Raw genomic sequence first — 62,125 nt, 5'->3', positions numbered from 1 at the left:
CACCACACCTCCCACCCCACACCCCGGGAATGGGGGAAATGTGCCAGATTCCCAACACTAACACCAGTCACAGTAAGTTTTTCAGAAGACCCTGCTGCCCTGTTAAGGCAGACATTTCACTAGGGAAATGCCAGCTGAGCACGGGCAATGCCTAGATCATGACTCTCTACTGCTGGGCAATAAAACCTAAAGTTCATATTAATTTACCAGGGTGATAAGACCGAGATAAACAAGTGATTTTTATAGCTTAACAATGATGAGCTGAGTTCTGACATTTCACACTCCATTTGCTTTGGCAGAACTGCAAGATGGATAATTGAGGGCAGAATTTGGCTGTGAAAATACAACTGCTACTGTGACAGGCAGCCACTTTATCCCATCCCTACACTTCACTACATTGTACATGGAATAGGGCACAAAAGATTCCTGTCTTAGAAAAGTATTGTCAAGGCTGAAGTCATGCTGCTGCATCTTATTTATCTGCCATGGGACACAGAAGATGAAAAAGAACAAACCAGTAAATACTATCTTGGGGTCTGACTTAATGACCAAAATCCTGGATAATTAGATTGTTTCACAGGGACAGGTCACTCAAAGCAAAATATTTCACATCTGAGATTAATATTGTGTCCCTCAATTTCTTGCTGCTCGGTTTGTGCCCCAGGGGCTGCTGTACAAAAAAGAAAACAAAACAAACAAAAAAAAAAGCCACAAAGGAAATCTCAGAGCAAACTACAAAATATTTTTGTACAGAGAGAACTAGATAATACTTAGTGTGTGGGGGCTGTGAAAGGAAAGAAACAAGAAATAGAACAATAACAGATTCTAATTATCTTAAATTGGGCACTCAAAATGAATGAATAATTCTGGTTTATTTTCTCCCACTTTTGCAGTTTACAAAACAAAGTAACACCTTGGCACAAACAAACACACACAAACCAAGAGCAGCAGGAAAAGAATACTTGTAATTAATTAAAGAACTATACAGACACTGCAGTGTATAATGTTAATTGTAAGAAAATAAGCTATCAGGATCTTAATTCTTTTTTAAAAGCACAAAATAATAAAGTGTTGGAGTACACAATAATACAAAAAAAAATTATTGCCTTTATGTTCTGAAAAAAATAAAGCATTGAGGAAAAACAGAGCTCTTACAATAAAGGGCTTCATCAGAACATACACAGAGTTGGGCTGACTTCAGGCTATATTAGGAAGAAGTAGCATTTGAGCATGACTTCACAACCTTGAGAATGTCCTTTCTAGTATAATTTTGGTAGCTGATCATGTGAACAGTATGTGCACATGTTTGTACATAAACACCATGTTAAGACATTTAAGACATGGGAAATACTTTATCATTCTATTATTATTTTGAAAATGTACTCAGGAGATTCTTTCAAGATTTATGTTCATATGAACAAATTATTACAACAAATTATTACAACAAATTATGACTAGACTGACTTTCAACTTACTTCTACATTTGTTGTTTCAATTTAAAATAACACGAAACATTTAGAAAATGCAAAAAAAAAAGCCATTGTTTCATGATTTAGAACTCTCTTGCATTTCTGTAAAAAGATTCAATTTTAGTTATACTATATGTACAAAGACAAAAATGGAAGAGAAATTTGAAGCATTTCTGTGCTTTTTAAATTTCTCATCTAAGAATAGGCAGTTTCTAGCTAATTTTAAGACATTCAGCACTCAAACAAATAAATACTTTTAGTTTTTAACATATTATATTTAAGATTTTGTTTTAACTCCCCACAAAACTCACATATACACAAATTCATCCATTCTTTCTTTGGGATAGATTCTGAATAACACCAGCTATCTATTTAAGCTCTCATTGAACAAGTTTCTTTCTTGTACGACGGTAAAATAAGCATATTGCTGAAACTGGCTGCCTGTTCCTTAAATTTTATTGATGCAGGGTCAAGCCTTACCATCAATGCTTAAAGAAATCCCATTATTTAAGCATTTGGCTGTTAATAACCTTAGTGTTTTTCAGTGGTGCCGAAGCCGGTGTCGCGGAGGGCTGGAGGTGCTCGCTCTCCCCACAGTCAGTCTGCACTGAGGTGCAGATCGAGGTGCTGCTCTTGTTGGTAACACACAAATACAAAGTTTCAGTGGTGATATCACCTCAGTAGCAAAGGGAAAAGTGGCCCAAATCTGGGATTTTCAGCACACTTGCTGGGAGGCGGTGGCCGCGCTTATTCCATATGAGAAGGAAAGTGTGCACGGTACTTTAGGTGTCCTGAAAGACAATTTATCTTCATTCTTGACTCTTCACCAAGTACTGATCTGAATGCCTGTTGTTTCCCCTGTAAAAGGCAATTTCCTTATGGAAATCTTCTAACTGAGCAAAGTTTAGAGCAGTTTTGGGATTGTTTTCCATCTCTGTACATCTGACCATAGGGGTCTCTTGAAAGAGAATTGCTAAGAATTTCCAACTGGACTATGTAATCACAGCGCCTGGTATCAAGAGGAGGGGGAGTGACATGAAATCACTGACTTGTGACATACATTCCTCAGCAGCTGCTGCCTAATGACAGCTAATAAAGGGAATCTTCCCTTGACAGAGCTGCATGCCTGCAGTGGGACTGGAATGTGCCCAAGATAAACCCACTGATAACCTAGGAAGCAGGGATCACCCAAAGAGTATAAAAGACAAGCTTCAGAAGAGAGACAACAGGACAAGGAAGAAAGAGACTTGAAGGGACATCTCAGAAGAAGCAGCTTGAACTTCCCTACTGCCAACGAAGTCAGCGCCATGGACACTAAAGGCTCATTTTTCTATGGCTTCCTTTTGCTGCTGCTCATCCAGCTCCAGTCCAGCAGAGCCAACCCAATCTACAGCCTCAGCCCTGCCAAAGAACTGGCCAGCATGGAGGTGAGGACTCTCATTTTGCAAGGTTAAACTTTTGGGGGGCTTAGCAGAGTGTGAAGTGGTGCTTTGCATTCCTTTTGCATGATTGGATTGCAATAACCACATCAGGGGGACAAAGCCTCAGCTTTTCAAAGGGGTTCAGAGAAGCTCTGTAGGGCAATATCCTCCCGTGCTGGGTTCACCTGAGCTCCTGGGCAGTAGTGGGAACCAAAATCGTGATGTTGCAGGATGCCTGCTTTGGTGTTTAGGTTCTATTTCTTTTAAAGATACATCTTCCTGGGAACGAAGTTCCAGGGAAGGACAAAATCATCAGAGTAGCTCCATAAGAACAAATAGAAAACTCTGAGGTGGGGTCCTGTCTGTATGTTTACCCCTGCTCCACAGGGCAGCCATATGGCTCTAGCTTTGTGAATTTGAGAGATCTGGTTGGGTATGGATGAGAGATGAGGAGGTAAAGTGGAGCACCCAAAGACAAACTTTTAGAACTATTACTAGAGGAATAGCACAATCATTTAGTATGGCTCATCAAGAAAAGCTTCCAGAGCCATAAAATTACCACTAAGCATTTTAACAAATAATAGAGAAAATGCATTGTTACAGCACAGTACAAACTTGAGACTCTGATAGGATCTGAAAGCTCAAAGCTTTCCTTGGGCTGGTTGGTACCAGTAACCAACTTCTCAAAGCTGTTCTCAGGCCCTAAGAACAAACTCCCTGAGCCGATAAGGACAATCAAAGCTAAAGCTGCCTCTGGGCTGTTTCCTGCAGCCAGGAAGAGTGGCTTCCAAATGCACTCACTGTCAGGCAGGCCACAAGGCTCACTCCTCTATATTCATATTCTAGAGTTGGGCAATTAGATTCCTCTAATTGGTTGAGCTGCCCTTGAGGAGGTTATCTGACCCCAGTTATACAAAGCTTTACAAATTACAAAGAATGGCACCCAGGAAGCAATCACACAGCAGGCACTAATTTACCATACAGGTATTCTCAGTACTTTCAGGAGTAGCAATCCTGTAATCCCTGGGGCAGAGATTAGTGAAAACACCTAGAGCTTCTCTAAGTGATGCCCATTGAAATAGCCAGGGGTGACAAAGCAGCAAAGTGAGAACGTGGGAGTGGGCTATGTGGCTAGAGGTTCTCTCAGACTGTGTACCACCAGTGGGCTGAGTGGACCCTGTGCAACCCACATCCTCCATCTTCTTCTCTGCCAAGATGTCTTCTAAACTTGCCAGTAAGGTACACATGATGGCAAGCAGCTTCATTCAGTCCACAAGGTGAAGCTGTGTCTTCCCATAGATGGAATTACTGGGAACAGGGATATAATGCAGAGGACAGAACCCAGTGACCACCAGGAAGGTTGGGATCCAACCTGTCAGTCTCCCTAAGGTGGGCTATGGGACCATCTATGAATACAGAACAGAAGGACTGGAAGAGTTAGCAAATGACCACGAAACAAGGAATTTCATTAATTTAATCCTTCTCTTACAGGCTCTGCTGGAAAGACTGGAGGATAAGTTTGCAATGATGGAAGCCCTGGAGTCCAATCCCGACCTGCAAGAACCCAAAAGCCAGGAGGAGATCCTGTCGGAACTCGCCGATGACAGTGACAACCAGAAGGCTGAACCCAGGCTTGCACCCAACACCCCTCTGTCCTACAGGGACCCCTTCCTCAAGAGACTGAGGGGGCTGCAGATGCCCAGGATGATGAGAGATTCTGGCTGCTTTGGGAGGAGGATTGATCGGATCGGCTCCCTGAGTGGGATGGGCTGCAATGGTGAGTCCTGTCTGAGCCGTTTCACTGAACAGCACGGACCGTGTGCCATGGCACAGGGGAGGAGCAGCTTCTCATTTCAGTCTTTAAGACACAGTTTCAGAATTAATTTGAGCCTAGTATTTAAGCTAGTATTGGTTTTTCAAAAGCACTGCTGACAACGGTGACACGCACAAAGATAAAAACAGATTCTAGTAATGTTTATTTCATGTTTGGTTTGCAGGTTCCCGGAGAAATTAGGATCAACCTCCCTAGAACCTGCTCTGAAGAATGCTTTACAGTACCCCTTCCTCCCAAGATGAAAGCCAGATGCTTTCTAAGCTCCTCAACAGAAAGTTATTCCTATTTTTATTTATTTATTTATTTATTTATTTGATGTTTTTTAAAGAACATTTCTTACGTTAGTGACAGACCATCTTTAAATAAAACTAACACATTAGACATCTGTGCTGGACCTCTCTCCTGTCTGTTGCATTAAATTTTCTTGTATTTGCCTAAAGTCAAAATCTTAAGTTTTACTGATATTCTGGTACCCACAAGCCTGGATCTTACTTACATGAGACAGAGAAAATTTAGTAAAAATGAAAATTAGTTTTTGACTAGAGGCTTTTCCTCTGCAGTAAGAAATGCTAAGAGGTTAGCAGGAAAAAACAACTTGCTTAACACTGAAAGATCATCATGAGTCCTCCTATAGACAGGATTTCAGTGATAAGAGAGTCCTTTTGCTGGTTTAAATTATTCAGTCATGGGAACTGCCACAAATGCCTCACGTAAGCAAAAGTTACATGAATAGAAATAAATGAAATCATACCACTCCACAAGTTTCAAGATAACCAGAGGGAGGAAAGGGAATTCATTGTATATGCTTTCTAGCAGTGACCAAATAAAGGTTACGAGCATCAACAGAAAGATACATCATTAACTGTGTCTTGTCTCACTCTGCACGTGGCTGAGATGCTGATTCCCAGAATTTCTTGAAGGATCCTCAAAGGTTTGGATATTATCATGATATTCCTCATGAGAGGGTAGGTGGGATCACTGAACTACAGAGCAGCATTTATCACTTTCTGGGAGTGGCCCCTCACGAAGTTGTTCTAACATGGCTAATGGGGACACTGCAAGTCTGGTTAAGGTTTATTTAACCATGGTTGCTAGATTTCACACCTAGGAGCTGAATTTGACCCAAAACATATTCTAGCACCCCACCAAAGAAGGAAATATTGCCAAAACCACATTCAGTCAGCACCCCAAGGAACAAAGCTTGGATCCCCATGTGAGCCCCAGCAATGGCATCAAGCCCAGCTCAACACAATTGTCCTGTGGTTGACTGCATGTACTGCTAGGAACTGTGTTATTTTGAGCACCTCACGAGCCTCATTCCCAGAATCTCAGTGTGTTCCCAGGTACCTGAGTACCCTGAGAAACCTGTTCAGGGCTTAAGAAGGCAGCACCAGCACAGACTCAGCTGGAACAATCCAATTCTGACTTTGCTTATGCAAATGGTGACAGAAACAGTAGCTGGTGAGGATAAGGAATTGTAAGGCAGGTGTTCCAGAGCTGCTGACAACAGCTCTCAGGGACACAGCTCCAGGGAAAGGGTAAATTCAAGCACACACCCCTCCTTGCACAAGGCCAGTCACAGCTAAGGCTGCTGCAACACTTCAATAGGGCTCATGTCACACATCACTTTTGTGACAAGCCTCACTCCTGGCAGTGCTGACATGGCCTCCAAGAGGGATCTGTGTGCTCCTCTCCACACTGGGCCTTATGATTCTTTCCCAGGGAAGAATGGCAGAAGTCCAATCTGAGGGAATAATTTTGCTACACTCCAACAACAGTGTGATACAAATTCTCTCCTTCAGCAGCACCAGCTACAGATAAAATATTTTGTGGAATAGTGGCCACACATGTTTCCCTGACAGAAGAATAAATTCCCAGATTAAGATTCCCAGCAGCATCCAGTGACTTTGCATTTACTCAATTTCACAGATCACGGCAGTGTGAAGTCACCCTTTGGGGAGCCCTTGAGGGGACAAGGGGCTTTGTCTTCTTAAAAGGCTTTCCAAACACACCCACTGCAGCCCCATGGGAACATGCAGGTGGATCCCTCCACAGCAGCAATGGGCAACAGCCTGACTTCCCCTGTGCTGCTGAAAGCAAAAACAATTAATGTACTCCAACAATAGCTCTTGCTGGAGCTGAATTTTACCCAGTCAAGCACAACTTGCACAGACACTGTAAATTGTCCCTCCCTGTCAGCCCCTCAAGGCACAAAGCACTGATTAGTTGAGTGGAATGTGCTAAAAATGGCAAGAAGAGGCAATGCTTCCTGACCTAAAGCCAGGTGGGTCCAGTATTAGCAGCAAGCCAGTTCCTGGTGGAACAAGTCTGTATTAGCTTGCAGTCAGTAAGTTAATAGACCCTGCAGTCTGGGAGAACCTAATTGAGGGTAAGCAATCGAGGAAAAAAGCATCTCTGACTGGATTTTTACTGCTACTCCCATACACACACTGAGCTGTAAAGCACCCTCAGGGAAATCTTGCAGCCAGATCAGAATAGTGCTGCACTCAGGAGTAAGCACTGGGAAAAGCTGAATGGGACAAACTCGACACTGATCAGCTCTACAGGCAAAGAACATCACCCCCAAGGAAAAAAGCTGCCACTGGTGATGTGAGCACTGGATCAGAGAGAGCAGGGAACAATCTTGTGAACAGCCATCATGTAAATGAAGAAATATCCCAGTGGGACCAGAGAGGGACCAGGCTAACACCCTCCACACAGCTATAATGACATTTTCCACCTCCTGCCCTGCCAGACTTCATTCTAGCTCCTGAACAGCGTTTGGCAGTACCCATTACTGCCCATGCATAACTGAGCAGCTTGCTTTCCTTTGGAGTCTGAAACACAGTAACTCCATTAGTGTGCTCCATGCACGCTGTAAGGCTGAGCCTTGTTTGAACAGGGGTCTGCTTGGCATGGTGTACATTTGCAAATTAGATTTGATGGTTTCTCTGCCCCTCAGACACTGCACTATCCCTATCCAGCTTCCCACTAAACAAAATGCTTCCACTGAAATCCAAGTTGGCAGGCAAGAATGCCAAGAGGAGCTGTCAGCACTGCTTGGTTTCTCTAAGAAATCATGTGTCAAGTACAGGGCACACACCCTGCACTGCTGCAGGGAGAAGTGGAGCTGTGCCAGTTCACATCCCAATCCAGCCACAACCAGCTTGCTTGATTTACTTCTCCTGAATCTTGGCCCCCAAAGGCCTTTGTTGATTGACATCTGCTTGATAAGCGTGTCCCACACTTCTATGTGGGAAAGAAGGAAGATTTGTAAGATTTCCCCCCTCTATTACCATCTCCTGACTGCTCTCAGAAAAAACCAGCACAATCCCACACATAAAAAGCAGAGTGGGGAGGAGGTAAAGTTTATGACAACAGAAGGTGGTGGGAAGGCAACTAGAGTCAGGCCTGCTACGCTGGGAATTGGGAGACAAGAAAAGAAGAATAAAATAGTTGTGTTAATTCAGCCATCCCAGAGAGATATTCTCTGGTATAGGCATCAAAGAGCTGCTGGGAGAGTCAACAAAAGTATCAAGGTTGTCATGTCTTAGCTGTTAGTCATGAGTTTTCAACACAGTATTGTTTTCTACTGAAACTGGTATATATGGGTTCCAGTCTCTGCTTTAAAATGCTTAAATAAGATGTGTGCTGAACCATACTCAGCCCATACAGCAATCGAAACAGCCTGGAGAAAGGGACATCCTACTCACTTTTAAAGTGTTATCTCAACATCCAAACCTCACTGACAGACTCCCCTCCCTTCCCAGACAGCAGTGGAGCTCACTGACATCTCATCCCAGCTCCCAGTAAGCCTTTTCAGACACTGCATTTGAACAGTGGATGCAGAGGAGACTCTGTGTATCCCACTGCCACTGAAAAGCCCTTCAGCACCCTGGACAACAAGAGCAGCTTCTCTCTTCTTACACCCCTGCAACAGCCAAAGCTCCAGGCAGCCATCCTCCATTCCTTCCAGTGCCTGCTGCATGATTCACAACTGGGAATGCACATGCCTGTATGGGAATGAACACACACTGAAGAGGCAGCTTGTATCCTGCTAGCAAAGCAAAAATTAAAAGAAATAATATTAATCTCACTGAACACCACATTTTTTTCTGCTAGAGCCCCAGTGAGTCACTACAGGGACAATGACACATGCTTGGATTCAATGAGTCTGCAAACCTCTCCCATTCCCTCCTATGTTGCTGCATTTACAGTCAAAGGCAGCACAGAGCTGGAGCAGAGTTCCCCCAGAGTTCTCCTGATGACTCCTCCCTACCCCTGCCACAGTCATATTTTCTGAAAAATCCCTTTACCCAGGATTTTTCTCCTGGGAAGCTGAGAAGCCTCAGAGAAAAAGGAAAATAATATTATCTCATTTGCTTCTCCTGTGTTTTGCTGCTTTGGAATGTGCTTGGAGATTGTCTGTCCAACAGGTGATTGTTTCATTGGTTTCATGTGAATTATTTTGACTTATTGGCCAATCAGGGGGTTAAGCTGTGTCGGACTCTGGAGAGAATCATGAGTTTCATTATTATCTTTTTAGCCTTCTATAAGTACACTTTCTGTATTCTTTAGCATAGTTTAGTTTAGTATTCTTTAATATAATACAGTATCATAAAATAATAAATTGGCCTTCTGAAAACATGGAGTCAGATTCATCATTCCTTCCTTCATGTGGACACCTCACAAATACAATATACCCCTGCTAGGGAATCCTTCCTACTCCTTGCTTAGTTAAGGCCTCTGTGGCACTTCTTTAGCTCCTCAAGTCAGATTTTCTGCCATTCCCTCCCAAGAGATGGTTTTACCCATCTCAGGCTCTCCCTGGCATTACAAACCCACCAAGGGAGAGCCAGAGGGCAGCAGCCAGCCAGGAGTGCCTCAGAGAGCTACCACGTGCATCCTGTACAACACAGCCCCCAATGAACAGAACCAGGGAGGCAGTGAGCTTTTGGGTCAGATATTTCTACAGTGCTCAAAGACTGTACTTACATTTTTAGCTTGTAAGCATGAGATGAAAGCTCAAAAATGGTCACTAATTCTTTTCTGTAAGGCAGACAGCAGGACAAAGCAGGAAAGATAGCCACAAACAAAATAAACATTCAAGATGAAATTAAGATCTTTAAGGCAGACAGCAGGACAAAGCAGGAAAGATAGCCACAAACGAAATATAAACATTCAAGATGAAATCAAGATCCCTCATACCCTGGAGAAGCCAACTGTAAAAATAGAGGTGACACACTGTAGTTTAAACCTCTTTCTTTAACTTACTGGGAGGAAGGTGAGTTGTCAGGTAAGAAAAGCAGCACAATGTGCACAATTTAGCTCCTTATCAAATATGGCAGTGCCCTCCTTTGAAACAGCTGTTGTGAGAATGTGGAACTACAGTGGTCACAACCTCATGGATTACAGCCATTCCTCTCTGCCTGGTCTAAGAGCACCTTCTGTACAAACTCTTAGATCCAGACAGCTCATAAAAAGCAATGACTCAACCACCTCAAATCATGCTCGTGGATGTTGCCATGTTCTACTAGTTTTATTATCATAAAGGGCAAAAATAAAACAATACTAGAAACATCAAAACGCCTTGAAAGTGCTGAAGGAGACACACATTTTACTCTCAGACATGTTACAACTACATGAATACTTCCCAAATGCCATAGTTCAAATAAAAATATATTCATACAAATTTAAAAAAAATACAATTTATATACACACACCATGGAATTAGCTTACATCATTTCATAACAAAAAACAGTGCAAAAAAAAACCCACATGGAAAGGTAAGTTGCTACCATTGGAATGGTTCACAGTAATTAATAATTCAAAACTGCATAATTAACACTGCACAGGAAGCCACGAGGCAAGGAGGAAGGCCCCAGACCAAGCCCCTAACCTTGCCATCAGAACTAACCCAGTTCTGGGTTATTTTTCCCTTAGTGTTGCTCTGTTAAAATGTTCCTGGCACCTATGTTAGAATAAGTTTCTTAGTAAATCACTTAGCAACTAGAGCCAGGGTAGAAGCAGTAAGTGTGTTGTAAGAAAGGAATTAAGTAACTGAAGTGTGAGAAGACTGATTCAACACAAACCTCTTGGCAGCAGTCCTCATCAGAAGAGAAATACTGCATCACCAAATGTCAGGTGAACTTGTAATTCCTTTTCTGCAGGCTACAGAAAGGTAATTGCACACTGAGATTTCCCTTTAAAGCAGCTGACAGGGTCACCCACCATCCTCATTGAAAATGTCTTTACTGAAAGAATTAAAGGGTGCTTTTCAGCTGAAACATTTGAATAAGATGCCCAGGCAGAGCAGACAGTGCTGCCAACAGGTTGAAAGCAAAGTGCCTTCTCATGGGGAAGCATCTGGTGCTCAGAAAAACCCTGACAAGATTCTCCAGCCTGATTTGTCTGGATTGCCCAACTCTAGTCTCAGCAGCAATGACAAAGACATCCTGCAGCAAAACACCCTGCTGTTTGTGTACAGAAATAAAACAGGACAAGGCAAACAACCTAAGGAGTCTTATTCATGTGCAGGAAGAGAAGGAACCTTCCCTTCCACACACCCTCACTCAACATGAGCAAGAGGAGAAACATTTGTCACGGGGAGGCACAGGACATTCTTGACAGGTGTTCTAACAGTACAGGATTGCCAATTCCACCTAAGTGATCTGAAGTCCCACAAAACCAGGATTCCTATGATTCATAATTACCCAGGAGCACAAATCCTTTGAGTGAAAGGTAGCCTAACATAAGCATATTTCAAACCTACAGCCCAGCTTCAGGGAGTGCAAATGGGTGCTGGAAGTTTGCTGGGACAGCTCAGTGTAAGACCAGTGCTCAGGGAACACAGGCATTTCAGACAACACCTGCAGAGATTATCCAGACAGAACAAACATCTTTACTCTACTTACAGGGAAAGAACTTGCAAATCAAGGGTAGTAGCTGATGCCAATTCCTATGCTCTAAGGAAATAGAGAAAATTAACAAAGTCTGCCTTCTGTCCCAGTTCCCACCTAGCCAGCTCCTTATGGCAGACAAGAGGTTAACTGGAGAGCTCAGAGGCTGTGTAGAAGCTTTTCTGGAATACATTCCCCATGCAGCTTGTCCCAGTATCTTGGCTGAGAATGCTCTGTGCTTTATCAAGCCAATCAGCCCTGCAGTCCCTGAGGCACAGCACTGCCTTCCCACTGAGGGTTATCTGCACAGAGAACTCAGGAGGGCAGGTGCCTGCTGGAACAATGCAGGTGCTGGCCAGGATGGTACCTGCTAAAGCACTGAACTGGCTGCAACTGGCTCCTAAGTGCTGATCTTACCCTTACAGATTGCAAACATTATCCCAAGCATTTTTAGAGCACAGACAGCCCCACTTATCACCTGCAGGAGATCCTGCCTTAGTCACCAGCAGCAAGTATCCCTCCTTATGGCAGCCTGAAACTACAGCAACTCCTCTCATGACACAGAGATAATTCAACCAAGCCCAGAGACCACCAGTTCTATTTGCTTCCACAAAGCAACACTTCTCCAAGCTCTCAGGATGTGGAGTTCCCTGGTCTCTGACTCCAGTTGGAAAGGTGCCCCAGGCTCTCACTGTTTAAGCAGTGCAGGGACAAAGTGCCTACAAATGCCTAGAAATGCAGGAATGTCAAAGTGGAGTGTCTCCAAGCATCTTAGAAGAGCCTTTTACAGGGAGATAACAGTAACAGCTAACAGGGAAGAGATCTCCTTTCTCTGAGATGTTCACAAGTGTACTAAATATTTATAAACCCAAAGAGTAACTGAAATGTAACCATTTTGAACTCCGAATCTGCTGAGCTACTCTCAAAAGTAATCTGATGTCAAAAATATCACAGCAGAAACATTTCCCCAGGAAAGGAGAGAAATTAAGAACAAATGAAGTCAGAGTGAGAAAATATGGGCAAAGGGGAACACTTGCAAAGACAGGTACATTTCCAAAAAGCTGGATTTTTCAATACTGCTTTTGCAAGAAACCATCCTCGAGAGCAGCTATCTGATATCTGCAAACTTCAGTATCTCCTCTCAGTGGTGACAGTAACTTTCTTCTCACACAAATAAGGCAACAGTTGCAGGAGCAAGGGAGGAAGAGGAAAAGGCAGTCACACAGGAGGAAGGGAAAGATACTGCAGTTCTTTGCCCAGGACACAGTGGAGGGAAATGGTTCTTTCTTCCAACTCTTCAGAAAACCCCAAAATAAAATGGCAGAACACACAGTGTCAGGACAACATCTGATGGAAGGAGATAACAGGGGGACAGGGGAAGAAAACACCCGGATCAAGAGTTGTCAAACCAAGTGCCTGGGGCCAACCAACAGCTCTGGGCTCAGGCAGCTCCTCTAATTCTCTGGCTAGCAAAATGTTTCCCAGTTCCCCAGGCTTGATATGCACGTGAGAAGCCAAACAGGAGGTCTTGGGCCTTGTGTGGTCCAAGCAGAATGCGAGCATGTGTGCCAGCTTGGAGAGGGAGGAAGCCACACTGACAGAGGGGCAGGGGCATCAAATGGTCTGATAGTGTTGCCTCAGTCTTGCCTGCAGGAATTCATGGGTCAGGTTGTGCCGAGTGATTATCCCAACAACCTTAAACAGGAAGAAAAGAAGAAGAAAAGATACAAGTCTGTATCAGAGATGTGCCACTGAAAGACATTCATAATAAAGTGGTCATTCTTTTCAACACCCCAAAAAGAGGAAACCTGAGAGCAGTTCTTGACCAGTGTTGAGTTAGAGCGGATTCAAGTTGAAATTCACAGAAACAACACTTACTCTTCAGGCAAGAATGCTGATTTACCTACACCCAAACAAACAGCTTAACCATTGCTGTGGTGTCTGACACTAGTAGGATCCTCTGTCTAGGAAGGGAAATCCCTTCCATGTCAGACAGCATAAGGATGTAAAATCCTTTGGGAAGTAAAAACTGCAATTGGAAATAACAAAGCTGTCTTTTAGGGCTTCATTTAAGACATTTCTGGTATTATACATGATATGAGTTCAGATAGCTCCTGTCAGATACATTCAAGGAAGCTCTCCGGACCAAAATAGAGAAATGGTCAAGACTAGCTAAGAGGTGACTGCACACTGGCAGGTGACAAGAGGGACCTTCTCCCAGCCTGCTGTGGATAAAGTCAAACCACACATTTCAGCTGGTGAAACACCTCTCTGATTTTACACATGGAAAGAGTTTAGAACTAGGCTGTTCTCTAGCACCACAAGAGCATCTTGTACTAAAATGGAATAAGCTAACATCTCGTTTGCAACTCACAGGCCCTGCAGAGTAACTGTGGGGAACCTTGAGGCAGAAAAAGCAGTGCTGCCTCACACAGACCAGGTCAGGCTTAGGGGAAACAGTTTCTCATAGTGGTTATAGGAGGTTGCTGACATCTACTGACTGTTTCTAAGCATTGTAGATGGCAAAGGGGCAGTGAGTCAAGCACAGATATTTAAACATTCCTTTGCTTTGCTGCTCCTGTGAGTAGAAATAGAATACAACTCCCTTTCTACAGAAAAACCTCTTGCCCCAACATATAGGAAATTTTGCTCTTGGCCTTGAATAAAGCTGTGAAAGGAAAGGCAAATTAGTGGCCTCTGATGAGCTCAGGGCCTCTCAACAGATAGAAAAATGGGACATCTTCTACAGGCTGCACACCTGAGACAGGAGAGATGCACATCCTGTTCTTTGCAGGTAAAGGGGAAACAGGCTAGGACACAAAAGATGCCAACAAAGTCACAGCAATCAAGCCTTCAGAGCCCTAAAAAAAATCCTATTCTGATCTCTTTAAAGCATTTCTGTTTGATGTTAAAAGAGATCTTAATTGTCCCAAAGATGGAAAATGTTGCACAAACACTGTGGCTTCCTTGCTCAGCTAAGCCAAGACAAGGACTCACCTCTCCAACTGCATTCACAACCGGTAAATGCCTGAGTCCCATTGTCCTGAACAGGTTGAAGACTTGTGACACATGAGTATTTGGAGAGACAGTAAAGGGTGATGGGTTCATGTATGGGGTGACATCCTAAGAAAGAAAAACAATCGTGTTATTTACAAGAGGCATTTTCAATGTCTCTGGGAATCACTAACATGCAAATCCTACAAGTCCTCCAAGGCACTGATGCCTGGACAGAGTATTTGACTGTGGTCATCTTGTATTTCTGCAGAAATATGACATTATTTTGGTTTGTTGAGAAGTTAAACTGACAGGCAACACTTTATTCTAGAAGTAAAGCACCAATGGACACTGTTACCTCATAGCAGGGGATTTCCACATGCAGTGAAGGCTGAGTGCTTGAGGAGCACAGGATGTTGGTCACTGTGCCAAAGAGTGTATTAAAACATGCCCTCAATGTTTTTCAAAGGCTTTGGACAGTTGTAAATATATATGAGGAGGGACTGTCACACTGCAGTGCATATCTTACCACTATCATACGAGGGTTCAGCAATGTGAGGTCCAGATCATGGATGTCTGGATAGTGGGGATAATCCTCTAACATCTCTGCGTGGGACAGACGAGGCTGACTTGCACTCTGCAATTCAAAGAAACCCCACTGAACCCATGTGTCACCATTCCAGACAACACAGGGGCTGCAAGCAGCACAGCAAACCCTGCCTCCTAATTGCCCCCCCCCCAGATCTCCTTCTCCTCCCACACCCACAAACTTGTGTCACCATTCCAGACAACACAGGGGCTGCAAGCAGCACAGCAAACCATGCCTCCTAACTGCTCCCCCAGACCTCCTTCTCCTCCCACACCCACACACCCACCTTCTGCAGAGGTGCTGTTACCCAAACCTATGCAGGCCTTTAGCTGGGAGAGAACAGATCTGCTCCCCAACCTCTGACAAATCTACACTCCACACTGGAGGGCAGCAGGAAACCAGCCTTGTGGGAGCTGGACCTCAGATACTCTCACTGATCTCAGTCACACAGCTGACATTTTTCTGCTAGGACCTCAACACACAGCAGTAAAACACAAAGTATATACTGCTGGATGCTCTATTTGCATTCAATATCTGCCCTCTGTTCTCCAGTACTGCATATCTTTATGCCACATATTCATATCATATATTCTCCATAGCTTTATGCAACAAACAGGTCTGCTGGATTACTTTTTTAACAGTGGCTATCCTTTTCCTGGGGATATTTTCAACTTCCCTTACTCTAAGAGCTGCAAGGGAGAATTCATATTACCTGTCTGCAACTTTAAAAACACACATGCATTCCTTAAAGTGTAAAAATAGATATATTCTTTTTGACAGCCCATGAATAGTGTTCCCAACCTCCTGAGAAGGCAGGGATGTCTCTGCTGCAATTCCTGAACAGAAGACTCACCGACTGGCTCTCAGAGTAGCAAACCCCCCGGTCAAGCAGGGTGACCAGCTGTGAGCGCAGGATCAAGCCATGGAAGGTCAAGGGTCTGAAGCGTTCCTCCATGGTCCACTCCTCACTGGGAGACTGGTCAGGGTACAGGTTGGGGTAAGGAGTGTATCTGTCATGGATTAACACCAGGTGTTACAAGCTTCACATACCCCAACTCCCAAAAGAGCAGCTATTTCAGCTCTTTGCAACTTTCCCCTGAACATTTCAGGGACTCTTGCTAAGGACAAGCAAAAGACTTCACAAAAAAAAAAAAAATAGGGGAGAGAGGTCAAGAGCCATTATGTGGCCAGAGTAGCAGAACGGGACAGTCTCCTAACTCAATTTCAAATCACTTGCTATTAAAGCAATTTTCAGTGCCAAATTACTCAGATTCTAATAAAAGCTGAAGCATCTGGCAAAATATTATCCTGGGTCAGAATGCCATTCGTGAAAGTGAATGGCATCATCACCATCACTGATGTAGAAAATTATTCACTAGACCGGGCTTCTACTTGGAAGTAACAGCAACACAATCCTGGTGACTCAGCCCAGTTACCAGAAAGGTGGGATCAGTATTATGGCACTAGGTCATTAGCTGGGTTAAGTCAGCTTTCCAGAGCTCTCCCATTTTTGCACACAAGAGGAACATTGATTTCTACAGAAATCTTCCTAGGAACTTCATCTTCTCAAAGAAATATGTCTGTATAAGTGTTTGAAGGAAATGTAAGAAGTTGGACACAACCCACTTGCATGGGACTTGGTCACAGCATTGGGTGTGAGACACAGCATTGGCTCCTCAGACCTGACAAATCACTTCTAAAACATGGCTATCAGCACTGCTTCTGCTGACATATGGAATGACAGAGACTGTGTGAAATGTTCTTTACAAGACATCTCAACATATGGAAAAACCTTGCTTCCATACATTTGTGCCTACCAGGACCTCACCTTCTCTCCAACATCTGTTGCAACAGATCCTCTTTTTCAGGAGGCTCCTCTGTTGCTATGTGCTCGTCACACATGTTACGCAGCTCACTCGAAGGGTAGGATTTCATGGACTGGCTTCGCTTGCGCTGCTCTCCAGCCCGGGTGAGGATGCTGGATTTCTGCATACAACAAACAATTTTCAGATACTCACTAGGCAAGTCAAGTTATCCAAGAGCGACTATGAACTACTAATCATAGCTTTGTGCCACCACATAGCATGTTCATTAGCCACTACTGCTGCAGGACTTGTAAGAATAGCCAATAGGACTGTGCAATTCAGTAACAAATCCAAACATTTCCATGTCTATGCTAAACAGATTACTTTTTCCTCTTAACTTTTGCCTCTAGGAATGCAGCCCACTCTTTTGTCTCTACCATCACCCAGACAATGGAATGAAATGGAGTTCTTTAAAATTTTCTATTGCAGTAGGTGCTAATCTCTAACTAAAATTTACCCAAAATCTTAAATAACTAAAGCAAGGCCATTCTGAATGCAAAACAAAGCTCTCTACTCTTCAACCTATCAAACAAGTAACCCTTTACCTTGAATTTGATGTTGTTACTTATCAGTTGATTTCCCTTCATGAACTCCCTCTCATTGCCCCGATTCTCTGTCACCACAGGGAAGGCATGGTGGACAGTCGTGCGCAGGATGCTCACAAGGGACTGGATCCGGGTGTGTGGGTACACGTATGTCAAGTTGGGCTCCATGATGTCACTGGCTTGTAGTCTGGAGAAACAGAAATCCAAGATTGCTGCATGCATCAGATCCGTGACAGAAGGCTGGTGATGAACAAACATGGAAACAAACCAGTCCCTAAACAAGATCCTGAAGGAGTGTGCTGCAGTTAAATTCTGCTAGCTCCTTTTACCTGTGGTATCAGCAGTGATGTGGTATCAGCAGTGACGGTACACCTGATTTTTTTTTTTTTTTTTAATAACATAACATTGTATCAATGACGAACTAGAGGAAATGTAGAATGTTCTAACTTACAATAAAGTTTCTAAACACTACTGGGAAGAGACAACAGGTGGGAAGAAGATTACATTCCACAAGAAGCGAAGTCCAATGGAATGCATTCACAAAGCTCTTGCTGAACTTCCCAAATCCACCCTGCAGATTTCCATCCATCCCCCCCCCTCAGAAAGGGCTTCGACATCTCTTTCCTCTGCAGGCCTGGTACACAATTCCTTTCACAGCAGCCCTCACAGTTGCTCCTCAGAGCAACCAGGTTCGTTGAGGATGAAGCACCATCCACCGGCATTAAAGCATTTCTGAGCAAGAATCCCCACCACAAACTCTAACCCACAGCCAGACCAAGAGAAGCAGCCTTACTTATCCATTTCCATCCCAGTTTCCCACTCCAGAAGAGGCACTCCTCGCAAGTTCACATGGATATCATAGATGCCTTTGTTGAAAAAGTCTCCTGTCCACTTGGCTACCTGCATAGCAAACACAAGGTCTACTGAGTTGCTGTTCCAAGTGCAAGACCCCTTGGCTTATGACAGCTGTGAAAGTAACAGATTCATGGCCAGCACATGTTCAAGCAGTCTGCAAAAAGCCAGAGCTACAGTCCTGCACTCACCATGAGGGTGATCATGATGGGGAGCCCATAGGTGATCTCATTGGTGGACTCAATGAGGATGACAGTCAGGCTGATGGTCATGCGGACCACTCCTCCCAGGAATGCTGCTGCCCCAATCAGCGCAAAGGTTCCTGAGTAGATGTGATCCAGACCAATGTAACTAGAGCAAAGCACAGAGCCCTCAGATTAGAAAAACCTGCCTGAGAGCTCATGGTGCACCTGCAGCATGTCCCTCACACGCACACTTGATGCACCTTTTGAGGAGGTTGGCGACCAGGCGTCCGAAGGCAGCCCCACAAAGCAGTGATGGTACAAACAGACCACTGGGCACAGAGATCCCATATGTCCAGCAGGAGAGTAAGAAATAGAGAAGGAAGAACAGGGATAGGGTGACTGGGCTGAAAGTACCTGCAACACAAGAAGAATCATGACTAAAGGGGCATGTGTCTGTCCAAGACAGTCTTGCACCATCCACCCCTCAGCTCACAGCAGGCTCATCTCACAACAGCTACTGAGTCTCCCAGTCCAAACACACATGCAGACAACAAGTAAGTGAAAAGAGAGGAAAAACAGGCCTTTCTTCCCATCAAAGAGACTTTCACCAGTTATACTAGCAGTCCTCCAGAACCATGAAGGCCTGAAGATGCTGCTAGCCTTGTGGTGCTGCTCCAGCTAAGATGAAGCTCTAAAGCTTAAGTGTGGGATGAGGCAGTCTCCTAACTACTTACCATCCTGGTGGAAGAGCTGCAGGATAGCTGACTCTTGAGGGTTGAAGAAGAGCGTGGCCATGTCATTGTATGTTTCATTTGGGCAAAAAAAAGTTTTGATGCTTGAATTTACATCCTCTGATATATCCTAATGCAGAACACAAAAGACACAAAGGGTTAAGATTCACTGTCTCCTACATTAGCCTTTGGGGAGAATGGAAATAACACTTCTGTTACTGTTATCCATTGTCGTCACCCCAGGACAGCCATGCTTTGGGAAGTTCAGACCAAACATCAATAGCAGAGATGGGGCCTACAACATTAATGGGCTCCTTGACTCAGAGCCTGAGTTGTTTGTACGAAAGCACAAGGTAGGTTTCATTATCACCCTGAGCTCCTGCAACCCTCCATGGGTTCTCACTGCAGTTCTGTTATGGACTGCACGCTGTCAAAAGCTCATTACATGCCTGTGCTTCTCTGCAGGGTGAACAATATGACAGGGAATATAATATTCACACAAGAGTTCCTCACCTGCAGGCTCAGGGTGTCATTGCCACTGTGCCTGCTGGAAGATATCTGCCGGCATTCCCCCAGAACCATGGAGGCCACGAAGACCATGACAGTGGTTGTCAATGACACAAGCAAGCTCTCCAAGACTCTGAAAGACACAACAAAAACCATACACTGAAGCTACACTCAGCACTGTAAACTAGTCCCAGCTCTGCAGATGACTTTGATAAGGCTGCAAGAAGCAGCAGTCATCACAGCTTAGCATCAGAACAAGGGACACCAGAAATCAAGTTGAATTTTGACTTGGTTCCCAGGGATTGCCTTAGCTCCCCTTTTTAATTGGCTGCCCCAAAAAGAAGCTATTTCTGCCCAGAGAGCACACAGCAGTCACACATGAAAAGCCCCAGGGTTCTGTAATGAGTTTCACATGGAAACAATGTTCTGTACATCCTTACAGGGTAAAAGGGTAGATAGGACTGGGCAGGGTGATGCACAGTCTCTCAATCTCTATTCTAAACTGCTGAAATACACTTGATTTTTCTCTTTAAACCTGGGCTTTGTGTTTAGGAGTTGTCTAGAGCAAACAGCTGCTTTCAGAATAACACAGAAGTTCCCTCTCTAAACAGCACAGATATTGTGAATTTAATTAACCGACATGATTTTAAAAAGTGAGATCAGCTATTCCATCCACATCAGTTTGGACAAGGAACAAAAAAATCCTGCATGGAGACAAAGCTCTGGTTTGTTCAGCCTTTATGATACGGAGCTCCCTCCACTGCCCTTATAAGAGGGATTTCAATTCTCTCTGTACCACCAAAGTCATAAAAAAATTCCAGGGACTGTAACGTTTAGTTTCTGGTGTTCACTTTTAAGTTCTATGGAGGATTCATTTAGTGATTTTTAAAACAACCAGTCTGAGATTTCCTACAATCCTACTCAAAGGGTCTTCTAGACTGATGCTTTTGCTTTGGGAGCAGAGATCCCTGTACAAACTCCATGCACACATACCTGACCAGCTTTGGCTTGGGATGCACATTGCGCATGCGGTACTTGGCAAGCCTCTTGTTCAGGCAGTTAAAGGTGGCTCCAAGAAGGCCTCCCACAATCCCCATCAGAATGAAGAAGCCCAGGTCCACAGCTGTCCAGAGGTGGCATTTCTTATCAGACTCAGAGCACTGTGCAGAAAAGTGTACAAAAAAGCATTACAGTAGTTGCTGCAACTTCCTACCAACACTTCTGTCTCCACCTAGAGATTTTGAGTAGCTAAGATCAAAGGGCAACAATTCTGAGGGTATCAATGTATTGCAGCTAAGTATAAAGTGCCTTCCACTGAAATACAAGCATGTGTCAAAAGAAACCTCCAAACTCACACACAGAAGCACAGGACTAACAAGAGACTGGAGAGTGGGGAAATAACAGCAAATCTTACCTTAAACTCCCCGAAGTTCAGCAGCCCAGGGAGCTGGAAAGACCCCCAGCTTCCAAACTGAATCCCAGAGCGGAAAAAATTCAAGGTGAAAGTGGCAGCCATGGAACAGAAAAGCTGTGGAATGAAAAAAAAAAAAAAAAAAAAAGATTGGCACAGTCAGCTCTTCCTTGAGACCTATGCCTGGGCAAAGGAACTGACTGTGGAAGGGATCAGAACGCAGAGAGCCCAGAACAAAAGCCCAGTCTCCCAGGTAAACTAAATCTGCTGCCTAGAGCTGTCCCACAGTTCCAGATAATACCAGGCTCATCTCTGCCCCTGATCTGTAGTTCTGGAACACTGATAGAGCAGGCAACCTTCCTCCTGCCAAGGCAGCTCAGGAAGAGGCAGGATAATCGGAATGCCCTCATGGACAAGCCCTACCAAGGGGAGCCCTCTTCTCAAGAAGAGACACAGAGTCAGAATCACCACTCACCACTTTCCATGTAAGTCCCTGGTTCCAGAAGGAGGAACCTTCTTCCAAACTAAAAAGAGTGCCTCCAATTGGGGCTCCAAAGGCAGCTGCAACCCCTGCAGCTGCTCCAGCAGATACAAAATCCCTTTTATCCCTGAAATGAAGAGAAAAACAAGCTCAGTTTAGCAAATTAGAGCTCTGGAGATGCTAGGTTCTGCAAATTAAGAGATTGTCCCCATTTATGGAATATCCCAGGGATTCAGGAATGAGAGTTGGGAGCAAAGCTGGCCATGGCAGACACCACCATTTGTTCATTAAGCTGCAGCATTGTGCTCTTTCTGTAGAGCAAAACACAGAGCAGAATTCTGGTACTATACAACTGCCCAGTATGTGAGGAACCATCCCAAACCATGGACTCCAGCATCACTTGAAAGAATTACAGAAACAAAAGGGCAAGAATTTGTTCAAATTCAGGAGAACCAGCCTTCTCTGTAGTATATCCTAATCATAAGGGGTGAGCTTTCAACCACCCACATTAAAGGTTTGAAATGAGTAGAGATCTGCTGAGCAGCACAAGAGAACATCTATGAACAGGAAGACCAGAGCAGCTTGAAAGAGTGACACCCTGGTGTTGTCTTGCTGCAGAAAGAAACTGCAGGACTCTAGAAAGAAACTGATAAAACAACTGCCTGGTTCACCCCAGCCCACCCCCCTTCTCTCAAGGAAGTCTCCTCACTCATCCTCCTCTCCCCTCCTCCACATCCTGGGTACAGTACCTGTCACTGCAGAAATAGGGAAAGTTAAATTGGATCTTCCTCAAAGAGATGCTCTGGAACTACAAACAAAGTAAAGATTTAGAAACACAGGAGATGGGAACTTACTCTTACAAAACAGTGGCGTGACCAGGACCGTGGCTCAGGCCAGCACTAACCTGTGGCAAGCCCGCACCCACAACAGCACCACTGTGAATCATTGGACCCTCCTTCCCGACAAAAAGACCTGGAAAAACAGAGTTTATTGAGGGAAGGCACTTTCCCCACTGCCACCCTCCCTTGCTGACAAAGCCAGAAGAGATCAGCTCACCACTCCCATGCCATGGCATATCTCTGTGCCAAGCCTGCAGCTCCTCATAGGGAGGTGCTGACCTCCTGCTCCCTCAACAACCCCAAATGTTTGCAAAGACTTGCACAGATTCTGCACTCCAAGGGGGTGGAATAACTGAAAAACAACTGTGACAAGGACTCTGAACTCTCCAGGTTATTCTGCTCTTCTGCCCCCAGGCTGCTTGTGACAATGTGTCCTGGAACATTTTCAGGTCTCTCTCTTGGATTCTGCCACAGAGTCACATGTGACTAGCCCACTCAGAAAATCACCTGTTTCCCTGATAGTCCTGATCCTTCTATTTATTCTCTACTCTATAAATGTACTCAGGGCTCATGACTCTGCTCCAAATCATCAAAATCATTTCACTGAAAGACAGGGCCTTCTGTGCCCTATAAAAGGAGAGAAAACATTTTTTCCCTTTCAGTGACACCCAACAAGATCAACATATTAGAGCACTCCTTACCTCCTGCCACACTGAAGAGCACTCCTGTAGCTTTGCACACCACTGTCCGCAGACGCACTACCCCTGGAACCTTCACTCCATTGAGGTAGCACTTAATTTCAGGAATTCCTGACCCAGCTGCTACAGGCTGCAGAAGAGAAACACTGACACTATGGTTCTTTGATTTCATACCCGACCAACAACTTCTCATCAAAGAGCAAGGGACCAAGAGACCCTGCTTAGCTAAATCAAATAGAACTGTGAAACTAGTTTGATGCTTTGGGGCAGAAAGTGTTTCTAGCAAGGATGTTTCATATCAAGGATGTGTGTGAGAGGAAAGGAAAGTTGTGTAAGGAGCAGCAATGAACCGAAGTCTTACTTGGATCAGGACCAGAAGACTGGCAAGAAAAACAAAGGTCAGGTTGAACCCCAGCAGCTCCAACAAGGACAGTGCAAGGCAGCCTTTCTCAGTGCACTCCTCCACCGCTGCAGGGATGGTCAAGGAAAACAACATTCCCCACACCAACACACAATCACTTGATAATATCTGGCCTCAAGAGCCAAGCCTGTGCTTCCTAATCCAGCCAGAGCAGCTAACACAACCTGTCAGGAAGCCAGGTTTCCTTTGCAAAGCTCAACACTGAATTAGCAAGAAGGGAAACCACTCATTCTTTCAGTCTCTGCTTACGTACCCAACACTGGAAACATTTCTTGGTTTCAAGAGCTCAATTACATAAGCAAGTTGAAAACTTGCTTTACTATGAACAACATGCCCAATGGCAAATTTGTGAAAGTCAGCTGTTCTGAGCAAAAGATGGGAACAGAAAGGGAATGGTCACTTGAGTCTAGCAAGGTCCAAGGTAAAAGATACAGCTTTGTACCACCTGAAACTTGAGCTGGGTAAAGAGCCGCACAAAGAAATCTACAAAGAGGCCCACCTGGGAAAAAGAAGACAGAATTGCCATCATTAATCTCTACATACAAATAATGAAGACACCCTCTAGTTAGTCCTACCAGAAACATGTACACGGGGGAACAGAAAATGAAGAAGACAAACACATCATTCAGAGTAAAGCAGCTTTGAAAACTCAGATTTCTTCCCTCTCTCTCACTGGGACACATGCATCCTAGCATTATTCCTGAAGAGATGCACTTCTGCATCAAATTAGTACCCATTAAAGTATTAATCTGGCACCATTTTTAACACCCTCAACATACTTAAGGGTACAGAAGAAAACTGATATTTAACTGAGCTATACAGTCAGCTGAGCTGATTTTCACAGTTCAGCCACAAACTGTCATCCTTTTTAACTAAGTTGTTTCCTTTGGACAAGTTTTCCTTTATGCAAAATGAAAGGATTTGCCAGACTACTTTACAAAGAAAACCCAGTAAGTTCTGAAAGAAAAAAAAAAAGGCTTCCTGAAAAATAGTCTATAACAACATGCTATAATTCCCAATATACAACTCCATCTACTAAGCTCTCATCACCATGAAAGAGAATGCTTCCTCTTAACTTTACTCCTTAGCCATTGACTTCTAACTTGTTCCTGCTTAGTCTCCTGAATTTTCCTCATTCCCCAAACAGCATGATCCTTACCAGTCCTGTACAGACTCCAATAGCAAAAACCAGCACCCACTTCACTGCTTCGTATCTCTGGGCTTTCTGTTTGGAAAGAGGATGAAAAAAAAGAAAAAGTAAAATAAAAGCAACACAGAAACAGGGATTTGCTGGAAGGTGGGTTTAGGCTCCACAGCTCAACAACCAGAGGGATAAATCAATAGAAGATTGTGCTGTGACAACAGCAAATTGAAAATAGGAAACTGAAAGACTCAACATCTTGCTTGCTTTAAACCTGAGGATCACAAGAAATGCTGGGAGCTATAATCTCCACTTTTTTTTTTTCTTTGTAACAGAGAAACCAGGAGAACACATAGAATTTCAGTCATAAATAAGAAAAGAATTTCCATAAAATTTCCTGCAGTGCATATTTAGAATCATAGAATGATCTGGGTTGGAAGGGACCTTAAAGCTCATCTCATTCCGCCCCTCTGCCATGGACAGGCACACCTTCCCCTTCCAGGCTGGTCAAAGCCACATACAAAAAGGTTTTGAACACTTCCAATCCACAGTTTCTCTGGACAATTTCTGGACGGTTTTAGCTTATGAAAGAACAAGGTCCTACCTTGTTGTCCATGCTTTCCAAAATTTCCAGGTACGGGTCATTGATACAGCGATCATAATCCAAGCTCTGAAATGTGAAAAGGTCAATTTAGGAGTCAGCTGCAACAGGCTGTTAAAAAAATTACATCTAGAAGACCTTGTTAAAGACCACAGAAGTCATTGCTACCCCCACAGTAGATTCTGCAAACAACAGTAGGAGATAATAGTCCTGGAAACACCTTAATTTAAATATTTACATCAGTCAGACCCTGAAAATCACAAAGTGGAAGAACAGAACAATTTCACTGCTCAAGCTGAGAGAGACAGTGAAACAAACAGAAGCACAACTGATTTATACATCTTTATATTAGAGAAGTCACACTGTACAGTTTTAGACTTTATGTGTCTCCACTTTGACAGTGCAGGGACAACACTGGATCTTTATATTCACCCTCTCACTGCAACAGGAATACTAGCTAGGAACTCCTGTGCAGATGAACCGTATCAATTCTTCAGTTTATCACAGCAAAGAGTTAACTGCAATAGTTTCCCACTCACACTCACAAAACTCCACTAGTTCTATCCACATCTTCACCTTTTCAAGCCAAGCTGTAACAGGCTGGGCTGGTGGCACCCATAATGACAGCAACTGTTCTAAATACTTCAGGGCCATCAGACAGTGATGTAAAAAGCAAAAACCTCCTGTAAGCAGCAGAATCTGATATATGGGAAGATGTGCTGTGAGCCAGCATGACAACACAGACAGCAGAAAGGCAACTGTACAGATACTTTCTATAGTCACCACAAAACAAGGCCACCAGAGCCTATAAATCTCACACTGGAAAAGTGGGAAAATGCACCAGGGTCTGAAAATGAATTTTCTCAACAAGAATCTGACTTGAGAGCCAACATTCAACCTACTCACGGAGTTTTATCCCAGAAACATACAAAGATGAGGAACAGTTCTTTGCAAGCACAGTAACTCTTGGTATTTCTGCTGATGTCAATGCAACTTACTGATCCATACTGAGTATCTGCCCTGTTAAAAACTCAAACAGATCACAACCTGTCTGCAGTTCTTATCACAATAATATCAGATTAGTTAATTCCCCACCTCATAGTCTTTGCGTGGAAGGATCTCATCCTCCTCTTCATGAGTTTCTCCTAGGATCGTCTGCAAAACAAATGCAGGAAAAGGAAAACCATGAAGGGAACGAATGCATTACAGCTGTTCATGAACACTGCTAGCAAAGCCAAAATACACAAGTCCTGTACCACTGCTGCTGATAAACTGGCAGTGTGGATTACCAGATCACCACTTATTTTGTGGTAACGCTAAAGGGTCTTACCTTACAGCTTGTCCCTCAGCCAGAACACACATCACTTCTACACAGGAGCTCCCGAGAGCAAAGCCCTAAACCCACATCCCTTTTCCTTCACAGCAAGGGTTACAGGGGAGCACAGGACAACAATTCTGAAGAGACACTCTGCAGTGCTAGAGTCAGAGAGAGCTCCTGCCAGGACCACTCCCCGTTACAGCTGCGAGGGGCAGCGGCTTCAGGCGCTGGGTTACGAGGCCCAGACAAAGGATGGGCCCGGGGCAGGGACAGCGCGGGGCTCCGCCACTGCCGGTGAAGGACCAGGCCCGGAGCAAAACGGGCGGGAACCGGCTGGGAACGGGTGGGGCTGGGGCGAGCATCGGATAAGAGACTGGGCCACGAGCAGCACCCTAAGGTGGGGACACCGGGCCCTGAGGCGCGGGGCCCAACACTACAGCACCGCTCCCCGCCCGCCTCAGGCGCTCCCCAGAGCCGGGTGGGGCGGGGCCGAGACCCGGGGTGAGGGGGCTCCGCCAGCACGCACGAGTCCGGAGGGAGTCAGGGGGCAGCTGAAGGAGGGCGGGACGGCGGCCGTACCAGCTCCTCGGGGGTGCGGCTCTCCCGCTCGCCGCAGCAGCAGCAGCACAGCCCGGCCCCGCACCCGCACCGCGCCATCTTCCGCCGCCGGCCGCGCCCCGCCCCGCCCGCCGCGCGTCACTCCGCGCGCCGGCCCCGCCCACACAGCATGGCCGCGCCCCCGTAGCCCCCACGGCCCCGATTGGCCTCGCCTGCGCATGGCCCCGCTCCCACAGCCGGCCCGACCGCGCCCCCGCCGTCCCACCTGGCCGCGGGCCCGTCCCTCGCGTTCCCGCAGCCCCGCCGGTCCCGCCTCGTCGGCCCGCTCTGGCCGCACCCCCGAGGCCCCGCCCCCGCCCCGCGGCGCCATGTCGGGTGAGGGCAGCCGCAGGGTCGCACGTGACCCGCCCGGCCGCGGCCGCCCTTAAAGCGCGGGCAGCGCCCGGCAGCGGCCGCAGGTGAGCGGGGCCCGGGAGCGGGGGTCTGTCGCCCACGGGGGTCCCCGGCCCGGCTGTCTGCCGGCTGCGCCGGGCCGTGCTCCTGGCGGGGTTAGCTGCGGTGACCTGCTTGGCTCCGAGGCTCTCCCGGCACCGCAGGTGCTGCTCCTCGCCTTCTTCCCCGCGGGGCTGCCGGGCTCCCTCCGGCCCTTTCCCCTTTTCCGACCGCTGCCCCATCAGCTGGTGGGTGGTGGGTGCAGCCGCGGGCCCTGCGTGGCCCCGGAGCAGCCCCGGGTGCCGCGGCCCGTGAGAAGCGTGCAGCTGCGGCAGCCGAGCTTGGTCTGGAGGGTGAAACAGCTCAGGGGAATGCAGACTCCGCGCTCTGGGTGTCGGTGTCAGCTCAGGGCTGGAAGGAGTTTGAATGCCGCCGGCATCATAAAAACATAGCAGGTGCATCCGTAGTGAGCATCAGGGATGTGCTGAGCCACGGATCTTTGAGCTCTGCAGTGTGACAAAGACAGGATAGGAGTGTTGACAAGTGTTAAAAATTGTCTTACTTTGCTGCTGTTCTTGTTGTTTAGGCTTATCTTTTTTCTCTTTGCAATAACTAGAAGCATCTGCCAGCAAATCTGTGATGCGTATCATGGTAAGGAAATTGTTCCAAATGCTGCCTGTAGACAAAAATCTAAGTGTGCCTTTTTTATGTCTTCATGATTTGATATTGCTAGTAAGGTAAGGACCTTTCCTCAACAGCCAGTCTGATTTTATAGAGATGTAGAGACCTGAACCTTTTTTCCATGTGATGGGTGTTAAAATCTCAAATCAGAAAACAAAGCTCCTTTGATTTGCCTACAGTGCTGTGCCATGCTTGCTGGGAATGCGATCTTGGGAGCTGACAGCATGTGATTGTGAGCCGCTAGCTTGATCACCAACGTGTGCTTGGGCATAATTCTCCCAGATTAGTGCATGTGGATGTCAGACAGAGTCCTCTGAGCTTAGTCAGGGCTGTGACTGTGCACCCAGCTGGGTTTGCTTCACTTGTCAGTGGGTCTGTGCCGCTGATTTTTACTGCAGCTGCTATGTTGGTATACAAAAGATCTAATGCTCCCAGTTCCTCTTGGAACAGAAGGCCTGGGCTTCTTTCTCACATCTCCTGCCAGCTGGAGAGGTTCCTCAGGTGATAAAAGTAGACTTTCTCTCAAAGGGTTTTGTTTGATTGGCAACTCAAGTGTAAACGGTAGAAGATGAGTTCAAAGTCTTCTTGGCTGAACTAAACCCACAGACCTTATGATAAGGACAGAGAGTGTTGTGGTTCACATAACTGCTTCCTCCAAAACAGGCTCCAGAGTTATGTAATGCTTGGACAACATGCTGCTTCCCAGTGAGAACTTTACGTTTTGGCAGGTACTAAAGCAAATAACACAGATCCAGATTTTATGGCTGCTCTTCCATCACTGTCTGTAATCCTGACCTCATTTTAAAGGCACAGGATGGGACATTTTGCAGAGCTAAGTGGAGTTTGGTATCCTAAACCATCTTGTACCACTGACTTGCAGTGCTGTTTTGCTTTCTGATCTTGTTGCAAGACAGTGAGATGAGGATGGTCCCTGCTGGCCTTGTTTCCAAGCAGCCACAGTTGTTGACAAAGGAACAGTGTGTCTGGTAAAGAGTTGAGTGTGTGCAATGGGACTGGCATAGGGGACAGTTGTCTGTGGAGATGGTGTGTCTTGTGGTTGGAAATGCAGGTGTGAAGCCAGCAAAGAGAGCAAAGGACAGTTTGTAGGGGTGGCCTGGTCAGAGGGGATTCTGTACTTTGTTTCTGACATAGCAGTTGTTTGTGCATTCTTGAGTACCTGCCCCATTAGCACTGACTTTCCTACCTGCACTGTAAAGCAGTGCTGCCTTTTGGGAACACACAGCATGGAAACTCTGAGGATGGATACAGTCTAAGAAGAAGCTGCAGTAGACAATAAAAAATATCTGCTGGCATGCCCAGCCCAAGGCCACAATCACTGTCAGCACTATCTAAACATATGCTTTTTACTGTGTTTTCACCAGATTTCCCACTACAGCTTACAGTGAAAGCTGGCAAAAGGTGATGGTGATGGATGTTTGGTCTTGGCTTAGGCTCCTTTAATCACCTGCTGCTCAGCCCAGCAGTGCCTGCTCCGTGCAGAGACCCGTGTACCGACCGTGCTCTTTCTGCTCCCCTCTCCAGAGCTCCCACCATGGTTAATGAGACCCAGCATAGCTGCAGTGCCAGCTCCAGCTCCAGGTCTGATGGCAGCAGCAGCGGGAGCGAGAGCTCCAAGGACAACTCGCGCTGCTCCACCCCTGTCCTGGACGCCGACCGGCACGAGCGGCTGCGGGAGAAGATGCGCCGCCGGCAGGATGCTGGAGACAAGTGGTTCTCCCTGGAATTCTTCCCTCCACGCACAGCCAATGCTGCTGTCAATCTCATCTCCAGGTGAGTGCTGCAGGGTAGGAGAGGGGGAAGTATCTGTGGTGGAGGGCAGGGAAATAGCTAACGAGGCAGGCTCTGCCCCATGCTCTGTCTCCCCTTCCAGGTGATGAAGCAGGTAATGGGGCTGTGCTTTCCTGCTGAGGAGGGTAATGGACACCAAGTAACTTGTCTTCCTTGGAGGCCCTGAAGAGCTAAGTGTCACGGTGGGATTACTGAGGGGCCAGGTCGTTTCCCCACTCCCATGCCCTGGGAAGATGGAGTAACCCCAATGTCACGTTCCGGGTCTGAAGCACAATGCTGGGGCAGAAAAGTAACTAGTAAAAGCAGAAAATATTCCTTGATGGACAGTGTGCCAAAATCTCTGAAACAGATTCCCATTTCCTTTCAGTATTCATCCAGCCACTATGGTTTGTGCCTCTGTACTACAGTTTTAGCCTCTGACATAGGTATCCACATCTACGTGCTAAATGAAAGCTGATAGGTCACAGCAGAGCTAGGAGTTATTCTGGAGCGCCAGGAGCCACCATGGACACCTGGGGACAAAAGAGTATTTCATAATTCTTTTTATAATTGCTATAAGCCAATGCCTGAACAGAAGGAGCTGTTCCACCTTGGAGTGGGAGAGAGACAAATTAGGGAAGCCCTGTGGCCTCTACAGTTCAAGCTGGCACAGAGGGCTGCAGCACAGTCTCCTATCTTAAAAGGAGTGGGACTTGCATTGCTGTCTGTCAGAAGCTGTATCAGTCTATTAGAGCTTGCAGGGAGAAAGTCTGTTGTACAGAGAACACCTCCATTGCCTCTTTTTCTATAAAATTGTAAGCTCTTCCCCATACAGCCTTCGAGGATGGCTTTCCTTATTTACATCAGCCACTTGCTAAGCTCTTAGTGCAACACTTTTGTGGTCTATCCTGTTGCTGTCATCCAAGCTCTCTCTGCCTGCTGCTGGCATTCTAGCAGTGAGCAAGATAGCCAAATCCCCTCCCTGTGCCTTGAATATCTGGTGTAGGCTGACACAGCTTTAAACCCCACAGGTTTGACCGCATGGGAGCAGGTGGTCCCCTCTTCATTGATGTGACGTGGCACCCTGCAGGGGACCCAGGAGCTGACAAGGAAACCTCTTCCATGATTATTGCTTACACTGCAGTGAACTACTGTGGCCTGGAGACCATCCTGCACATGACATGCTGCAACCAGACCAAGGATGACATCACAGGGCATCTGCAGAAGGCCAAGCAGCTCGGGTTGAAGAACATCATGGCACTGCGTGGAGGTGAATCCTTCTGTCCTGTGATGTGTAGTGCAGAGGCTCTGCTGCTGTTGTGTGCAATTCCAGAGAAGATTTAGGGGTTCCTTCTGCAGGAACTAAATACTGAGACTGTGTTTCACCTGAGCACTTCAGCTCAGCAGTCCCTTCAGCTCAAGGGCAGACAAAACCAGTCCATAGGTAAAACTGCAGATTTGGGAGTTCATCTGTCGTCCTTTTGATAGCAGGTTTTTACAGAACTACCAGATCTGAGTTCAGCAAACAGTTGGAGAGAGCTGTGGATTTATTCTCTTTTCAGATCCTATTGGTGAGGAATGGGAGGAAGAAGTAGATGGTTTCAACTATGCTGTTGATCTGGTTAAGCATATTCGCAATGAATTTGATGACTACTTCGACATCTGTGTGGCAGGTAAATGCCTTCTCTTGCAGAGTGTGCAGAGGGTCTGAGACAGGGAAATCAGCTCAGCAGTCCCTCCCTGGACCTGGGCTGTGACACTACAATCAGATTGGATACTTCCTAATTTCTGCATGTTGTCCTGACCATGCTTTTCATTTTTTTTTCCCCTTCTCCCCAAAGGCTACCCCAAGGGTCATCCTGAAGCAGAGAGCTATGAGGCAGACCTGAGGCACCTGAAGGAGAAAGTCTGTGCTGGAGCAGACTTCATCATTACACAGCTTTTCTTTCGATCAGAAACCTTTTTCAAGTTCATGAATGACTGTCAAGCCATTGGCATTACCTGCCCCATTATTCCTGGCATCTTCCCTATACAGGTGAAATCCAGTAATTTGGATTTAGGGGAGGGAATAAGGATCTAGGATGTTAGGTATTTGTGGGTCAGGGCCTGGGAGAGGTCTGTAAATATCCTGCGCAAAATTTCAGGGAAGAGAGACTGCTGAATGTAATAAATCTGTTGGTGCTATGTCACATTAAACTCTTAGGTAGCTAATAAGCTGAAAAGGTTTCTTGTGTCCATGTGGTAAAAAGGGATATAAAGGACAATGCCCTGCAAGTCCTGAGGTTACTGTCAGTTTGCTGGGCTCAGGCAAGGATGTGGGGAGAAATCACCTAAAGTGACATGACCTGGACTGTGTTCCCATCCCAGAGATGAGGCCTGGGAGTTGATTCCAGGAGCCCCAGTTCTAAATCTCCTGCCACAAAAATCGAGATAAAGTACCTGTGTTAGTGGGATGGCAAAAACGGGTCTTGGAGAAATGATAATCTGCATCCTCATCCAGGGTTACCACTCCCTGCGCCAGCTGGTGAAGCTCTCCAAGCTGGAGGTGCCCCAGGAAATCAAAGATGTGATCGAACCCATCAAGGACAACGACGCAGCCATCCGGAACTACGGGGTGGAGCTGGCAGTGTCCATGTGCCGGGAGCTGCTGGACAGTGGGATGGTGCACGGGCTCCACTTCTACACCCTCAATCAGGAGGTGGCTACCACCGAAGTCCTGAAGCGCCTGGGCATATGGGACGAGGACCCAAGGTGAGCAGAATGTTGGTTTCTGTCAGTTCCACTTTTCTGTCCATCCGTCCACCTGTCCATCCTTTTGTCTAATGAAGGTACAAATAATGGATGGGTCAATACCTCTACTCTCATTTTCTCCTTTTTTTTTTTCTTTTATCACGTTTTGCATTTAGTAGTTCACCCTTCCCACATATCTCCAACAAAAACTGGGAGGAATAGAGGAGACAGCCAAAGGAGGAATTTGTTTTAGTCAAGTAGCTTTAAAGCAGGCATTGTGGGACTTTAAAAATCCAGAGCTTAGAGCTGCCACTTGGAAGAAGCATGTTTTTGATGCCCATCACAACCACTTATAGGCTAGGGGTGTGTTCCCACTGTGGATTTCTAGGGTTCTCTGCAGCTGAGAAAGGGAATGTGGACTTCTCTCCGAGTCCACAGGCTTCAACACAGACAAGAAAAAGCAAAGGAAAATTGAGAACTGTTTTTTATTTTTCCTTTAAGTAGCTTCCCATAGTGCTTTGCCTTTACCTTTTCTAATTTCAGGTGTCAGTCCTGTATCTTAACATTAAATAGACCCTACTGAGCATCCTGTAAGGGAACTGAGTAGGAAATATTTTCCATAAAGGAAGAAGAGTTTCCTGTCTTACTTCTTGACAACCTGAACTCTTCTCAGCCCCTGTTATTTCTCCCCAGGTGCAAATTGCACCATGGGAAAGGCTTTCAGCCTTTAATGGAAAGTCAGCAGAGGAACTGTGTTAACATCTGCTCATCCCCTGCAGGCGGCCTCTGCCCTGGGCAGTCAGCGCTCACCCCAAGAGAAGAGTGGAAGATGTCCGGCCAATCTTCTGGGCCTCCAGGCCAAAGAGCTACATCTATCGAACTCAGGAGTGGGATGACTTCCCCAATGGCCGATGGTAAGCTGTCCTGTGCAGTAAGGCAGAGCTGTGGTAGGAAAGCCTGATGTCCTGGCACACCTGAGGTGGCTTTAATAAAGTGGTCCCCCATTGCTTGGATTTGAGTGAGGTGAGGTGAATAGCACCAAGATGTTGAGACTTTTGCTGTCGAGGTGGGTTTTGTTGTGTACTTATCTTGCTGCTTGCATCACCAAATCAGCTCATTTTCCTCAGTGACTTCAGGTCTGTGTCTTCTCCCCTTACAGGGGTAACTCCTCCTCTCCAGCTTTTGGGGAACTGAAGGACTATTACCTCTTCTATCTGAAGAGCAAGACTCCCCGTGAGGAGCTTCTGAAGATGTGGGGAGAAGAACTGACTGGTGAGGAAAGTGTCTTTGAGGTGTTCACATGTTACATCACAGGAGAACCCAACAGGAATGGGTACAAGGTGAGAGGCCAGGAAGGGATGGTCAGTGTGGCACAAACAGCAGTGCATATTTCCTCTTGTTCCTGGTACCACATTGTTTTTCTAAAGAATAAGCACTTCTCTATCCAAAAGGATTTGCTGGCACACTGGTTGAAGGGGGTCCAACAGCCAGAGCTAAGGCTCAGCATAAAAAAAAAGGTGCTACAGTACTGATTGACTTCAGCAGTCATTCTTACTGTTGTGCATATCCTAACCCTTGAACCAAACCTGGGAATTCTCTCCTGAAGCAGGTGTGTTTGAGACTATTAAGGCACTGCTGAATTACTTCAACACCCAGATGGTAATCAAAGGGTTGTTACATCCATTGTGAGCCTTCCTTTCTCCTCATGGTAGGTCACATGTATGCCTTGGAATGATGATCCTCTTGCTACTGAAACCAACCTTCTGAAGGACCAGCTGGAGAAGGTCAACAGACGAGGAATCCTGACCATCAACTCCCAGCCAAACATCAATGGCAAGCCATCCACAGACCCCATTGTAGGCTGGGGGCCCAGTGGAGGCTATGTTTTCCAAAAGGTACTGTGTTACTCTGGGCTAGGCAGCAAAGAGTTTGACCTACTTTGGTCTCTGTTAGGCTGGGAGGTCCCAAGCTTACATCCACATCATCTTTCTGTCCGCACCTTATCTTATTGCGTTCTTGGTGAGATAAGGCCAAGCTCCTTTAGTGTCTTAGAGATGGCTAAAATGCCATCTCTATGGCTGACTTCACAGCTATTTTCCCCCACTTCAAAATATCTATTGAACATGTGTAGAGATTCATGGTTTTACTCTCAGCAAGTAATTATTGGTAACATATTTCTAGAGTGGGGCTATGACATTTTATATATATACACGTGCCTGTCCCCTGCATCTGATTCAGTGATGCACAAAGCACCCAGATTTTTCACAAAATGGGAATCAACGAAGTAGTATCTCTACCACCCAGCATCTCATGGTGATAAATATATATTTAAAAATTTCCTCTGTCCTTCTGTATGTTGGAGTTCTCCACAGTTGCCCCCAGTCCATTCACTGTGCTTTGCTGTATAGACAACGGTCACGTTCCTTCCCTGGCCTGCCAACAGAAATGCCTGTCTCCCCCTGTCAGTCTTTTCAGGCCCTAGAGCCTTGTCTAATGGCTGTGATAGGAATATCCTATCAAGGTAAATGCCAGGCAAGTAGCTCATACTGGAAGACAAAGCATCCTTGTTCGAAAGAGATCCAAACCAGTAAAGCCAGAGACCAGCAGATGGCAAATGCATTTATGTTTTCAAAGGAAGAAATTCCCCTGAGGTGAGGGAAATCCATCATCTCACGAAATTGCCAGAAAATGGGGGGAGGGGAAGCAGTTGTTGGGAGCAGCCAAGCACAGAATTTGGTTATATAAGCACACGGGGAGAATTGTGAACAAAAGATGAGGACAGGGAGTGGTGCTTGGGAGAGGCCAGCTGAGACCCCAGAGTTCTGCTCTCACCAGGCTGGGCTGCCCTGGCAAGACACTGCTGTAAAATAAAGGTTAAGCTCACGCTTCTGCCAAGCATTCTGGCAGACTGCTTCCTTGTGTAGCAGTTGTGGTAACACTGGAGTTTCTTCCCACTTGTGTACTTATGTGGATGCAAAACAGGAAGTGTGTAGCTTTCTTGAGTTCCTGGGCTGTTCCCTCTGCTCTCCCCAATTATTTTCTTCCCTAGCTCACTTACTACAGAGGCTCAAGCAAGAGTAAATTAGTATGTGATACAGGGGATGAACATACAAGGCAGCCCAGACTCTACAAATGTTGCTGTTTACCTGTATTTGTCCAGTTCTGTTGTGATTTAAGGCTCTGATTCTCTTCCCCCTTCTCCATCTTCCCCTGCAGGCATACCTAGAGTTCTTCACCTCCAGCGAAATTGTCATGGCACTGCTCAAAGTGCTGAAGAAGTACGAGTTGCGAGTGAACTACCATATTGTCAATGTCAAGGTAAGGCCATTATTCACAGGACACTTTCCTTTCACCACCTTTGGGAGACAGACAAATCCCAAATATTCAGGGAAGGGAAAGTAAAGCACATCAGCTGTGGTGTGCAGCAGCTGTGTGGGGCCTAAACAAGGAGAGGTAAATACACTTTTCCTAACTAACTCAGTCCCTGCTCCAGCAGTTGCTTCAGAAAGGTTTTCCTTCCTTTGTCAGGGCCAGAATATCACCAATGCTCCAGATCTGCAACCCAATGCTGTCACCTGGGGTATCTTCCCAGGAAGGGAGATCATCCAGCCCACTGTAGTGGATCCTGTAAGCTTCCTCTCCTGGAAGGTGAGTCCTGCCTTCTGTTGGATACATTGCTGTGATGCCCTGGAAGTTCAGTGTCTGGTTTAGTTTTAGTCTGTGACACTCCTCACAGCCGAGGGCTGTTGCTGTATTGGCTTGCAGAGGTACAGGTCTTGCTCCTCCTGCTCCCTCAGCTCCAGCAGGAGCTGTTGCCAGACACAAAGCACTCAGTAACGGGGATTGAGAGCTGCTGCTGTTACTGTACCAGGCCTCAGCGTGCTGGACAGGAGCTCTTCTCCTCTTACACATACAGGGGCAGCATTGAGCCATCCATTGTACTGCAAATGTGTCTCCTTTCAGCTCTGAGCACTTTCCACTGACTGGAAAGCATAAGGCTCCTTGCTTAACTCTTGCCATTTTTACTGTGAAGAAACAAGCCACAGTCTGGCCAGTCATGTGTAACACTGGGTACAGTGTTACTAAATTAAGTAACATTACTAAATTAACATTAAGTAACATGAAGATGTCTCACAACTGCCGATTTGTTTTGTTCCTGTGGCAGGATGAGGCCTTTGCCCTGTGGATCGAGCAATGGGCCAAGCTCTATGAAGAGGAATCTCCCTCCCGCATGATCATCCAGTACATCCATGACAACTACTACTTGGTCAACCTGGTGGACAATGACTTCCCACTAGAAAACTGCCTCTGGCAGGTTGTGGAGGATACTTTTGAGCTGTTGAACTCTCCAACTCAGCAGTGAAAATTCTTCTTCTAATCTCTTACCTCCTCCTCCCATCCACTGACTTCGGGGAAAGCAGCGGCTCCTGTGTTGACAATGAACACACTCCTAAACCGTGACCAGGGTGGTGCTCTGATCCACCCACACTTTGTGCTCTTCTGTCCCCAGCACAAAGGCTCCCTGAGCCATTCTCACTGAACATTAGCCAGAACTACCTGAACCTCTGAGCTGAGGCTCCAGACCCAGCCCAAATGCCAGGGTCTGCAGGATAAAGAGCTGCTAATCATGGTTATGCTAATTACAGTAACAGAAGAACACCAGGTTCTGGTAACTTTCCCCTCTGGTAATTTTCCTGTGCCAGAAATGCTGGCAGGGGAACAGAAACACTCCTGTCAGCTGTACCTATGCAAGGGGATTATATCAGCAGTTACCAAACTGGAAAAGAAGGTAAAATTGCTTTTATATTGCGCTCTTAAAGTGTATTTTTTCATAGTTGATCATCAGGCACTTTTGCAGTCACTCCAGAAGAAGGTCCAAATTTTCTTACTAACTTTTCTCCTTGTATTGTATTTACCGTTTTCTTTTTAATAGGACTGTGGGAATTTCCATTCTGGATAAGACTAAGTAGGAATCACACTATTGCCTAGGTTACATACAATAAAATACATGCATACAAACGTCTCTTTTACTAGGCCATGCTCTAGCAGAGATTCATGTTGTTTGCTAATTAATCACTTGGCACAAGGGAAAACTTAAGAAAATCAATTGTTTCTGGGGCAGTTCTGCCTTCACTTTCAGTGCAAGTCCTGAGTTCCATGGTAGAGTGGAGAAAGTGTAAATCCTAGAATTTACCAAAAGTAAGCAGCTACACTATTTAGCTCAATTCTGCAAGGTCAGGTATTCTTTTCCAATGCCTGTAGGGAAAGATAAGCTTAGATCAGGAAAGATAACCTATCTTTCCTGACCTAATGACTCTTAACAGCCTTAGGCATTGGAATAAGGGGTTGGGGAAGCTACTGAGGCTGCTTTGTGTATTTAACAATCCTGCAAAGCTGCCACAGGCTAGGAAAACTACCTTGGGGTAGTTCCCAGTGGGATTTCAAGATCCCTGCCATGCTGTGAGCATCTCTTTCAAACAAGCAAGGAAGAAAAGCCTTTTCCAGATTGTTCAGACCCTCTTGTTACAGCTGTCTGAGACCGGGCTCATATATCCAGGGTAATTACAAGGCATCAATCATAGAGGCAAGTAATGGGAAGGCTGGGGATCAGACACGCCTGTCTAGCCTCAGTAAAGCTTTTGGTGCTCAGCTGTTCCCAGCAGGTTTCTTCATACCTTGCCCATTCAGCACAGAAATGAACCAGCAGGAAGCAGTCAGGAGGTTGGCCACCCACTGAAAGGCTTAATGAAGAGCTGATGGACCTAGACAGGGGGAGGAGGTGGGAGCCATGTGGGAATCTGCCCCCCCTCCAGGGTAAAAGCCAAATCTAAAAATAAAGACCTGTGTTTGCACCTACCCAAACCAGACTTTGAAATCAAAAGGATCCAGCACCCACAAACTCAGGCTCATGTCTAAGACTGTATTTGCATACTCCCCCCTTGACACCAAGCTCCTGTTCAGGGAAAAAACACTGAGTAAAAGGAAAGCCTCTAAGGCTTTTTTGACCTTTAATCAGAACTCCAGCAAAAGCGTGGTCCAGAGAAGAAGAGAATGCAACCTCACAACTGTAAATTCTCTGTTTGTGTTGCTAAGGAGGTAAGATACAAGTCCTTTAAAGAGGGCCTTTCACTAGGTACAATCTCTTCCTGGTTGTTCTTTGGCTGTCATCCTTCTGACTGGCAGCACTGCTTTTATTGTAAGAGCAAAGTGTTCTTTCTTGACAGCACAGGACCACCTCTTTGTTGTGACAGGAGCTGTATCCTCCACGTGTCCTGAATTGAGCAGCAGCTGCAGGCAGGCCCCTCCATTCAGCAGGATCCTTTGTCCTTACACTGGAATGCTGTGAGCTGCCACCACCTTCTAAAGGCCTGAAAGAGGAGTGTACAAGTCAAACACTTGGGTTACCCTTGAGGGGCTGCAGCCATTCTTACAGAACCCATGAACACAGCTTTCCTTGCAGCAATGGCTCTGCCAGCTGCCTTAGCCTTCACTCAAAACCCTTCTCTATCTCTCCTGGAGCCAATATGGGGCATGCAGACTACAAATCAATGTGAGAGAAGAAAGACCAATGCCCTCTACTTTCAGTACCTGCTCCTGTTTCCTTAAAGGAGGCCCTAATCTTGCATGAATCTTCGGGAGGCAGGCAGAGGAGCAAACCAAATATGAGTTCTAAGGCTTTGCCTGCTTGCTCAAATTCATAGTGATTTGCTTGCCTCTGGGTGCACAGTCCTCCTGCACCGATGTGGAGCCTGTTTCTTCCCTGAGTGGGGTCTCAAGAGGCAGGGGATTAGGGGATTAACATCACTAATAACAGCAGGGAAGGGGGCACATGTCAGGGAAATTGACTCCTGACACAAAGCTTTGAAAAACACCCAGAGATGAACCTCTGTAAAGCTGGAAGCTTTTTTCCTTTTTTACTGGCAAGTCCCATTCCTTATGTATTAAACCTCTCCCTAAGCAAGTGCATTGTGCAGGGAGAGAGATATAAGGAACACTTTGGGGTGCTTTTTGTACCACTGAGGTCCACTGAATTGAAGAAGGCATAAATGCTTACCTGAGACAAGAGGCTCCTGGCTTCCTCCTCCAAAAGATTCTGCACCACACAGCTTTGCAAGTATCTTTGTCTCCACACCCTCCAGGCCTTTTCTATCAGCCGCTGCTGGTCCTGCCAGGAAAAGAGGCAGCACACAAATTAATTGGGCTCTGGCAGGCAAATTACCTCACTTCCCTCCAGTCCCACTTGTTCCAATTGCTTTCCTGGGTCCCTCTTAAAAGACTTTGCACTGATAACAAACAGAGTGGACTAATAACAGAGCTCTTGCTGAGCTACTCTCTCCAGCACAGTGTGGCCAAGTCCCCATACCGTGGGGAGAGGACAATGCCCCACTGTGCTCCAGCACAGCTCCTCAGTGATTATGTATATGCTCACACTATACAGGCATCATCTTGTTACCTGGGCAGGCCAGAGCACATCTCACACAGCTAATGCCCAGGAACCAGGCAGAACAGGGGTATGAACAGCAGGGGAAGCCAAATGACAGCTCTTGGTAAACTGTGGATACCAGTGGGATGTATCAAGAACACAGCTGAGGACAAAGATTATAATAACTGCTGTGATCTTTTTGCACCGTCTACAGCCAATCTAGACAAATCCCGTTTCAGCTTCCCATCTATAAGGGCAAAGCACAACTAAATCTGTGGATATGCCAGTCTGTCAAGCTGGCATTCCAAGAACAACAATGGAAAAACTATCCACAGCAGCAAACTAGGATTTTTGGTGCATACTGGTATTTGTTAAACCCCCAGGTCTCATCTCCCAGGATGCATGTGAGGCTACAGGCAGAGCAGGCTTGCCCAGTAACACCCATCACTGCCACCCCAGTGGCACTGGACACTCACCAGCACCTGAGCCAGTCTCACCACCTTGCTGGATTCCCTCCACTGATGCCACCCCCTTGCCAGATGGAGCGGTTTCCTATCATGCTGGCACCGGCGCCGTACCACTGTGTGATGCCACCTCTTCAGATATTTCCTCCTGTGGGCAAAAGAAGCAAATAAGCTTTACCAGCCATACAAGGGAGCCCTTCCCTGAGGGTATCAGCAAAAGGAAGCCCAGAGCCCTGCACTCCACTTACCCAAGCCACTTCTTAGCACCCTCCTCCAAGTCCACCTCTGCTGTCTCCTGGATCCTTGCATGTGCACGAGAGGGTCCTACCACATCAGGTCTCTCCAGCAACCTTTCAGCCCTGTTTTGGCTCCTGTAGATCATCAGCCAGCGCTGAATGGCACTGGGGAAAAGTCCAGTTGGTGCTGAATCTTCTTCTCTGCCTCTTCTGCTTTCTAAGAAACAGAAGAGGAATCACACAGGAGCTCACCTTGGAGCTAGAGAGGGAGACATCAAAGCTGCCAAGAGCTCTTAGTCCTTCAACTCCTAAACACAGAAGAAATCAACTGAGTTTGATTGCCATGAGCTCCTGCTCCACAGAGGAATCCCAGGCATTAAGCTGGTAAACACCAATCCCCTTTCCCTCACACTCCCCACATGGTCTGTGAAAGAAGACAGGAGGGAGAATCTTACTTGTGGGCCAAGAGAGAGACATCTTTCTGCTTTTCCTAACACCTATGAGGGTGCTGCGCTGCCGTAAGCACTGGGAAAAGGCAGCTGCTCTGGTCCAGTAGTTGCAGGCCTGCAAACAGAAATAACACAGCTGCAGCCAAGAGTAAACACAATGCACACAGCACTCACACAAACCAGAGAGATAGGCTCACAGCTCTGCAGGTAGCTTAATGTGCTAGACCCCAGGCTGGAAACTGCACAGATGAGATCCCAGCAGGACTGACTCAGCCCTTCCAAATCAATGGACCTCTTTGTAGTTTGCTAGCTGTGAGTCTTTTGAAAAAAGCTGTAACTCTGGCAGCTCACTCTGCTCTGCAGGGACAGTGATTATCCCATCTTATCTTTGAGCAGAGAGGAAGGAGTGCTCTCATCTCTCTGGTCAAAATGTCCCCTTTCCTTATTGCTGTGCTCCATATGGTTGTTGCAATCAGTGCCAGATTATGGTGATGAAGTTGTGTGCACAGTCTGTGAAAAATTTCACAGCAGGGACTAAGCAGTCATCACAAATCAAACCAGGTTTTTATACAAGCCTTGTCACACTATCTCGGTGCCTCATGACTCACTGAGTTAATAATAACTGTCTCATAGAGCCTTTATCTTCTCATACTTAGGGAGCTTTCTCTTCTCTTACTTGTTTGACAGTAGTCACAGATCCCAGGCGCAGGGCTTGCTGTCCTCTTGCAGCCACTCGCCAGCGGTGACAGGCTTTACCTGGAGAGGGCTCCTGCCACTTGTGCTTTCTCCCTCCTGGCACTTGTTCAGCTCTCCAGAGTTTGTCCCTCCACTTAATAAAGCTCACAACCAGGAGACGATGCTCTCTGACTCTTTTAAAATAAGAGAGGGCTTCATGCTGCCTTAATTTACATGCAGTGACCTGGGCCCAAGCGACAAGGCACCTGAAAAACAGTTCCAAGCACAGAAAAGAAGCAGATGGCTAAAGTAACAATTCCATGTCAGACCACATTTCACCTTCTCACCTGCCCTGCAGTATCCCACATAAATGGCCAAAGCAAGCCAAAAAGCATTCAACAAGAAAAGAGCCTGTTCCTATTACTCCTGCAGTCAAGTTTTATGCATTGACCTCTATGCTATGTATTTTTCCAGTGCCTCATCTTTGGGAGGTGCAAGTTCAGACTCTTCAACTACCTTTCTGCTGAAAACCTGCCCTCATTTTACTTCAAGTTCCCAGCACTGTTACCTCTCACCTGCTCAAAGCCTAAGAGACTCTGCTCCCTTCTGGCCATTTTAGTATTTCCTCCTATTCAAAGGCCTCTGCAAACTGAATCTTATACAGTGCTTTTCCTTTGCCTACAAAGCAAATTCTTTCCCTAGTACACATACTTGGTCCCCCACACCAAAAAAAAGAAATAAAATTAGCCAGGTCTTCAGTCTATCTCTGTGCTACCAGCTGACCAGAAAGATGGTGCTTGATGAAGGCTTTTTCATTTTTCCATTATGGGATGACAGTAAAACTGTTAAAATCTCCTTCAGCATGGAACCCAGAAGGTTCCTGAAGTCTGCTTGCAGCATTTATGACAGCAGCTTGTTGCCAAGATTCAGATTTTGTTTCTTGGCTGTCACAGACTAAGGCCCTGTGTATGTGGGATGTACAACTAGAATCTTTACAAAGACAATTTTATTCCAAAAAATCAACAACTTCAGGAGTTACTATTATCAGCACTGTAAATCTGCACCCACAATAATCTCTCTGTATCTTGCAGTCTGATGCACAGGAGGCCAGTCTTCCTCTGCAAGCAGAGAATGCAATCTGCTTTTAATTCTAGCTTATCCTTTTGATTCCTTGTTCCATTTGGACCTTCATTATGCAAATCACCCCACTGCACCACAGGGCAGAGGTGTGAAAATCCTGTGCCTGTCAGGCTTTCTGGAAGATCAAGAGAAGCTGTTCCAGGTTATCCCAGCACAAAAAATGCCCCCCTCAAACGAGACAGAGCTCATCCACGTGAGAAATCAGAAGCACTCTCATCAAAGGAGACTCAGAAGGAAGATTAAGGGTGGAGACATACTCAACAGGAAGGAGCAACATTAAGGGCTTCTCCTAAATACAATTCCCATGAGGGAGGCACACAGATAGATTTGCACAGGAAAATGCAATTGGGTGGGGTAAGTGCAGAGTCTAAACATCATAGCCACCAAAGTTTTAGTGGGTTTTCAGTTGCTCTTTCCTCTGCAGATCTTTGTGTCCTCTCAGTCTGAACCTGCAATTCAAAAGAAAACCTGACAGGGCCAAACCTGCACTTCTCATACCTTAAATGAACCCTTAGCATAAATAATCTTATTCATTCTTATCCTCCTGAATTATTTTAGAGAAAAACTTCAACAATCCTGGCTCACTACAGCTGGACACTTCTCTGCACTTCAGGCCTCATACAACATAAACTACAAACAAAACTGTTTCCAATAAGAAGACCATTGAACATGGTTAAGAGAGAAAAAAAAATTAAATTCTTGTGTTTTTGGGATCTGTCAACATAACAGAAGACTCAAAGACAGACTACAGTTTCACCTATATTTTAATAACACCAAGGTGAGTTAAATATCATGGTTCTCCCTTCATAAGCTTTATACTGCTTTGCTGCAGCAACAAATCAATCTCAATTTTTCACATTAAATTAAAATCAACACACTGTGTTCAGAAACCTAAAAGACTAACTCTGTAAACATCAGATCTCTGTAAGCTCTCTGCCCACTATTTCTTTTAGCAAATACTGAAATGCAAATAAGGCTTTCAAATTTTAAACTGCACAAATTTGTTTGCATCTCTCCCTCACTTAGTGTACAAATACCACCCTGCATAACTAAGACTGAATACAAGTTCTGGAAGGAAAATAATTTTTGAATGGGAAAAATGAGGTGGGGTGTGAGGCTTTAGGTAAGAGACCCCTTAATACAGACACCCTCAGAGAAGTGCTCCTACAGAAGCTCCATTTATACATGAGCTATCCACATCTTCAAATCCAAGCTCTGCTCTTAATACAGTGGATACTACTACATAAATTGCTCTGCATGCAGAGCTTCCCTTGGAAATGCTTTGAGAGCAAGAAACAAACCTGTGCAGGAGAAAACGTTCCCAGAATAAAACAGCATATTTCTGCCTCCTTGTTTGGTAATACCATGTCTGCAGGACCAGCCTCTTCTTCTCCTGGCAGCTGTGCCAAGCCCATCGCTGCTGCAGTTCTCCCAGAGCACGCTTCCCTGTGAGAGAGCACACCTTCCTGAGCTCAGCCCAATGACTGCTTCTCCATTGCAGAGGCCAGACAAGAGCAAAGAATACATCTCCTGCAAACACCAAATGGGACCAAACTTGCTAAGATTTCCTGTCCTCACTTTAGCAGCTAAAGAGACTTTTCAATTCGCCTGTAGTTTTTTGTCTGCAAGGCAGTCAGACCTTCTTTCAAATTTTCCCTGCAAGAGATCACAGATTATTTCCACTCTTATCTGCAAGGCAGTTTTCCGTTAAAAATTGGGAGTTTTTCTTCCCTGGCACAGTGCAAGTACTTAGAGCACAAGGAATTCCTTGAGGGATCAGGATTGTTAAGCCACTCCAAAAGATACACCCTGTTCCCAACCTGACTGCTTGGTCTGAGGAGACATGTTCAAACTAGGAATGCTGCATGGAAGTCCATTTAACTCCCCAGCTGCTAAAATACACTGCTTGAACACTCTTTTGTGCAGGCAGATGTGTCAAAGGAGCATCTTCCCTAATATAAAGCAAAGGACAAAACAGCAGGTCACATATCATACTGATAGCCAGAAGAATGCAGTGACACATGCTCCTACTAACTCCTGGAGCAGTATGTGCCTTTCCAGAGGAGCAGTGTACAGAATTACAGCCAAAAGTGTGACTTTCTCCATCCCAACTATTGCCAGAGCTTCTCTCCTATAGAGACAAGTGATGCAGTGGGATGGGGTAACTCACTTTGCCAGCAGGAATGCCAATGCCACAGAGCATCAGCAGCCATCTGGTGAACATGACACCTGAATCTCCGGTCAACTTCCACTTTCTGGACCAGTCTCCTTTTCCACAGGCTGAAAGCCATCTGGACACAATGAACTTCATGTTTTAGGGCTGCTGCTGCTTTTTTGTTCTTATTTTCCATGACCCAGTGGTGCCAGCTGAGAAAGACTCTGAGAAGGACAAAGGTTGCTGCACTGACTGTAGGAACAACTCACAGAGATACACACCTTTGTAATGGAAAATTTAACAACATACAACGAGGGAGTTTTGGAACACATCTGATCTGTTAACATCCTTTCCCCATTAAACATCAGGAGAAATGATGGACAGACAAGCTATTCTGTCCTGGCTGTGCCAAGACTGTTGTGCTCTTCAGCTTTGAAATCAGTAGAGAGCAAAGCCAGTTCAGTGGATAAGAAGTTACCAGGACTTGTTATCAGCAGAGCTGGACTTGCTCTAATTTGTGAGGCATTCCATCAAACCAGAAATTACTGTATTCCTACATAGTAATTTTGAAGCTGGAAAAACCCCAAAATAATGGGCTGCAAAACTCCCACTGAAAACAAAATAAAATAGCTAGAGGAAGAATTTTTTTTCCTTTTTTTATTAAAACAAGTGTAAAGCTTTCAAAACAGAGAGCTTTAGGAAATTCTGGAAAGCATGATCCCTACCGAGAGAGCCGAGCGCGCCTGCAGTGCTGCTGGGCCTTCACCTGATGTCGAGTTCGAGCTGACCACACAATGAAGCACCTCTGCAGGCAGTATTTCTCTGCTTGCTGCCAGCAACTCTTCACCTCCTTGTCAGAACTGCAGCCCTGTAATCCAGAAAGGCAAAAAAAGGCCTTGAACTGCTGTTGTATCAGCTACCACACAGCTCAGCTGTCTCTCCTTGCCACTGTCACTTCTGTTTGCCCAGCTCTGTGGCTAACCCATACATCCCACACAAACACCCAGACATGAGGGTCTAACACATCCTTTTTAAATCCTTGACACCTGCCCTACTTCTACCCAGCTGACAAATGGGAAGAATTACCCTGAGAAAAGCCTCAATCTCCCAAATCTTCTGTTTGAGAGAGAAAAAAATAGCAGTGAGACCTTCCATATGCACATATTGAAACGCAAAGGCTCTTTGCTAAATTTGAATATGCAGAAAACACTTGTATATTTACATTTTACACAACGTTTTCTAGCCTTACCTCTTCCCATGCAGAGTAACTGGTGAGAAGCTGGGAATTATTATCTGGACTCTGCAGAACTGAAGACTGGAACTGATTTCCCACAAACCAATTTCTTCTGCAAGACAAAAGTGTTGGGAAGGGAAGGGAAGGGAAGGGAAGGGAAGGGAAGGGAAGGGAAAAAATAAAGTCCCCTGGAAGGGTGGTGTGACATGACATGAGAGATTATCCAGAAGGAAGGAATTCAGCCAGTTCAAACAAGGGGTCACTCCTACGAGCATCCCAAAAAACCAGTCTCCAACTCACCCAGATCCAGGGAAGAAGGTCTGCAAGCACAGCTCCCCACCCAGCTCAGCTGGCAGCTCCGTGCAATGGTGGAGTTGAAGGGAAGAACTGTGACATGAGATATGTGTGACATCCTCAGCAGTCAGAAGGGAGGAGAAGCCGTGCTGGCTGCTGTCACTAAGACTGCATTCCTGCAGGTATGAAGGGAGGAACACGCTGTGAGGTGAGTGTCCTCACAGTGGAAGAGCCCAGCTAACAGCTCTGACCATGTCATTACTCCTTTTCTTTATCAAGGATTCAGGCAAATCCAAAATGCATCCAAAGGAATTGCAGGCTAGCCATGACACCACTGGAGAGCAAACATCTAAGTGATGGGAAAGTTATTTCCATACTAATAATTTCCATACCGAATCCAGAAACACATGTATTTCTATATTGAGAAAAGAGGAAATGAGCATATGCACTGTCTCAGTGAGGAAGCTCTTTGTATTTCATCCCTTCCACCTTGCAGCCACAAACAGAAGCAACTGTACAAGGGAAACTCACTAGCTCAGCTTCCCACATCTCTAATTGAAGAACCAGAAAAGGCACAGAGACCATTGACTTTACACCTTTAGATTTCATTTCAGCTTGAAGACCCCACAGATTCAGCACTAAATTTTAAGCACAGTTTGCTGATGGCAACACCATGTTGAAGAAGCCATTTTCCCCTGAAAAATCCCAGCAGTTTAATACCTCAGAGCAGTCTAGGTGTACCAAGACCTTCTCACCTTTTCCAGTGAGCTTTGAGAGGTCAGAGTGGCTGGTGCACTGCTGTCAAAGCCAGATGATGTTGAGAGGTCCTCAGAAAACTGCACGGCAAGAGGTTCCTCATAGACAGCTCTATGCAAGTGCTTAGAACTTTGTTCAATTGTCTTCTGCATGAGATACTTTTGGTGCCATAATTTCAGAGTTTTTTTGAGTTTACACTGCTCCAAAGTCTGAGAGAAAGAACTGAGACAGAAGATACTGAGACAGTAAAGTGAAAGAAGAACACCAGAGGGGGTGACTAGCACAGACATAATGGACAATAGATAGGGTAGAAAGGGCTCTAGCAAAAGGTTCAGAAAATCAAGTGGACACTAATGGGGGCAGGGCTCCAGGGACTGGCTCTTCTGCACTCACTCAGCCTTGTGATGCTCACACAGCCTTGTTTTCCACAGCAGATATACTCTCTGCAGCTTCAGTTTTTGGCAGAAGTCATCAAAAGAATAGACTGTTTTCTCCAGAAACTGTCTCTCTCCAGTCCATGATGGCTCACCTTCAAGCCTCTTTGTCACAGTCTTGTCACCTACTGAGCTCATAACTGCTCCTTAACCAGTTACATAAAGGAACAAGAGATTGTCTGAAGGCATTCCAACTCAGCCCATCCCAACCCTCAAATTGCTTCTTTTCAGCAAGGTTTAAGAGTTTATGTTTGCTTTATGATGCAGAGCAACAAACCTCCCTGTAGCTTCACTGACACACCCAGAACCAGTCCTCTGCCCACTCTGGTTTGCTCATACCCTGTGTCATCTGAGCCCCTCTGTTTTCAGTGTACAAGAAAAGGAAGGAACCTAAGCACCTCTAAAGCTTAGATTCTGCACAGACCCCAAACTGCTCACCATAATGCTGCCTCCTTCGCAGGAGGAAGAGGTTCACCACTGCCTGCTTATCACCTCCTCTGACCTGCAGCATCTCAACCCACTGCTGGAAGTGCTTCCTCAGTGATACTGCTCTGAGATGGGCCAGGTTGCACCTGTCAAGTGCCTTCTGCTTAACAGTCTCCTTCCATGTACTGAAGCACCTGAGAATACCAAAGGAAAATATTGAAAAACATTTATACAAGCTTATGTGTCTTCCTGAGACTAGGTTTAGTTCAGGAAAGATAGACACAAGCTATTCCCAGAGCTTCTATTTGTTTATTTCAGTAAAAAAACAGTGTTGTGCTTAGAGCACAGCAACATAGTGGCTGCTCTTGGGTTTGGTCTTTCAGAACATCAAAAGTCAGGACAAAAAAAGTTTTGGCAATGCACAGGAAGCAAGTCATAACATCTCTGGCCACAGCAGTTCCTTTTTATATTTCTACCCTTACCTTCATCTTTATTAACTCCTAAAACAAAAGGATAGATGGCTTTAAGATGGAACAATTATTACTGTCTGGGTTGGCTCTGTTATTCCATGGACTTTCACAGAGAACAGATTTTTCACATGAAAACCAGATCTCATCAACTCACCGGGAGACCAAGTTTCTTTGGATTTGAGTTGTCAGTGTTAGCATCCCTTTCATTTCCATGGTTTTGGAATGCCACATCCAGAAAATGTTTCGTAGCTTCTTCTTTTCCAGCAGAGCACAAGCTTCCAAAAGCCTGGCTTCCTCTTTGCTCAGCAGCTCCTTCTGCAGGCGCCACAGTCTGAAAGCTGCTGTGTCGCAGGGAAGGAAGAGATTGACAAGAAGAGAAATAGCAGAATTTCAAACAACTTCGTGTCACACAGCAAACATTCCCTGGCTTAAATCCAAGCTGCCAGAGGAAGGACACTTAAGGAAGGCAGCTCACATTGCTGGAGCAACACATGCTGCAGCTGAATTCATACAAGGAATGAGGCAAAACTTGTATGACATGGTGACTGGCCATCCTCCACCATCACACATACTGGTCCAGCTACTTGCAGGATCACATTCTGAAAGAGCTCAAGACACAAACTAGACACAAACCACAAAAACTGGTGAAACAGTGAATACCTCCAAGACTATGGAATGTGTGCTTACCAGCCAGCTGTCTCATGTCTCTGATTGCTTCAACTCTCCAGCAGAACTCATCTCCTCTCTGCGTATGACGAAGCTGTGTCCACAGTTTTCCCTCCATCCTGAAAGAGCCACAAACATGCCTTAACACTCAGCTGTCCAACGAGGCACTCACAGAACAGAATCCAGGGCTTTCCTCTTTCTTTTTGTCTCAACTTGTTCTTCTGCCTCCAGAATTAGAAGCCTCAACAAAATGCTTTTCTTTTGACACCTCTACTGCCAAACTACTGTTAGAGCCTGTAGTATTGCCTCACTCCAACCTCATTTATCCCTTTATCACATATGCAGGTGATAGCTGAAGCAAAGAATTAGTACAGGAGTATTTCTGTCAGACACTCAGACTGCAAACACTGGTGCACAGAAGCTCTGAAATAGGACTGTTTAGTTATTAACATTAAACTGCTAATTCTTGCAGTGTTTACCCACAGCAAGAGATCCAAGGACATGGAAACAAGTCTGCCATCATTTGAGAAAAAAATTTCCCTGTGTTTGTAACCCTCCCTTTGTCCAAGATAACAGAAGAAGAATAATCTCTGCTTACCTATGAGCCTGCTCTGCTTCCTTTGAGTATCCTGTTGCAAGCTGATGCTGAGCTGAGGTTGTCATAGTGGCTAATCTTCCTACTCCAAAAATCCCCGCTGATGAACTGTGGGTATAGGAGTAAGGCTCGGGCTGCAGAGCTTCCTTCTTGCACTGTTTTGCCATAGCTTTCTTCCACTGAAGAAGAAACCACATGGTTAGAACAAACTACAGACAGAGTATTGGTACTGGGGTCTACATCACAGAATTTCACAGTGTACCCCTTCCTCCTCCCTATCCAAACAGGATTTGTGCCTTCTCTGACTGCACAGCAGAAAGTTCATGGCACCACTGTCCCTAGCCAGTGCCCACCTTCTGGAAGCTGGCAGCTAGCAGAGTTGAAGCATGTCTCTGCTGGGCCACCTCCAATTGTGTCCTCCTTTGGTGCACAATCCACTGCAGAGCACCAAAGCTCTTCTGAAGCAGCTGGTGTCTGTAAAGCTGTGTGGCTGCCCTCTTCCAAAGGATATGTCTCCTCCAGGCTTGGAAACACCTTGTTAGGATTTGTTTGTCACACAAGTGCCAGGAACTTAAAAATGAAAAACAGAGGTGAGTTCCTGTTAACAGAAAGGAAAGTTAAACCAGCCAGGAGGTGGCAATCAGAGTTCAGCCATCAAGCTGTAAAGAGGTTATTTCAAATCATTCTCTCTAAAGAATGGAAAACATGCAATCTCACACCAAATTAAGGAATCACTGTTGCTAAACAGGCAGCAACCTCATTCACAAATTTGAATTCCAGCTCATGGATAAGTCTAGCTCTTGATCTTCTCTAACTGTGCAGTGAGCACATCAGAATTTGCTGCATTGAAGAGTAGCACTGATGATACCAACACTTCTTCATTTCTAGCAACAACCAAGGCTGAATTTAGAAGATAGCATTGAAAAGATACAGAAATTATATTTCAGGTCATGCTCCATTCTAAATGACAACACTTTGAAAAGAAGTGGATGCAGCCCCTCAGCCAACCACAGCAGATTAATGCAGGCTAAGTCCTAAACCTAAATCTTCCTAGGGACATGGCTCCTTAGCCACTTCCCAGAAGTGCTCCTCAGTTAACTACCAGCACACCCATACTTAAACACAGAGTCTTTTTACCTTTGCTCATTCACCTTCAATGACCAGAAGCTGTCCTCTGAGGTCTACAAACAGACAAGAGACAGTAATTCACAATTATTCACACTGCTCCACTCTTTTGAAGAATTTGTCTTTGTGGCACACATCATTTTGGATGGAGACCAGAGCAGGACTGCTTCAAGATCATGCATTATGTGGGATGCCTTGGACACTGCACCCACACCATTGCTCTGTGAATATTCTTATACACTTCAGACATAAAAAGGCACAAAAAGCCTGAAATCATAGGGCCCTGCAACAATGCACAGAGTAAAATCCAGTTTAATGCTTTCCCTCATCATGCAGATCAGAGAATATAAACAGGTGTTTACAATCCCAAAACAACCAAGTTGACCAGCTGGTCTTTAGGAAGAAACACGTGAGATGGAAAGATGCATATGTTGGGATGAAGGAGGACTGTAAGAGATGAGATTCTGGCTATTCAGTGACAAGAAAAAACTATAGGTCAAGCATCCCCATCACTTGTACCTCAACTCTGCACCTCTAGCAAGTGGCAGAAACAAGCACAAGTAATACCTGTGAACAGAGATGCTTCACAGTGACCACACCCTCACCTCTCTGGGCACAGTTTTCTGTGTCTGGTTCCCTTCTTCACAGCACCATGGTTCTTTGGCATTCCTTTCTACAGAACATTCTTCAGACTGCTGGAGATTGCCATCAGCTTCCAAATTCCGCCGGCTGTTTTGGTAGGAGTATCTGTTTCTCCTTCCTTCTCTGCTCATGTTCATACAATCTACATCAGAATGTTCACGAAAGCCTTCTTCAACCGCTGTACCCGAAGGATTGGACTGGCTGCTGCCCACTGCAGCTGCTCTTCTGGCTGCTCGTGGTCTGGAGTGACATACCTCTTCTGACTCTTTGCTGCACTTAGCATCAGAGTTGTTGACTTCTACAGATTTAACACTAAGCTGCTGGCCTGGTCTAAACTCTTTATCTCCAGGATGAGAAGCGATGCTCACACACACTTCTGTAGGAGTCCCACACATGGCTACACCAACATTCCACTGAGCCCCCCCCAAATCTATCTCCAGTAACACCTGCAGACCCTCTGGACCCAGACTGGCTGAAAGGTCTTTCTTCCAAGACTCAACACATGGAGACCCCCCATTAGATGTCTGCTCTCCTTTAACAAACTTTCCAGAAGAATGACTTTTTCTGTGAACATAAAGACTACCAGTTTCCAGAGATGGCTTTACCAGGGACTGGCATCTGAAGAAAGGGGAGCAATTGAAAGAGGAATCTGCTTCTGTATCCACTAGCCTGCCAGAGCCCATTCCAGAAGCCAGGCTTTGTGGTTGGATGCCACCTGAAATTTTGGTTCTCCATGTGTTAGAGCCAATGTATCTGTATCTGTAAGAGCCAGAGAGAGGCTCAGCAGGACTGAAGACTCTTGTCACTGCACTAAGGCTCCAGTCTTTAGCAAATGGGACACTCCATTTCAATCTTGCCTGAGCAGCACTGGTTTTTACTGCAGCTAGCTGTTCTCCTATGGTCAGGACACTGGGACCTAAATCATCAGGAGCAAAGCATGAATGGCCAATGACTGGAGAAGACTCAGTCTGCAGAGGGAGGGAACCTCGTATCCCCATCAAACACTTTCTTGCTTAAGCCTCTGGACTGAACAGTACAAGCTAGCAGAAACCTGTGAGGATTGCAAAAGAGACTGAAAAGACTCCAGATTAGATGGATCAAGATTCCTCAGGGTCAGGGCTGAACTGTGACAAGTGTTCACACTTTCACTTGAGCTCTTTAAAGAAGGACCCACCACTAATTCATGCCTAAGAGGGGAATCTGCAGCATGAGATGACAAACCTGCACTGACCACTAAAAGGTTCACAGGATTCATACAAAAAGCAGCAGAAGGCTGATGCTGTTGGCTTTCCACCAGATAGTCACAGTTCTTGCCCCTTTCTGAATAGTGATGGTGAACAGTGGGTATGGAGCAGCTACCAGCTGCCTTTGCCTCCTGATGGTGTTGTTGAGGAAAGTCAGTACTCTCACTCCTTCTCCCTTCCAAAACACAAGCCTCAAGGTGAAAATGCCTCTGGGGGAGATACACAGCAGGGAGGACTGACAAAGCAGGATGGGACTCTATGAACTACACACTTAGAGCTGTGCTGCTGCAGCTAGAGCACAGATTATTCTGCTGCAGCAAGCAGGAACTGGAGAACTGGCTGGCAGTGTCTGGGAACGGCTGAGAAGGGCAGGAGAGATTAGTCTGTCTTCAGATTGGGATCTCTTCCCATCTGACAGAGGTGTGGTACACAGGTAGCCCTGTGCTGCTGTCTCTGGGCTTTTACCAAATGCTGCAGCCTCAGGCCAGGGATGAGAAATGTCTACTCGACTTCTAGTGCCCAAATACAGACTGAAATTCATGTTCTTCTGAATGTTTCTTTGCTCTGAAGAAAAACAAGAAGAAATATAAGCAAAGGACTGTGAGTATTTCCTATCTCATCTTGCCTAGTTTGCAAAAGCCTTTGGGTACTTTCCTTGTGAATTTCTTGTCTCTGATCCACCAGTCTCAGTCCTGAAAGTGTTATGGACACTACTTTCTTCCTGTTTTTCAGCAGACAATCGTATCTGGCAGAGCAGGAATAAATGAAAAGGACAGATTCAGTTCTCCACAAAAAACCTGGAAAACAAAGACTTCCAGCATTATACACCAGCAGCCTCAGAAGAAGTCTGTTGCTAGGCAAGGCTGAATTATCCCAAGTTCAAGGCTACAGACTTATTTCTTTTTGTCTGCACTAAAGGATGAAACCATGTTTACATATCTATAAAAGCCACACTGTCCCCTAATTTGGAAGACTTACAGCATAGCTGGGAGACCTACTTTGCAGTCTAGCCACCAAGTCTGATGGTTATACATATAACACTCATACTGAAAATGGATTCTTAAGTTGCAGCTAACAGGCAAGTGCAATTTGAGAGGACTGTGGTTCCATTCCCTCAGATTTTAAAAGCAAGTTGTCAATCACTGTCATTCTAACCGCCATTCTTTTCCACCTCTCTTTTAAAAAATGAAAATGGTATTGTATAAAGACACACACATCTCTATCATCTTAAAGCCCCCTAGTCAATCTGAGAAGAGACATCAACGAAATCAATGCCCATTGTCTTTTTCAAACACATTCTAATCCCAGAAAGCCTCCTGCCAAATTGCACTGTTTCTAAGCTGTGTTTATCTCATTCCCTTCTAAAAGAACATTTGAGGCTTAGTTGTCCCTGTTTGTAACAGCTCATTTTTCCCTCTCACATGCAAACTCCTTCAGTAATCACCACAATCTGGGGAGCAAACACAGTTTCTAAAGCAGCAGGAGACAGTGAGGCGGTGCTGCAATTATCCCTGGGAACTGCTGTTACTGCCTTTCATGTATCACCGAGGGTGCCATGAACGGAAAGATCCCATTATTTCTTCCAGACCAGTTGAAGTTGGCAACTACAGAGTGAACAGACAAAGCACAGCTGCCTTCCTTAGGGAGCCTATCACTGCATGAAGTATAACCACAAAATGCAGTGGACTGGTGTTCCATGGAAGCACTCCTTGCATCCCAGAAATATCCAATCAACAAGCAATGTATCACAAAAGGGTGTTACAAAGGATTTCAATTGCAAACCACGTTTTTCAGTGTTGTTTTGCTCTGTGAACACCCAAAACCTGGCTCTGGACTACCTTATGCTCAAGAATCTGGACATAATCTCTTTTCTTGATAATAATCTATTTTCTTGATAACTTGTGATTTTTTTAACTCTCCATTTCAATTCTTAGTGCTAGGTACCAGGTTCTCAACACATCACCATGGCTGTTTCAGGTAGTGTGCCTCACCTCACTCGTTCCCAATTTCAGTCTCATTGAGATCTGGAAGAAATAGTATCCTTTCAGAACCACGTTTGTCTGCCTAATGAAATTGCTACTCAGATCTTTAACGTAACAACTTTTAAGAAGTAAACTGCAAAATCCATGACCAATGGATTTTATATTAGTTTTTATGATTCCAACTAAAACATTTAATGCATGCTTACTATATACACACTTTGCAGCAACACACTAAGGCATTAAAACCTGAAATAAATTCAATTAGGCAAATAAAAATTAAGACGATCAAGTTATTTCTGTTGTTATAAGCAAAAGGAAATAAATAGCACAGTCAATGAAAAGTAAATCAAGCTCTTTCAAGCAAATGCCATTTCAGCAATACGGTAACAACACCAGACCCATAATAAACACATTTGCACTGCACACACAGTGCTTATTTCCCGATCCCTGCAGATCAAGACTGATCCATCGCATGTTCCAAGAAGGGGCTTACTCCGAGATCACACTTCAGCTGCCTTAGAAAGCAGGTTTTTTTTTCAAACACTGCTCAGCGTTACAAACCAAACCAACCATCACTGCATGATGCCTGTGAGAACAACAAGCACACACAGGTGCTCTTCCCTCCCAGCGCTGCCCTCCAAGCACCCGCCGGTGTCCCAGGATGCCGCAGTTGGAATGCGAAGCTCCTCACCCACGGCCCAGGCTCCACTTACCCACTCGGAGAGGCAGCGGCCGCACTGCTGGGCCCCGGGGACTGACCACACGCGTCGGAGCCGGCCCTTCCTTCGCGGCCACAGCCACCCTGGGCCCCCTCAGCGCCGCGCCCCGCGCCCGCTGCAGCTGCGGCTCCATAAGCAGCTTATCCTCCCGATTAGGTCGGTGACCGGGGCTACAGATGGCCGGGGAAAGCCGCTCTGGGCCATGGCTAATTAAAGCCGGGGCCCGGCCGAGGAGAGAGGGGCTGATGGCGGGCGGGAGCCGTGCCTGTCCCGGGCAGTGCCTCAGCACAGCCGCCACGTCTTCCTCTCCCCGCTCCTCCCCAGCGCTGAGGGAGGCACCTGCCCTGGGCGGGCTAGGCTTAATCCTAGGGGGCTGCCTGCTCACCGCCAAAACCCCGGGCACAGCAGGACTCGAGGATTTTAAAAAACAAAGCAAAACCAGCCGAATGGAGCATCGCACCTGTGTGGGTGAGGAGATCTCGCTGAGACCCCACGAGAGGCCCACCCAAGGCCATGCTCTGGCACAGCAGCTCCGTGAATCCCCTCACGCCCTCCTGAACCAGGTACAAACTCTCTCTTCCTCCTCAGCCAGGAGAGGGGTCTGGTTTTATCATCACCTCTGATTTACTGCCCAAAATAGGTATCCTTGAGGCACTGTAAGATCAGTGTTACTCGTGCCTTGCTCTGCTTCTTGCAGCTCCCAAATGTACCAAACTTTCCACAGAAAAACATGGCAGGTCAGCTAGATGGGTATTTCCAGTGTATAACATCTGGGAAGGCCTCCCTAGATATAACTGACTGTGCCAAAACCCAAACCCCAGAGCATTAAAAGCAGTGATTTTCAGTCTTTGGTCCATGGATCTAGGCAAAAAAATCCCTGAGCATTTTAATGCCTTATTCAGGGCTCTGTGCCATCACTGTACAGTTCTAAAGAGCTGGAAAAACCCATTACATAAAGGCTCTGCAACTCCACAAGCCCCAGCAACTTCTGCCCACTCTTTTCCTTCTTTGCCATCTAAACCCATGAACAGACCAATTCCTAGTCTTGTGCTGTATTATACGTAAAGCCTGTAAAAGGAATGTACGACACTTCTATGGCATTTACCATGTGCTTGGTTCAGGTACACCAAGAGGTCAATGTAGTGCTTGTGCAGCAGAGTAGAAGAAGAATCTGCTTACGTTTGAAGGGATTGAAGTTGGGAGAAAACTGCTTGGTTTTAAAAATACAAATGGCATGTTGCTGGAGGTTAGAGCAAAGTCAACAGGGGTCTTGGTTACTGAAGAATCCACACAGCAGAAGGTCTTGTCAGGAGAAATGCAGTTGTAAAATAACAAACTTTGACAATGAACTTGCTTCTGAAAAATACCTATCTTCCTAGCATTAGAATTCTGCCAAAGCTAACATACTCATTTTCTTCTGTAAATGAATCATGTTGAAATTTGGTTGTTTGCATGCTTCTGGGGTTTTGTTTGTTTGGTTTTCTTTTTTGAGAATCTTACCTGAAAGCCACAGCAGGACAGATTTATTGTGCATAACAAAAGAGTCTATAGTTTGTCACACTCAATGGAACTCACATCTACAGTGTAAATAAGTCCATCTTTCCTCAATCCCCATTTTACTAACCCATCTTCCCACCCACACAATTATATGCAGTATTTTCTACTTCTCAGAGTAAAGCTTAGGCTAAAAGCCATCAGAGCCCTGTAGATCTTCCCCCATAATGACCTTCCCAGACTGCCTGGCTACAGTCCCAAGCCCTCAGGAAAAGCTACATTTTCAAATGAGACATAAGTGACCAGTGTAACTTTTTCTAACACAGAAAAACTGTGTTCATTTTATAGTTTTCTTAGAAAAATGTAACATTTCAAGTTCTATTAAAACAAGCAGCTGAAGGCAGAAGGATATTTCAAGGCACAAAGGATCTGTAATCTACATTCAACAGTCACTTTAAGTATCCTGAAGGACATTCAACTTGTGTAAAAGCATCAGTTAATAAAACGCAATACCAGATACTGGGAGCACAAGAAGTTAAATAATGCCATCAAAAACAGCTCTTTGGAACTCCCAGATGTTTCCTGGAAATATATCTCCATAAAATCAGGCTACACTGTATTGCTTTAGGGCAGTCCATAAGCCTTTTAAACATTGCTAGTCCAGGAGTACTCTGAGTGGTTCTCTTATAAAGAACAGGAAGCACAATGGAAGGCTGGAAGACTGCAGAAGGTGCATCCAGTCACATGTACAGAGGAGGGATTTAGGGGGAGGGAAGAAAGGAGAGTACTGGGATTACACAGTGCTTAACATGACACCTCCAAGATCTTCTGGACTTACTGCAGAACCCATCTGCCTAACCTTTAGGCAGGCAAAAGAAATATCAGATCTTCTCTTATTTTCCCAGTAGCAGGGGAAAATCTTCAATGGGAAGAGTGGGAGGCTTGGCTGGGCAAGGGCAGTGTCTGTCCTGGGCTGCAGGGTGCCTCAGTATGGTGGCTGGGCTGCCTTGCTTGAGGAAGGCCACTGTGGAGGCGAGTCTGGCTGATCAATGGGCTCGTAGCTGCTCTGGTCCTGGCCTGCACTGGTGACACCTGCATGGAGATGGAAGAGAACAAGCTTAGGACAAAGGCAAAAGCACAAGAACTGAATGCTCTAGAAGAAACTAACAGCTCAGGAGCACACATTTTACCAGTTCCCAGCACTGGTGGTCTGTGATCCTCACTAAACAGGCAGGAGATAAGAAAAGCCCTTCCAACATGCCCGTTCTTTCCTTGAGAACCACTCTCTTAGTAGCCACATGGCTGTGTGGAAAGCAAGACCACAATACCCCATAGCAGCACAACAGGTTCCTGTAACCATGTATTTCAGCAAGATAAAGTGTATGAGAACTCACAGAAAAATGAACAGACAGAGCCAGAAGCTGCAGGAACTGTGGCTAGCTGACAGCATAGATTTAAAGGAATTAGACATCCATGAACCACTCTTCCCAACAATGCAACTGTGCCTCAAAGTGTGGTAGCAAATTTGAGTCCAACGGTGCACCATGAACAATTTGTGCAAAATCATGTTACTGTCCAGGGGATGAGCAGGGAAAGAGGAAGCAGGGAATATCCATGGACAGCTCTTTATCTAGGGCCCAGGCATTTGCCATGGGGAGAAACAACCTGAATCACAGATAGCCATTAGACTATGAGGGATTTGTTCTAAGCAGCAAGGATGCTCCCAGGCAACAAAGAGGGACTTACTGTAGAAGGAAAACAAGACAGAAAAGGCCAGGAAAATTTCAACACTGCAGGATTCAAAAGAAAATGCCAGATAGCAGGAAAATAAGAGGAAATTTGTCAAGCACATTCATCACAAAGCAACACACAGGACTGAAAATCTTGTAAGAAAGACAGTTCAGGAGAGGATATGAAACTACAGTGTCTTAATTCCCACCTGTGCCTGAGAGGAGTCTCTTGGTTTGGGATGGTGTGGTTGAAAAGAAGTGCTGCCAAATTCCAAGCAAAGAGATGAACTCCTCAATGACATCAATATTTTCTATACACATACTGAATCCCAATGACAAGCACAGTGAGCAGCTAATAAAAACTGACATAAAAAAGGCACTGCAGGTGACTCACATGCTTCCTGACCCAGGAGGCATAAGACATATCCATCTGGATTTTCACAAGTAGCTGGCAGAGATGACATCCACACTCCAGTAGCAGAGAGGTGCAAATACCACACAGTGCCCTAAGCCATGGTTTCTTGCCACGGCTTCTCCTCCCCCTGCAGGTTTCTTTTCTTTTCATAGGAGTGTGATCTTTGCTACCACCAAAGCAGAATAAGAGACAGCTTATGACAGACACTGTAATGCAGGTACACCATCTTTTGTCCTGCACAGCCTTCTTAGGATGACAAACAGAACTGTGACAGGCTGCAGGTTCTGCCAGCATGAATTCAAACAACAATCCCTGGCAAACAATCAATCCCTGGCAGCTGCCCAGGCATGAACTAGTACCAGGAATGCTTGGCAAAGCTGACCAAGACACAGAACATCTAGCCACAGCCCATCCTCTCTGGCAAATCTTCCACATTATAATTTTCAAATACAACCTGGAGAAAAATTAAATGTCTCCAAGCTAAATCCCATCAGGTAAACATTAGTCCCATTTTCCATGAGGAACAAAGCCCAAAGCAATCAAGGTAAATAGGGCATGTGAGGCCCACATGGACTTAGAAATCCAGCTTTATTTCCCTCTTGTTCATAATCCAGCCAGAGGAAATACTGCCTCTACTTTCCCCCAGAAGGAAAAAAAAGGGTCGACAAAGAAAGGACACCCAAAAGTTTCCAACAAACACACACAAATGGAGGAGGAGGAAGAGAGGAAAAGCCTCTTAACGCCATTGTGGGTAAAATGGTGTTAAGATGTCAAAATGTTAAAAACTTCAGTTCTGCAAGGGGAGAGAGAAAGACTATAAATTTAAGGCCAAAGACACACCAGAATGACAAAATGGGATAACAAACATGAGCAAGCAGACAAGCAGCCTGTCTGCCTGGACTGGAGGGCAGAATCCAGTTGCACAGAGCTCAGGCTGAAGGGTCCAAAGTGCCAGGCAGTCCTGAGGAGGTGGCCACACTGACATGGAAGCAGAAAAAGCATCCTACCTATGTTGAAGGTGTACTCCCCTCCACGCTCCCGATACATCCGATACACCAAAGAGCAGGACACAGGCTTGAGGAGGAGACTGAAGATGGCCATGCCTATACTGAACCGCTTCGCGTCACTGAGGAAGTCGTGGGAAGGGTAGAAGATAGAGATGTGAATGATGTCTGTGAGGACTGTGAGCAGCAGGCCAGTCAAGAACTGGAAACAAGGACAGAGAATGGGACATGAACAGAACGAGGGTTTAACCACTGACAGTAACAGCCTGCATCTATTTCCTGCTAGAGCTGTGTTGCACAATCATCCTTCACCCCAGCATCACACATCACTTGGTACTGCCCCAGGCAGACAGATACTCCTAGATGAATGGTCTTGTATTTCATGCCTTTTCCTGTCAGATGTCTTCTTATAATATATTCTAGAATTGCTTATTTTTGTTTGCCAATCTATTCAATGTTCACAAGAGGGTTTTAAAGAGCCCCTCCAACTGAAGCATATTAAACACTTTTGAGTCCTCATCTGGCCTTACAGGTCACAACAGCAAGTTGTGAAAAAAGGAAGAATCAAGTATGTCTCATCTCTGAGAAGAAAAAAAATTGACAGTGAATGCTTCTCACCACGGTTTACAGAGTTCATAGATTTATATGCTCTCTTACAAAAAAACCAAACCCACCCAAACAGGGAACTTCTGTATTGGGAACAGCTGAAAATCATCACTAGCTCAAAGACTCTGCCCTCCACCCTCCTCCTGAACAGGCTGGGGGAGACCAGTACTCTTACACTCACCATGCTTATGGCATCAAGGGAATCTCGCTGCACAATGGCCCAGATCCCCACTGCAAGGACACTGAAATTTCCCCAGGCATAGGAGAGTGGCAACATGTAATTCATGCATCCCCTGCCAAATGAGACAAAAAAATCCAGCTCGCATTCACAATAAACCTGCAACAGTTTAGTTTCATCCCTGATCCCATACAAACACCTCACTCTTAGATTTAGGATCTTCTTGCACACAGGCACAAACAGGGAGTGCTGATTCCCAGGGAACATCCCATTCCTAGTTTGAAGGAATACCCTCTTCTCCCCCAGGCCAGACACTAATCACTCACCACACTGTGAGCAGCCAATGTACCAGAATGATAGCCTATAAAAACAAACAAACAAACAAACAGGAAGACAGGTTAGCATGTTGGGTGAACTCTGGGAGGATCAGTGTGAAATGGCACCATCTTGTTCCCAAGGGATGGGTGGAAGAGTGGCTTGGACCCATGAACCAGTGCAGAAAGATGGTGAAGCAATTGGGACAGTGATGACAAAGCTATTTTTCTCCACATCTGTTGCTGAGTATGTCCTGTGGTGCTA

The 62,125-nt window shown here is 45.7% G+C and overlaps 5 protein-coding genes and 1 long non-coding RNA gene across 13 annotated transcripts in view; 2 read left to right on the top strand and 4 right to left on the bottom strand.

The window, feature by feature from the left end:
- Positions 1-2,683: 2,683 nt before the first annotated feature.
- Positions 2,684-5,577, top strand: NPPA (natriuretic peptide A). Its single transcript, XM_041419538.1, has 3 exons — positions 2,684-2,896; positions 4,382-4,667; positions 4,888-5,577. Exons 1-3 carry the CDS (start codon positions 2,777-2,779, stop codon positions 4,902-4,904), a joined length of 423 nt encoding a protein of 140 aa, XP_041275472.1. The 5' UTR covers positions 2,684-2,776; the 3' UTR covers positions 4,905-5,577.
- Positions 5,578-10,248: 4,671 nt separating this feature from the next.
- On the bottom strand, positions 10,249-27,475 carry CLCN6 (chloride voltage-gated channel 6). Of its 2 annotated transcripts, XM_041419463.1 has the most exons (23): positions 27,381-27,475; positions 26,579-26,638; positions 25,487-25,552; positions 24,901-24,966; positions 24,174-24,240; positions 23,682-23,788; positions 23,324-23,450; positions 22,688-22,755; positions 22,533-22,591; positions 21,778-21,910; positions 21,306-21,419; positions 20,885-21,051; positions 19,898-20,024; positions 19,388-19,514; positions 18,914-19,067; positions 18,660-18,819; positions 18,410-18,516; positions 17,617-17,803; positions 17,035-17,192; positions 16,060-16,216; positions 15,147-15,254; positions 14,621-14,746; positions 10,249-13,318 (listed from the first exon to the last, which is right to left on the bottom strand). In XM_041419463.1, the coding sequence occupies exons 1-23, from the start codon at positions 27,456-27,458 to the stop codon at positions 13,238-13,240; spliced, it is 2,604 nt and encodes an 867-aa protein (XP_041275397.1). In that variant the 5' UTR covers positions 27,459-27,475; the 3' UTR covers positions 10,249-13,237. The 2 variants fall into 2 exon arrangements, with proteins under 2 accessions (XP_041275397.1, XP_041275398.1); XM_041419464.1 differs by lacking the exons at positions 23,682-23,788; positions 24,174-24,240.
- Positions 27,476-27,710: 235 nt separating this feature from the next.
- MTHFR (methylenetetrahydrofolate reductase) lies at positions 27,711-38,009 on the top strand. 7 transcript variants are annotated; one of them, XM_041419479.1, is made up of 13 exons: positions 27,711-27,817; positions 28,378-28,442; positions 30,015-30,263; positions 31,292-31,530; positions 31,823-31,933; positions 32,102-32,295; positions 32,761-33,011; positions 33,770-33,904; positions 34,150-34,330; positions 34,703-34,885; positions 36,207-36,308; positions 36,519-36,638; positions 37,156-38,009. In XM_041419479.1, exons 3-13 carry the CDS (start codon positions 30,025-30,027, stop codon positions 37,351-37,353), a joined length of 1,953 nt encoding a protein of 650 aa, XP_041275413.1. In that variant the 5' UTR covers positions 27,711-27,817; positions 28,378-28,442; positions 30,015-30,024; the 3' UTR covers positions 37,354-38,009. The 7 variants fall into 7 exon arrangements, with proteins under 7 accessions (XP_041275413.1, XP_041275412.1, XP_041275414.1 ...); XM_041419478.1 differs by having other exon boundaries at positions 28,378-28,528; XM_041419480.1 differs by having other exon boundaries at positions 27,713-27,817; positions 28,408-28,442.
- A 1,039-nt stretch (positions 38,010-39,048) lies between these two features.
- Positions 39,049-41,024, bottom strand: LOC121343944. The gene is made up of 3 exons (XR_005953762.1): positions 40,890-41,024; positions 40,045-40,155; positions 39,049-39,358 (listed from the first exon to the last, which is right to left on the bottom strand). It is a non-coding gene; the product is annotated as an uncharacterized LOC121343944 (long non-coding RNA).
- Positions 41,025-41,121: 97 nt separating this feature from the next.
- LOC121344122 lies at positions 41,122-52,569 on the bottom strand. The gene is made up of 5 exons (XM_041419833.1): positions 52,429-52,569; positions 51,545-51,588; positions 42,239-42,431; positions 41,569-41,677; positions 41,122-41,330 (listed from the first exon to the last, which is right to left on the bottom strand). The coding sequence occupies exons 1-5, from the start codon at positions 52,567-52,569 to the stop codon at positions 41,122-41,124; spliced, it is 696 nt and encodes a 231-aa protein (XP_041275767.1).
- Positions 52,570-57,925: 5,356 nt separating this feature from the next.
- The window catches only part of LOC121343933 (angiotensin II receptor associated protein), a 9,432-nt gene continuing 5,232 nt past the window's right edge, over positions 57,926-62,125 (bottom strand). The window contains exons 2-5 of the mRNA XM_041419537.1: positions 61,873-61,907; positions 61,550-61,661; positions 60,766-60,964; positions 57,926-58,705 (exon numbers count right to left, since the gene is read on the bottom strand). Coding sequence (XP_041275471.1) covers positions 58,599-58,705; positions 60,766-60,964; positions 61,550-61,661; positions 61,873-61,907 — 453 coding nt within the window. The 3' untranslated portion in view covers positions 57,926-58,598. The remainder of the gene's footprint in view (positions 58,706-60,765; positions 60,965-61,549; positions 61,662-61,872; positions 61,908-62,125) is intronic.

The sequence above is a fragment of the Onychostruthus taczanowskii genome, unplaced genomic scaffold (assembly GCF_017590055.1).
Source record: "Onychostruthus taczanowskii isolate IOZ18803 unplaced genomic scaffold, ASM1759005v1 scaffold61, whole genome shotgun sequence".
NCBI lineage: Eukaryota > Metazoa > Chordata > Aves > Passeriformes > Passeridae > Onychostruthus > Onychostruthus taczanowskii.
Note: the sequence above shows the minus strand (reverse complement) of the source record. Positions and strands in the feature narration are given on the sequence as shown.

Coding starts and splice junctions, on each gene's coding strand:
- MTHFR (XM_041419477.1), top strand. CDS start 29,785: ATGCCCAGCCCAAGGCCACAATCACTGTCAGCACTATCTAAACATATG. Junction 29,892..30,014: donor ACAGTGAAAGCTGGCAAAAG/GTGATGGTGATG, acceptor TCCCCTCTCCAG/AGCTCCCACCATGGTTAATG. Junction 30,264..31,291: donor GCTGTCAATCTCATCTCCAG/GTGAGTGCTGCA, acceptor TAAACCCCACAG/GTTTGACCGCATGGGAGCAG.
- NPPA (XM_041419538.1), top strand. CDS start 2,777: ATGGACACTAAAGGCTCATTTTTCTATGGCTTCCTTTTGCTGCTGCTC. Junction 2,897..4,381: donor AAGAACTGGCCAGCATGGAG/GTGAGGACTCTC, acceptor CTTCTCTTACAG/GCTCTGCTGGAAAGACTGGA.
- CLCN6 (XM_041419463.1), bottom strand. CDS start 27,458: ATGGCGCGGTGCGGGTGCGGGGCCGGGCTGTGCTGCTGCTGCTGCGGC. Junction 21,420..21,777: donor AGGGACTTACATGGAAAGTG/GTGAGTGGTGAT, acceptor TTCATTCCACAG/CTTTTCTGTTCCATGGCTGC. Junction 20,025..20,884: donor CCCAAGCCAAAGCTGGTCAG/GTATGTGTGCAT, acceptor TGTGTCTTTCAG/AGTCTTGGAGAGCTTGCTTG.
- LOC121344122 (XM_041419833.1), bottom strand. CDS start 52,569: ATGTGTGGGACTCCTACAGAAGTGTGTGTGAGCATCGCTTCTCATCCT. Junction 51,589..52,428: donor GCAGCAAAGAGTCAGAAGAG/GTATGTCACTCC, acceptor GTCTGTTTGTAG/ACCTCAGAGGACAGCTTCTG. Junction 41,331..41,568: donor GTCTCTCTCTTGGCCCACAA/GTAAGATTCTCC, acceptor TCTGTTTCTTAG/AAAGCAGAAGAGGCAGAGAA.